This window comes from Schistosoma haematobium, chromosome 1 (assembly GCF_000699445.3).
Source record: "Schistosoma haematobium chromosome 1, whole genome shotgun sequence".
NCBI classification, from domain to species: Eukaryota; Metazoa; Platyhelminthes; class Trematoda; order Strigeidida; family Schistosomatidae; genus Schistosoma; species Schistosoma haematobium.
In genome coordinates, this window is record NC_067196.1 from 17,035,485 (window position 1) to 17,107,573 (window position 72,089).

The following is a 72,089-nucleotide window of genomic DNA, read 5'->3' on the forward strand; positions in this document are numbered from 1 at the left end:
CCATTATCTGATCCGTAATTTATTCTCATCCTTATATTCATTCCTTACTGCATGATTATTGAGTAACCCCATTTGATAATAAGAGTCTCGAATCAATTTATGATGCAATATTTTCTATCCTTCTATAGACATATGTTTTCTGTACAGTCTTAAATTGAAAAAGGTTTTTATATAAACTGAATCATGTTACCTATTTTAGTTACAGAAATAAAAGTTGATACAGTTTAAAAATCGCTAGGAAAGGTTAATGAGTAAGTGTCTTTAGTTGATTCCTTTTTAAAAGGACTTTTTATTAGAACCGACAGATAAGTATAATTTATTAATTGAATAACTGACTTGTTTATCAGTGGTTCATTAAGTTTATATCCAACTGGGATTACTTATCACAGTTTTAAGTGTTCAATTAATATGTTATATGGATTACTTTTGCTTAATTTTCCTTTCATTTAATGGTTGAGTGATGCATAGTAGTGTGATCTTTATAAAAGACTGTTTTTTAAGCCTTTAGGTTCAATAGATTTGTGTTTTTCATCTTGTATGTTGTGATGCTCTAAACTGATACATTTACACCAGATATTTATGGAAACCTTTCAACACTTGGAATCAAATTTTTAATAGGAATTACACTCATTCACTAGATGAAATAAAAATTGGCTAGAAATACTGAATATAGAATGTTACTTAAACATTAAATACGTGAAGGATAATCTTAGTCTCAGTATTCTATGCAAATAAAACAAAAGTTATGTTAGAGTACCAAGTGGTTGACAGAAGAATCGTTTATTAAATAGACATCTTTGTCTAACCGGTCAATGATTAATGGGATTCAATAACTATTATTAGTGTTCATGGTCTTCAGAGATTAAAGTTTGATTTCTTCATTCATTATTTACTGAACTTTATAAATTACTGTATTTAAATAGTTTTGATGCCCAGAATAAGATGCTTATTCTCTTGTGATAGCCTTGAAGACCGGTTATTATTGAAACAGTGAACATCATTGTGTATATATGTGTAAATGTAAGTACAAATCAGCACATAAATAAATGTTCTTCTGTTCATTTATACACTTCAAGTGTAGTTTATTAGTATTCGTTGCTTGAATTTTTCCATTGATGCTTAGGACTGCAATTGATCGGTCCATTGAACAAGCTAGTGATTATCTGAACTCAGTAGTTAAGTCAATAACGCAATAAAATTTTTAAGCGAACGATACTGGGTTCAAGTCACAGAGTGAACATAAACTCTGAGATGCAGGTAAATTCAACTGACGAGTCCCAAATAGAACGAAACCCGCATCCTGGATTCCACTGCTAGTCACCATCATCTCATATATAGTCTATTTGGTCTACTTACTTTTTTTTTTCAATTTCTAATACTCAAAAAGGATGAACTTGAAAGAAAAAAGAATCTAATACATTTTGACTGACAACTTACTGACAGGAAATAAAGATATAAAAAGTGAAAATAATTTTCATCGAAAGTATAACAATAAACTCTTTTATTCTAATCAATTATTGGCGTCAACTAATAGTATGCATGTATGATCTTGTGTAATAAAGTATTCTCATCTCATCTCTTCTTTTAAGTTAATATACATTTTTCCAACATAGTAGTATATTCACTGACCCTATTTATGAATTCTTTCGTTTACATTAAAAAAAAAACAACAACAAGAACAATGTGGATTATTTGAAATGGTTAGTTCAAGATATACAAATGAATGACATGGTGAGATATATGCCTTTATTTTTGTTTGTTGCAATGTATTTGAATGCATTTACATATTTGTTTCGTTGTATTCATATAATTGTATATAATTTAGTGCTAATTAGTTTATGTCTGTGCATAGCATTCAATATGGACAATAAGATTTTTAATATAGATGTATCTATACAAATAGTATCCATATAAATAATTCATGTTTGTACAGACATGTTCAAAAATATAAATTATCTTGACTCTGTTCTGTTCTGTTTTTTTTAAAAAATATTTTTAAATAGGATTGTTATTTTGCAAGGTTGTTCAGTATTATCATTTACTAATGAATTCAGTTAAATAAATGTAGACTAATTCAATTTTTATATTGACTTACTAGTTTATAACTTTTAAAACGAACATTCATTTAGCATGAATACGAATACAATCAAAGAACAAGTTCATTGTTCATTTATTCTTTATGAATATGATAAAACAAACTGTACTGATCTGTTTTAAAGTTCACTGATTACAATCAGATGATCATACATAATAATAATAATAATAATAATAATAATGAACATTGAGATTATTCCATTCATCATTGGTATTTTAATTCTTACATTATTCAATGAATTATATTTGTGTAATGAATGGAAACATGTAAATAATCGTAAGTGATAATTTTAAATTTAAATTCAAGTTTATTATTGTTTTACAGAGTGAAATTTCTTAACAGAAAAGGATTATTTTTGTGGAAATTGTAGTCATTTAATAGTTAAGTTCATGAGTTAATTAAAGCTAGATCACTATGAAAAATCTGGAAGCATTAGATAAATCTAGTGAGGCAGGAATGTGAATGCGTACTGTTGAAGAGTCTCATATTAGGACAAAATGATAGTTCAGTACTTCTAAGTTTTCCATGATGGTTTAACTTTGATTGACTCATGAAGTCAACTATGAAATTTATTAATAATTTTTATGCTTTACATTGATATCATTTAAACAGGTAATGAATACTAACTGAGTTAGAATGATATTGAGATGTATTAGAAAAGAAGTGATTTCATCAGAATTTCTAAAATTTGATTTATAATAGTATAATAATATATATATTCTGAAAATAATAATTACAGAATTCATGCCAATTTACAGGCATGATCAATTTGGTATAAATAGTAACATAAGATGTAGAGAACAAACATGTGATAGAAGATAGTTTTAAGTATACTAGTTCATAAATTGTTTAGGTAGTACATGTATTACAGCAATCCAATGCAATAGCCGGGAACTTTTAATTTTTCTTAAGTAAACAGCCTGTTGATTTATGAATGGTGTATTTAAGGTCATTTCCTGTGCCATAACGAATTAATGGTAATTATTTACACCTTCGTTCATTCCACTTACTCGATGAAATAGACTTTTATTTTTGGATATGTATTGAATTATATACATCGGGTGATATTATTCAATAATGAATTTAGAGTCCTTACATTTAATCGGTTGTAAATGATATTACTGTAGGCTTGCTAAGTACAAAGTAATTCAGTGGATGAGAATAAATGACGTATTGAAGATTTCTGTGGCAATAAAAGTTAATGAAGGTATGAATTGTAGTGTCTGAGATGAATGGGTAAATATTTTATGGAACTGTGTTTTTCATTACTTAATAGGAGGTAAGAACGTACTATAGCATTATTTGCTACATATATATTCCAACTGTATACTCCATCAAGCCCAGAGAAGTGTCACTCATAAACGATGGGATTGATGGGGTGCTTCAGTGAATTTCAAAGAATTCCGGACTAAGGATTACAATGCTTTGGAATTTATAGTGATACATAAGAACTTATATTAAGAGCTCATATGGTACTTATCACTAGGATGTACTTAATTATTATTTTATTTATTTTTGCCGGGTTAATTACAACAGATATTCTGAGGGGACGATGGCAGTTTACTATGAAATGTGATGACGAGGTGGAAACGTTTCATATATTCATTCACTGCGTAGTACGTAATGAATATTACTATCAGTGATAGAGTCAAAAGTTAATGTTTATCGACTGAATCACAAACTTAAACCAGAAAGTAATTATTATGGTTTTGGGTTCAATTTTACAGAATTCATTGTTTTGATTTGTTCGCTAACTTGATCAATACAGATTTCAGTTCTCCTTTAATCTAATCAAGGGATTATACAGATAATCATGTCAAGATTTTGAGTACTGTCTGTTAAGTTTTAAAATGAAATCAAATGATGGAAGGTTTCATTATTAACATTGATCATATGATATTTATCATTGAAAGAACTCATATAGATAACTAGATATTCATAAAATTAGTTCATTCCGGTTCTGGAGGATCAGTTATACAATGAAAACGATAAATAGTATAATATCATAAGATCGTGCCTACAACTCTTTATGACCAAGACAAAAAGAGTTCAAGGCTTAGTTAATTTTATTAAATAGTACAAATCAATCTAGACATTAGAAAAATAATAAATGGTTAGTAACCAAGCTCGTGTAAGGTTCTTTCCTGATTAATTAATTTATTCGGAATCATGTTGAATGGAATAACCAAATGCTGTTTACATTGTGCCAGTCGAGTGAGGGGGCTTCTATTAGTTTTCTCGATTTACGAAATAGCGTTATATATATATTTTAACACATAGATATTGGTACAAGGAGGCACCAAATACATATGCACCACACAAATCTCATTCGATATGTGTGAGGGCTGTGATACTGCCCGGGTGCACAAACCGAAGCAGGTGGTTTTCTTAGAGGGCAACACCCCGAGCCTTCGACCTGAATGTCTGATCCACAAGGCAGTGGAGCATCGCCATGGGAGCCGGTGACCAACAATTGGTTCATACGCCATTTGTTCCCTCAGGATACTGGAGCCCATGTGCACCATTGGTTTGTAATCCGGTTATAGCGCCGGACATTCGCTTTTCGTCCTCTCAATTTTGTAAACAACAGTAGTGCCACGAGAAGGCAGTGAGTAGGACTTCCCTGGTAGAGGCTATATATGCGTGGCCGTGTGAGAGCATTTCTAGAGGGAGAGCGAACTCTCCGCACTCTCGGACATACCAGGGCATTTGGGAGCATATATATATATATTCACTCACATGTATATGATCACATGGAATGTCTTCAATATGAGTATTAGACTATAGTTAATGCAGAATTTTCGAAAAACTCACATTACTACTCATAACACTAGTGTTGACGATGATTCGTTTATAGTGTCATATTTAACAGCCATTGAAATTATTTAATGTTTTTTCATTATCATCGATTATAACAATAAATAACTATTTACATTACTGTATACTAAGATTATTGGTCAATCAAACTAAACGATTCAACAATTACTGATTATATTATTTTTGTTTTTATTATTTCATCTAATTCTCATACTGAACAATCAGTAAATATTATTGGAATGTTTAGAAATAAGTAATTCATTGTCATGAAACTGACAAAATGATTTACAGTGATTATATTATGTAATTTTGTTAATATACGACTATTGTACTGTGACCATTGATTGATTATTCAGATACTAATCTGTGTGTTACTATGGCACTATATTTATGGGCATTTCATTAGTATTGGTTATTTAAATCTTCCTATTGTTGTTTAGGTCTGCAACTGATCAGTCTGTTTTTGCATATATGCATCTAATGCGGATTATCTCGATATTGTCTTAAATCATATGCATTATAAACCGAGATAGATGATGGGCTAGCGGCGGAATCTAGGACGCGTGATCCGTCCTATTTGGCATGAGTCATCTGGATTTACCTGCATTCCAGAGTTGATGTTCGCTCTGGGACTCCAACCAGTACCGTTCACTTCAAACAATTTTGGGTTAGTGATTTAACCAGATAGCCACTGGCTTATACAATGACGTGAAGTTTAATTCACTCCTCCTGGTCGTTCTAATCTTTAGATTGATGTTAAGGAATGCAATTGATAACGTTTAAAGTGAACAGTACTGACTCGAGTCTCAGAGTAAACATCGACTTTGAGATGTTGGTACATTCAGTTAATGAGTTCCAAATGGATTCCATTGTTAACCACCATCCATCTCTGCTCATAATATCTATCTATCTGTTTAATAACGTTTGATAATTGACAAGTAGCTGCATTCATATAAATGAGGCTGTCAAGGGTTTGCAGCTCAAATAAGTCATCCAAGTCTTCTGAGCTAGGCGCTGCCTTGATAAAACTTAATCATCCCTTTCCCTTTATAGCGTAGCAGGAGTATAAGTGTAATTATATATTCAGCAACAACTAGACATAACAAATAGACTCAGTGTAAACAACATTTACATTTTCTGCTGTTACCTAACCATTTCATAGAACAGTTAGTTGTTGGAGTTCAGTGATTAAGATCCAGCATTTCCATTAAGTTAGTTTCAGGAAATATTTCATTTAAAGTCATATCACAGATGTACAATATGCAGTTAGTAACTCACTTATAAACATGAGCTTGTTAATTTAAACTAATAAGTTACAGAAATAAAAAGAGGGAGCATAGACGACAGTCAATCAGTCAGCTTTAACGTAGGACTAGGCACATATATGCATCAGTTCAAGTTGCCACCCTTCATTAGCACAACAAGATGAGCACTAAATTCATAAAAGTAGTTACTTCAATGGGAGTAATATATCAAGGAAAGACTATTTATAAGGACATAATTTAGGAATAAAGGATTAATTGGTAGAAAATAAGACATAAAGGAATTTTAATTTCACGGTTTGAGCAAAGACAAAGAGTGCATACACCCACTTCATTGTGATCGATTCTAAGCCATGCCATCCAGAGTCTCCAACCACTGGTTACGATATTCGCACGCACCACAACCAAGCAATCTGCATCTACCAGTATGGCTCAGACCAGAAGTTAGTGAATTTATGGACTGATACCACGTTTTTGTTTGGCCGCCCGTATCTACCATAGACGACTGGTCATTCTTCATTGTACGGTTCCTTCGATGTAATATATTGTTAGATTATTAGGTTTATAATCGATAAATAGTCTTGTACTTTTTTTGGGAGCAGTCATGTAAGGCTAATGTAGACTTTATTTCGCAACAGAGATATGCTCGTAAGGTTTTATGTTGTTTACTATTACATATACGGGCTTTCACGTGCGTTGTATTATAGAAACTTAATAATATAATATTATTAAATACTGATCAATTGCAGTCCTAAGCATTAATAGGAAGATCTAAACAACCAATATTTTATGAATTAGCACCACTGAGGTTGTTGTCATTATCACTGTTTTTCGAAGTAAAAAGTGATTTCCTTTCCCTCTGATTTGGAAGGGAAAACTAAGATATGTTGATTTAAGCATATACGTACTATCCAGTGATTTTTCATGGAATGGTCCACCCTATCAATCATTTTCAGGACTTATTTGTCTGCTGGGGAACAAGACGATTATGTGCCCATGCCACTGAATATCCTCATAATAGTGACCAAACGCTGCAAACACATCTTCCAGTTTTTATGAAATCTAATAATTTCAAATAATGAAACTGATTACGAAATCCTAATTGCGTGACATTTTAGATAAAACTGTTAAAATAGTTTAGAATGCCTTCCAAGAACTGGAAATGTGACATTCCTATGTAATATTTTAATAAAGTGCGACATATATATTACACATACATAGTCATTTCCTTTAAATCCTAAGTGTGGTGTCGTTCCACATTATTTGTTCTGTGATGTCATATATACAATGTTCAGGTTTCTTTGAATTCAGGATTATTTACCACCACATACTTTGCATGTTATTGAGTTTTTTTTCTGTACTGGTGTGATATCTAGAGATTTGGACTGATATATATTCATACCAAGTCCTATGTTAACAATCAATGACTGATATTTGCTCTTTTAATTAATTCTGTTACTTTATAGTTGAAGTCACGGAATGATCTTAGTTAGAAACGGATTAAAAGTCAGGAAGCACTAAACAGCTTTTTCGTCCTAGCATGGGACTCTCCAAAAGCACAAATCTGCGGCCTGACCACACGGAACTGTGATTCAATGGTTTACATGCTTAACTTCGACCAGTTCGTGGATAACTACTTCACACTCGACATGACTGACCTCCATTAGTCACAGGTAGTCACCAAAGCCGGAGTTACCTCCCGTAATTAGTCACTAGTTAAACAAATTTGATTGTATTTAATTCATAACTAACAGTAATGATAAGACAGAAATTATATTGATCATATATAATATGACTAATAATTAGTTTGAACCAATTGAAGGACAGTACATACAGATTATGCCTGTTCGCGTTTGTACAGAATATAACACCATTTTGAAAGAGCCATTTTAAAATCAATTAGCAAAAAATAAATGAACTATTAAATAAAAACTTATTAAGTGCCATTACATAATAAGTGCATATACCCATATATATAATTTTGAAACCCGTTCATTCAGATTAATAAACGGGTTATATACGGTAAAGGACTTAAACAGTTTATATCATAATTTAATTTTTCTTTGGTTTTGATCATCCTTTAGTTGATATATTGACTGAAATTTGATCAGTCCTGATTGACATATATGCATACTATGCGGTTCGCCTCGATATTGCTATTATAGCCCGTTTATGTAGAATAGATGTTTCATAACTCAGTAGCCCCCAAATGCCCTGGTACGGCCGAGAGTGCGGAGAGTCCACTCTCCCTCTCGAAATACTCTCACACGGCCACACGTATATAGCCTCTACCAGGGAAGTCCTACTCACTGCCTTCTCGTGGCGGTGGTGTTGTTTACGAAATTGAGAGGACGAAAAGCGAGTGTCCGGCGCTTTAACCGGATTCCAAACCAAGTCGATGGCGCACATCGGCTCCAGTATCCTGAGGGAACAAATGGCGTATGAACCAATTGTTGGTCACCGGCTTCCATGGGACTGCATCTCCTTACGATGCTCCACTGCCTTGTGGATCAGACCTTTAGGTCGAAGGCTTGGGGAGTGGCCCCCTAAGAAAACCACCTGCTTCGGTTTGTGCACCCGGGCAGTATCACAGCCCTCACACATATCGAATGAGATTTGTGTGGTGCATATGTATTTGGTGCCTCCTTGTACCAATATCTACGTGTTAAAATAAATAAATAAAATCGTAACTCAGTAGGTAAACGGATAACACGATGGAGTTTGAAGCGAACGGTACTGATTTGTGTCTTAGAATGAATATCAATTCTGGGATACAAGCACATCCAGCTGATGAAATGCACGCCCTGGATTCCAACGCTAGCCAATTTCTCTCTATTCTATTCAAAATTAATAGAATAATTTTGATCAACAAAAGTCGATTATTAATTTTTTCTAAAATTCTCAGTTATAGTTCTTGGTGTCTGTTTCTCAAATTCCGGATTACCAGAAACTGGTGTTCTTTCGTTCTCTGTTATTTTGATTTATTTATTTCGACATATAAATATTGGTACAAACGGGCACCAAAATGTATACGCTCCACATGATAAAAATAGAATTGTGAAGAGATAGGGAAAGAAAGATGAGTACAATAAAGGAAACGAATAAATATGAATAATGATTTAGTTAAAGATAACTATCTTGAGTTTTGTTAAAACTCCCTATTACAAAAACGAAGAAATAATGTGGAAACTTTAAAAAGCAACTAAACACCTAAGGTCGTTTGATATTTTATTAATAATAAGTCAATTATACTATTGATATAAAATTTTATAAGTCATTAAACCAATTTGAGAAGAGATAACTTTACAAGGTCATTCTGAATCTAATTTGCTAAACAGATACCATGATGAAATAAAAACGATCTTACTATTAAAGTGTAAGTATGTATTTGTAAAATCTCATCGTTTTCAAGGAAATGTTGTTTGCTCATTTGCTGGCATAGCGTTTAAAATGAAAAAAACCCCTGCTGAAATTAACTGCTTGGCAGATCGGAATAGCTGGAATTATTCTTCTGCGATAACTCGAGTTGTTTGTTAGTTAACCTCAGTTCCAATAATTATTTAAGCACTTTTCATAACGATACTATATCCACTGTTCATTAGATAAAAGATTACGGGAACATTTGGAGATTTGGTTCTACTCATCAAAAATAGTCTTATGATTCGGTAATTTATAAGTCTCAAACAAAGAAAATGTGGCCTAGTGATAATAGGACTCTATTCTCAACCATTAAGTCACAGGTTTGAAATGAGGTCTATGAATTTCAATTTATGCAGCTTGATAGGATAATTACATCTCATATCATGAACCTGTGTTTTGCAGACTGGTTTGTCACTTTTAATATTCAATAGTTGAGATCATGCGTCAATTATACCTAGACCACCATGGAGGACCTCGAAGCACTGGATGACCGTTTCGTCCTACTTTGGGACTTCTCAGCAGTGCGCATCCACGATTCCGCCTCAGGAGATCCAAACCAACGACCTATCGGTCTTGCACGCGAACCTTTAACTTCTAGACCACTGGGATGGCCAGTATCTAACGGTGTTAATGTCTAAATTCAATTAATCCACAAAATTGAGCGACACATCTACCATTGTCATCAATGAGTTACTATATCACAACAGATCCAGTTGAACTCCATCGGCCACTGCTTCTCACTAAAACTCGAGGAAATACCTGTTGAAGCCAGTCATTAGTCTGTATATGTTGATTAGTATCATTTATTATTTTCTAAATAATATAGTTGTGGAATAATTAATATGTACCTTTATCATATACAGAAAATCAAACTAAGTTATATTTTAGTTAAACCTAATTTATCCAATATCTGTTACAGTGTTCTTTGTTCAATTATGATTAGTACTATCTGTTACGACTTTTTTTAAACTATCTAACTATTTATTCATCAAACGGATTAGTAATGTCACTTAAGCAGAAGAGGTTAATATGAAAGAAAAAATAAATCAGATAAAACATTTCTAGGGTACATTCAGTTTTGCATCTTGAATATCCTAGTTTTGTATGTGTTGTAAGTTATTACCTGTGCATCATTGCCTTGTGTTATATATATATATATATATATATATATATATATATATATATATATATATATATATACAAATCTGTGACTTAATTGTTGAAACTAGAGTCCTATTATCACTAGGCCACAATTTCTTTATCTAGGACTTATAAACTATTGAATCATAATGCAAGATTTACAAAATACTTTTATACTAAATCAATGAACATAATATGATTTAGGAAGTTCATCGTAATTCTTTGTTTTCATAACCAATTTGTAACTAATCTTTCAAACTGATTCTCTTTATTGATATTAAAAACACATTGAATACTCTGGCTAGAGATTTTCTCATGCTCAATCTAATGATCATTATAAGTGGTGTTGTATTGAAGAAAGTTAAAACATGTTCAGTCTCTTTGTTGATATACGTTTACCTCCAATTTCATGGTTAGTTATCATTAAGTTTACATTCACATACTTGTATGCTTATAATTTGATGTAGTAATTATTATTATTCAGTGTTGTGTCAAGGGACTAGACACATGGATTGTATCGCAAAAAAACAACAACAAACAAACAACACATTGAACAAATCCAATATCTTTCGAGTGATACTGATTTATGGCAAAGAATCTCTTCAAATTTGCTAAAAAAAAGAGTTTTAACATGCTCAAACTAAAGTATTTCTATTATAAAACAACTCAAAGGTCATTTAATCGTAAACATTTTTGCTGAATGATTTTATAAATAAATAAACAACAACAAAAGTTTTTGGCTGTAAAGAGATATATGATTACTTGTTTTCTCTCTTTTTTTAATGTCATACAATTTAATTATTGTTAAGCAGAAACACATGCTGAGCAATGAATTTTTCAAAGAAAAAAAATGGAACCTTTGTGAAAGTCTGATGACCTTGAATGATACTTAAAGTAGTTTTGATGTTAGATTACTCATTACATTCATATGTAAACACATGTATACGAAAAAAAATGTTTGCGAATATACATTATTGTTAAAGTAATGTGCTAGACCAATTATTTTAGTTTATCAGTTTAGGTGTTGTGGAGATTGTTATGTTTTTGATTGAAATCATGAGTCAATTGGAGCTAGACCACCATGGAAAACCTGGAAGCACTGGACGGCTGTTTCGTCCTAGTACGGGACTCCTCAGTAGTACGTATCCACGATCCCGCACCTCGCGAGATCCGAACCGAGGACCTATCAGCCTCGCGCCAGGTGCTTAACCAACTAGACCACTGAGCTGGCACCCAGTGGTGTTAATGTCTAACCTCAACCAAACCACGAAATCGCGCGACCATCTTCCATTGTACTGAGGTAGACACCTGTTTCTACCCGACACGGATTAGCTCCACAGGTAACGGCTTCTCACCAGAACTCCGAGAATTTTCTCACGAAGCTAGTTACTAGTGAGCACATGGCTCAGTGGTCTAGTTGGTTAGGCGGCTGGCGCGAGACTGATAGATCCTCGGTCCGAATCTCGTGGGGTGCGGGATCATGGATACGCACTGCTGAGGAGTCCCGTACTAAAACGAAACGGCCGTCCAGTGCTTCCAGGTTTTCTATGGTGGTCTAGCTTCAATTGACTCATGATTCCAATGATTTAGTTTAGCTTAGTGTATTTTTGGTCTTGAATTTATCTAAAAAAAGTGATTGATCAGCTATTTTTCGAATTAATTTTATATAATTTAATGAATCATTGAAACTAGGAAGTGTTAGGTGTAGTTTTGCCACAGAGATTGCTTGGTGGTATAAATCAGTAATCCGTCACGAGATTGAGCTTATGACTCTCGATTTGAATAAAGAACATGAGTGTAGTTACCAATTCTAAATTCAACTGAAGTATGATCATCATGTAGTACTATTTCTGGCTAACTCTTTCACTTTTAACTGGCCTTATTACCGTTGGATGCCAGCTCATTGGTCTAGATGTTAAGCGTTTGCGTATGAGACCGGAGGTCCCGTGTTTGAGTCCTACGTTCAAGACCATAGATACCCGCTGTTGAGAAGTCCCATACTGAGACGAAACGGTCGTCCAATGCTTTCAGGTTTTTAATGGTAGTCTGTTTTACACGGACTCGTGAATTCAACTGGTAAAAAGGATTTCAAATTGTTAAAGACTTCAAGAAACCTTCGAAAAAATCATTTTTAAGCATGTTATTGGTACTTGAAACTTTATGCACAGTACATAAATCATATAACGTAAGAGTAAACAGTAACCGTAAGCTTACTTATACCTAACCATAATTTTCATTGGAAAGGTTATACTAATTGAACGGATCAGTATCAGCGTAATTATAGTTACGATAAGACAGTAATTGTTAGGACATATGCTAAAATAATATCAACAAATTTCTTAGCATTTATAGGATACTTGTAAAAAGGGAAGTAAAATCTATTCCATCAGCTATTTATAAACTTCGTAAACACCTACAACTAAAGGATATTGTTTCTAAGAAAGAATGAAACCGACGTAATTTTGTTTCAGCTAACTGAACTAGGATTGAGAAAGGCTAATAGATATCTTCTAGATTCTTAGATTTCTCGATTTTTACTCTTATGTTATGAGTTTGGATCATTAATAGGTAGTCTAATTTTTATTGTTTTTATATCCGTTGAATTATTAACCAACTATAATCTTTAAAATCATAAATATATTTTTATGATATGCCAGTGAGAAGAAAGGTTTTTTGACATTACGTGACTTAATGTAGGTCACTTCTTTAAAGAATAAATAAACAAATTAAATTAGCCCAAGTTTAAACAGCACAAAAGAACAAAGCAAGAATATTTGATGTGATCAATCAAGAACTGGCTTGACCAAATCGAGTTACTTTTGGTCAAGGGGATTCTGTATAACATATCTCTGTACTAATTTGTGAGTCAGAAGGTGAGTATGGAAAATGTATACAATTGTAATATGACCTAGTGGGGTTGAAATTGAGTGTATTTGTCTAAATTACGTGGAAAATGAATAGGGTCAAATGTGGTTGTTTGGAAAAACGGTCCAGGTTGGTCGAATAATTAGGCCTTCTTTCCTATTGAGGGCAGAGGGATTTAACTTTATCTGAAGCGCTTCGGCTACTCGCTTCTCTTTATGGTTGGGAAAACTTTTCTGAATTATTTTAATATTTTTTGATACCAATTTGGTGATTATTGAAAACAGCATGTACTGGTATTACTGATTATTCAATTCTAAAGTATTATAAAGGGGTCTTTTTGTGTAAACTTTGTGTTCTGAGGTATGACTTGGGGTCTCACGGAAAGACTCTTATTTGAACGCACCTCAATCGATACAACCTGATCTATAGACACAATTCCGTGTATATGCAGACTGGATCTTCTATCCTAAATAAAGCGTTTCTTAGAGTATTGCTCATCTTGTAGAAAGCTTTAATTTCGTAAGTTTTCAAGAACCATTGTAATTCTTTTGTCATACTTTGGTAGCAAGGTAAAACTACTGTACCAATTCAAGGTCCTTCATTAGAATTATTGTTTGAAGAAGGACAGTTTTGCCTTAATATGTTTTTAATAACATACCTAGGCAAATTATTAAATAATATCATCTTCTTCCCTTAGTTTGTCTTCTGAAGTAATGTTCTTGGTTGCTCTTCCAAAAGGATTCAGGGCTAGGGAAATTTTTGTACCAAATGTATGTACAGAGTTAAAATCAATATACTGACTTGAATGTGCTAGTTTTCGGTATGTGATTAGATTGAGACTTCAATTAAAGTTCCTTTTAACTAAACAGTCCAAGAATGGTATCTCACTATGTACATCTTCCTTTTCGAAAGCGGGTTTGATGTTTTCTAAGAACGTGTTCATCTGTTTGGAGAAGTTTTTAAGGGGAGTCTTTTTAATCATGAAAAGTTTATCATCTACATATCTGAATCAGAATCGTGTTCTGATGGTACTGGCAAAAATAAGCAACTCAAAATGGGACATAAATAAAGTAACAACAATCGGAGATACTGGCGATCCCATGGCTACTCCAATTGTTTGTTTATATAAAGTCCCATTGAAAGTGAATAGTGTTAAATTCAAGCATAGCTTGAGAGATTTCATCATTGAACTATTGCTTAATGGACACCTATCAATTGGAATGTTAGTGCACAAAGATACAAAATCACAGCTTATCACTGTTCTGTTCTTGTTGATGCATAATGTCGAGGTCTTTGATTTGAGTTCATATGAATACTTTACGACATTAATTAGGTTATGCTGAAGTGGTTTCAACATACTACCTAGATTTTTAGATTAAGTAAATGTGGGAGTATTCGTTAGGTTCACAATGAGTCTTAAAGGATAGTTAGGCTTGTGAATTTTTGGTGGCCCATAGAAACGTGGTGTGCTGTTAGATTTAGAGTATAAAGTATATTGTAACGAAACGCCAATATAAGGCTTTAGTTCTTCCAGAAGTTTAATTGTTTCTAATTTAAATTTATTTTTAACCACTTGAAGATTTTTCGACTCAATCTTTACATTTGGTCCCGTCGATAGATGTTAAAGGGTTTTTTCTGCATAGTCGCTTTTGCTCATGACCACTGTTGTACTATCTTTTTCAGCATCGGTAATAACAATCGTTCTATCCTTTTGCAATATAAGCAAAGCTTTCCATTCTTCTTTGGAAACATTAGGTGGAGGGGATATTCACTCCGTTTAGATATGAGATGTTTTTTACGCAATATGTGCGACTGTGCATCCAAACGTTTTCCAAGTATCGGTCTTAGAACTGGGACGATTAAAATTTAGTCCATTTTCTAGTAGAGTGATTTCATGACTAGTCTATATAGTCTATAATGATAATATTGAATTACGATATATATATATTTATTTCATGACTCACTAGGTGTTCAGTTGAAGCTCGAATATCTAAATGGTAACTTCTCAAACCGTTAAGGTGGGTGACGCTGATTCCAATCCCATAGGGAGTATCACTTTCATCAAGATTACATGCATGTTTTGGCCGACTATCGCCAACTAGTGTGGAGCCTAGATTTAGGGGATCTTGTCAACTAACTCTAGCCACTCAATGGTTAACTACCTTTTATTTAATGTTGATTTTGTATTCAGATACTGACCAAATAAATCAACGTAAAGTCACGACACGGATCTACTGGGAAGGAAATTTTTTCCTCATTCAGTTTTTTTTACTTTTGATGTTTAAATTGGAATATTTAATATATTGAAACTATAAATGAAACTAAGAAGTTTCAAAATTACTTAGATCTTAGTTAATTATAAACATTATATACTATGGTTATATGTAAATACAAAAGTGTAACCTAAGGATAATCAGTGAAATCACGTATTTATTTCTAACAAGGTTTAAGAACTTGTCTAGACAGTTTAATATTCATTAATTCACTTCTAGTTGAATCCTGACATTTGAACAAACTAATTAAGCTTTCAAGATTTCATGTCATAACACGATCTAATAAATAAACGTTTGATATTCTTTACTTATCGTAGTAAAGATTAATTGTCTTCATGTTGACTATTATACTAAATCTTAATATAATAAAAACATTCAATGCTATTTGGATTCGTCATATCACTGAATTCATTTATTAATTAATTTGATAGAGTGAAAAAAATGCTAACGGGATTAAAACATGTTCTCATAAATCAAAAACAAATATCTGTATTATTTTTGTTTTATTGAAAAAAACAACATAACTCTATGGAGTCTTATAGTAGTAAGATAGATGAGATACAAAACGTTGTATCATTTGTTTGATTGAGATCATGAACTGATTGGTGTAGGACCACCATTGAAAACCTTGAAACACTAGATGGTCGTTTCATCCTATTGTAGGACTCCAGCAGTACGCATCATACGATTCAGCCTCGCGAGCTTCGAACCCAGGACCTATTCGTTTCGCACGTGAACGCTTAACCATTAAATCACTGGGATGGCTGGCATTCAATGGTGTCAATATCTAACCATCATTTTGTATAAGACGATATCAACGTTTTCATGTTTTATCACGTACAGTTATTTATATTATCAGATTAATTTCAATAATTTCTTTACATATGTAAGTGTTTGATTTTTTATTTGTTAGTCAGTTAGTAAATGCATAGAACCAATAAAATTGACTTGTGTGGTTTAATAACTGATCGACTAATTATTTCTCTTGCCTGTTTTTAGATGTTGGATTATTATACGGGGAAGCTTTGTTGTCAACTGTGTGACACAGTGTATATATGTATGATCATCGCAGATTTTATCTGTTAGGTGGTTGATAACAGACGAAAAGTGACCACGGATCTTGGTTTTATGTCAATTAGTAATTGTCAAAAAAGTGTATGTGTACCCTTAAGGCAATTGATGCTCCCTGTGGTACTCGAAACCGCGTCGCTCAACTTTAAAATTTTATTTCTATGCAATTGAAAGGGGTTAGGAAACGATGTTTTACTGGCGGAAGACTAACTTCAGAAAATAGTTAAATATATTCATAGCTTTACGTTCCTTAGTACTCATTAACTTTATTGATTTTATTGGCAAACATAATTACATTTGATATGCATGCATGTATGTATGCAATAGTTAGCATCTTTCTTTGTATTTATAAACCCAGAATTATCTATGCCGTATAACCCTTGTCAACCGAATCCATGCCAAAACAGTGCTAAATGTGTAAATATTCAAGATTGGAGTAGAACAACATCATTAAAGAAATTCAACACTTTGTCAGACTATTACTGTGTATGTCTCAAAGGATGGACTGGACAAAATTGTACGGAAGATATTGATGACTGTGTTATTCATCCTTGTTTAAATGGTGGTATTTGTGAAAATAAACCAAATATGAGATTTTATTGCCATTGTCCAACAGGATATGTTGGTAAGCATACATTTTCATGAAAGTATTTGAAAATACTTGTTATATCTGTATTTTTCATTAGTACTCTGGTTTCATTAAAAAAGTTAGTTAAGCTTGTTAACGTTCGAAATATTAACTAATAATTCAGTGAACATCAAAGAAACTGAAAAATAGTAGTATTGTATAGTGATTCATGATTGTGGAATATCAGACTAGATGAAACTTATGCTACTCAAGTGATAATTGTCGTGAAAATATACTAAGTGAATCATATCTCTAAGGCTGATAATTGAACAAACCTTGTTTTTTAGTTGGAATTTTAAAACATTTTAGTACGAAAGATAACAAATAAGTAAATGATAAGTTCCAAAAAAGTTCAAATCCTACTTCATCACTGATTATTATTCAAAACAATTAGTCCCTTTGATGCATTTCGGTAATGCAATGCGAAGACCTAGTTTATCAGAATTATGTGATATATTTGCGCAATACATTTCGAACAATCTGATCACACATCATCTACTTGTTAAGAACATTTATATATGAAAATTAAAAGGTCAACTAGACAGGTTAAGGGTAAGTCATAACAAAGGAAAAATATTAAAATACACAAAAACAAATGTGATTACCACTCTGGATAATAAATCAGTATTACCAGGGTAGGTTAAGTGTAAGGACAAATTGTTTTCGAACACATAAAGGGGGTTTTAATTTCCATATAGCCAAGGCTTCAATAAACCTTAGTATACGTCCTTGAAGGCTTTTGTATAACACTACAAATGCTGATTTGACGTCAACCGTATGACCCGTCTCAATCAAATGCTTCGCAATGGAGGATGATGTATATCTATCCTGTGATCTTATTTGACCATTGGAATTCATCTGATTCTGCAACCATTTTGGTATATGTTCACCCACTCTTAATTGCAAATCACGATTACTTCTCCCTGTTTCCACACATATATATAGATTGATAGACACAATGGGATGTGACACAATCGCTTTCGTGATATTTGGGCTTTTGGTGAAACATAGACCTTGTCTTTTCGATGATGACAAGTTGGGCTTCATAAAATGTCTGATTGATAGCTAATTTAAGTATCCGTTTCAACATGAGACTATTTGTGTCACCTCTGAATGGTAACGTAATATAAACTCGCTTTTTGGGTGTCAGAAGCGTCAGAGGTCTAGTCGTATTACAACCCTTCCAGCGGTTTGTGAACTTCAAAGAATAACCATTATTCATTAACATATCAGTCAAGAGCTTCGTCTCTACTTCAATAGTATCACTAGTACAAATACGATTGATTCTACTGAATAAGCTCTTTATTAAACCGCGTTTGTAATGAATGATCATTATTCATTTTCTTGAGAAAACTTCTCAGTCTAGTTCTCAATTCCTTGAATATCGTTTTAGTATGTTATTATCATCAAATAGTCAATAAAGAATAGAAAAAACAATAGAATTTTTCATCCATTTCAAGACTAACTACAATAATTTTTATTCAAAACTCATCAATTTCAGAAATACTGCAAATGATATGCATATAATTCAAATGATCAACCTTATCCAAAGAAATACGACCTAGTATGATTCTATTTGTTAACACGCTAAGCTATAAACAACTTTCATTCAGAATATGAAACTAAGGGATGGTGTTCATTGGCCAAGTGAAATCCAACAATTACTGTGAAATTCATAGATATTATTAGTTTTTCATAACAAATAACTTTATTCTCAAATGAATTCAGTTTACTTCAAATAACTCCATATGTTCATTTATTAGGTCAGACTTGTGAATATAGAGATCCATGTCAACTTAACCCTTGTTTAAATGGTGGAACTTGTCAGTCTGATCCATTTGGTCAGTTTACTTGCATTTGTCCTCATTGGTACAATGGAATACGCTGTGAACAAGTAAGAAAATAATAATTAATGGCATACAATATCTGTTCATGAAGCTATTCAATAATAATACCGATATTCATGGCACCTGAACTTTTTATCATTTTCAATTAAGTAGTTAATATTCCATAGTTCATCTTTTAGTACTTATCATACTCAATAGATCTACGTTTTTCTTGAGGACACATAATACTTTGATATGATGTTATAACCCCATACAGGAAGATATCTAGAAACTCTTAAGAAAAAAAATACTGAAATTTTAACAAATATCACTATTCCAAACAATTAAGATGTTTATTTCCAATTTGAATGAAACTGCGACTTTTTGTTGTTGTCTTAATGCTGTAATGTAACTGTAATACAATATAGATCTCGGTTTTACCAACTGGTATATCATATAGTACAAGTGCTATTATTCAAAACAAACATCAAATCTGAATAGTTTTATATTTCAGCTACTTTAACACAATTTTCTTAAGAATAATATTTCCCCTATGACTATATATATATTACTGACGAGCATCTAATAAACAAGTATAACTTCTTATAAAAAATGATAAACTGTCAACTTTAAATATATTTATCGTTTGTACAATCATCTAACTATCTATTTAAGCAAAGATGGATAGTGGCTAGCAGTGGAACCCATGACACGCGTTTCGTCCTATTCGGGACTCGTCAGCTGGATGTACCTGCATTGGAGTTGATGTTCACTCCGGGACTCGAACTCAGTACCATTCGCCTCAAACACCATGGGAAGATACAATTAAAACAACACAAACTGAATCTAACTATTTACTTTAAAAACTTATTTTAATATGAAGACAAGTATTCCTAAATTAAAAGTAATATTACAAAGTGTAGGAATATAAATAAATTGAAGAAACTCAGTTCAACGTAGAGTTTACTTTACAGAATGATTACATAGATGTAAATATGTAAATGATTTAGAAACTAAACAACAAAAAGGGGAAATTTAAAGTTTAATTAAAGGAATTATAATACTGAAGTCATACGATACATTTAACGTTTACTTAACTTTACAAACTTTTATTTACACCCTTGCTATACTATACTAATATATCTTCAATATAACTTTCGACCAGACCCTTTCATGCAAGTAATTTAAACTCATTATGCAATTATGATTTTAAATATCACAGGCTGTAAGCAGTTGATGAGAACCTACGAAATAAAACGAATTCATACTATTCTGCTAGAATCTTTGTTTTTACTCTTTTCAAAATGATGAAGAGAACTATGTGTATGAAAAGAATAAGTGCAAAATTATTCATACTTTAATTGTTATTAACCTTATATTACTACTGTGTAATATACTGGCATTTCATGACAATCAACATAGTATTCTTTCAAAAACGAAAGTATTTCTTATTTATGTAAGTTTTAAAAGTATTAAGTAAATGCTCTGAATGTTAACGCAAAACACTCCTGATTATTGTTGTTGTTAACTTTAAAACTGTAGTTAAAAGAATTATATATATAGACCTAATACTTGGAACAGGATGACTAAATAAACATAGCGGGATTTTGTGGAGATTGTAGTAATTTGACAATTGAATTCATAAGTCAAATGAATCTAGATCAACATGGAAAACCAGAAAGCACTGGACGACTCTTTGATCCTAGTATGGGACTCCTCAGCAGTGCGCATCCACGATCCCTTCCCGCGAGATTTGAACCTTGGAGGAGTCCCATGCTAGGAGGGAACGGCCGTCCAATGCTTCCAGGTTTTCCATGGTGGTCTAGCTTTAATTGACGCATGGACCAAATAAACATTTATTTAAAATGCGTCATCTAGTAAGATTTAAAGTTGATGCAAGCATCAACATATATATATATATATATATATATATATATATATATATATATATATATATATATAGTTATTTAAAACCTTGTTAAATAAGTCATACATATGTATTCCAATGTTTTATTAATTATTCATTAGGGATAAACAAAATAATCATAGTTCTTGTATTTCTTGTTATTGTGAAAAATATTCCTTCATGATAAGTACATGAACTTGTGTTATGTGAATAAAACCTAAATTCGAAATTTCTGTAGATGGGTTTGTCACTGAGATGGTGGAGAAGATTTGTAACTCAGATGGATGATTTTAGTAGAGTTTTGTTCTCTGAGCTGGATGGTTTGATCGTGGAGCTTTAATTGTTTTTCTAAAAGACATCATCAGCACAAACTTCAGGTAGAAGTCTTCATATAATATCGTTCAGAAAAACAATCAAAGCTCCACGACCAAACAATCCAGCTCAGAGGACAAAACTCTATAAAGAATATTTGTCACTGTTTATTATTGAATTTAAAGTGAACTTAAAACTATCTGACAAAAGTTTTAGAAGAGAACAAAGATTTTTTTGGCAAAAAATAAGATCAAATATATTTTATATCTGATGTAATTTAGGCTCAGATAATGTTATGATAAGACTGAGTTTATCAGAGCTATGAGATATATTAGAGTAAAATATTTCACAAAGTTTGATTGTATTTAAGTTTTCAAAGACGGTCAAATATTAAGAGATAAAAAGCAAACTAGACAAATTAGAACATAAGAGAAAACAGTGATAATCTGAAAGAATTCTATGAATACCACTAATCTGGAAATTAAAATTAAATCAATATAATCAGGGTTGATTTTGTAGGAGCACGGACTGCTTTTGAATTCACAATAATGGCTAACGTTTCAAAAGACCAACTTATTCTCTATAGACAGTTATTATAGAAAAAATACAAGATATGAGTTAGATTAATTATATGGCCCATTTCAACTATAAATTTGACAATCAAGAGTGGTGGATATCCGATTATTTGCATTCACTTATCTTTGTAACTGTATTAGTACATGTTAAGCCATCCTCACTCTCAAGTCATGATTATCTGTGTTCACATACAACCGTAAATTGTTAAGCACAGGAGGATCCAACACATTCATTTACATGTTGTATAGTTTTTAGATGAAGCATAGGCTATAATGTCTTAAAGATAATTATTTTGGTTCCATGGTAAGTCCTAATAATAAGTTAATAAAACCTCCGTCTCCACAATAAACTATTTGACTCATCTTTGAATAAAATGATGCTGCAGATGGACTTGGAATTGCCAAAAGGACATTAGTTCTCAACCTACTACTGCCTTTTCATCAGATAATGCATTTTAATTGACATTTATTCTGAATGAATGGTTCACTTAACATGTTCTTTTTGGATTCTATAGTATCATTTGTAAAGAAAAATCAAATCCCACTGAATATCCGCTTATTCAACCCTCGTTTTCACTATACTGCTCAATAACTTTGAGAACTAAGGTGCTGCCTTGCCCTTGTAGGCTTTATACGGACAGAAGATATTTTCAGTTTGGTCCCATATTTTGCTAATAAAAGTACATGATATTGATTATATCTTCAACTAATTTTACAACATATATGATTAACACGTTAGCTGGCAACGGTTCCAAGACAATAATCACGGCACCACCACCAATCTGTAATTACCGAAAAGTATTGAAACTAACTGATATTACTTTATTTACCACAGAAATATCAATGTAGTAGCATTTTATATTTGCGTTATCCTGAGATTTATAAATAAAGGAACCATACATTTTGTGAATAAAATGATTTATTTGTGGACAAAGCTTACTGTGTAAAGCTATTACTGAAAACAAATGACTAACCGTAATTTATGTTGTTTTTTATTTAACATTTTGATACAGGAAATTAACCCATGCTATCCTACATCTCCGTGTTTGGGGGAGAAGTCAGTTTGTCATTTATTGACTTCAAAGAATAGAACAGTTTCAGGACCGTCGTTTTCTATTCACAAGTCAGAGTATATTGTAGATTTTCTATGCGAATGTGACCTTAATTATTTTGGTCGTTATTGTGATAAGAAGCGAAATTCATGCAAGTTTCATAATTGTAAAAATGGTGCAACTTGTTTACAAAATAACGATCATTTTGTTTGTCTGTGTCCTTTGGGTAAGAATATTTCTGTGTCCTTATCTCTGTAATGCACCGTACCTAATGTCTTTCCGTTTTTATAATCTAGATGATGATAGTAAGCTTGCAAAATGTATTCGTCAGATATTCGATATACATAAGTTATTTTAGTATCAAAAATCCAATATAATTGGCTGATTAAGAGAATAAATATCACAAGTATTTATGATTGAAATCACATTGTTTACTTATACTGTGCAAATACAGTTGTAAATTATCCAAGAGATTGTAATGAACCAACAGTAAAATTCTGTACTGAGCCTAAAACGAATGGAATTGTAACTGATCCCGAAAATCAATATAGTGTATTATTATCCGAATGTACTGAGTTTATGCTAGCGGGATGAATTTTTATCAAGGGACGTTATTATTTGAAGAACAGCTGAAGACCAGAAATCAGTATACAAGCACTTACTCATGTTTCATAACTTCTTCGTAGTGCAAATTCTTGATGGCGTATGTGGTCAAATCGAAAACCACTTTTCTTTGTCGATATAATATTATACAGTCCTAAAGCTGAGATTTATTCAACTTAGCAATGAAAATTTGGTGAATTTGTGATGTAACGTGACCATCTTTCACTGTTATCCGTTTGAACGTTATTAATGTAATAAAGTTCTATTTAGATCAGTATGTATTAAGAATTCTAATTATTCAAAAAACAAGAGCCAGTGAAAATGTTTAGTGCTGCACAATTTTTGTTTGTCCTATAATGAATATGATTATATTGAAACGATCTTTGAATTAACTAATTTTAATTAATAGTTCCGCTAATGATCATTTGATTGACTTACGATTGTTTAGCAATTTATCATTTTCAAAATTAAACGTTCAACGTTTTTACAGATTTGAATTGGATTTTAACTAGTCCAACCTGTTTTGAACAGTGACGTGTAATTATTCAGGTGGTTAAAAACCCATAGGCATTATGTTCATTCAGACTTATGTATAGTGGTATGTCTTCAATGAAAGAGAGATGAATGATCTTACATAACTCATAACTACGCTATTCCTCTCCAAGCAATAAATTTGATGAATTATTATAGACAGAACAATTTAGTTATAGAGCCTTCTAAATCTAAAGAATTTAAGTTTGAATCTCAAAGATAAAACTGAGTTAGAATCTAAGAGGTACATCTTTCTGTTGAATATCAATAACTGTGATAAGTGGTTGAACCGCTAGTCAAATTGTTATGACATAATATAAATTACTCTGTTTACGGGAACTATGTGATGTTGAATACTAATTTATAAACTTAAGACAGGTCAAATTTAAGTTCAGTTAGTGTTAAGTAACTTTATTTCTGTAAACAGAAGTATATATTGAACATTGGAAAGTATAACAAAGAGCTAAGACTAGATGTATTTGGGTTTTGTAATTTAAAATTAATCAACATTTCCTTGAACATTGAGTCAGTCAGTCGACTACAAAGTAGGACCAGACACATATATACATCGGTCCAAGTTGCCATACCTCATTAACACAACGAAATGAACATCGGATTCACAGAAGCAGTAAATTCAATGGTGAAATGATATTAAATGAAACATTGGATATGAAGAAATACCACAGGAAGAAAGAACTAGTTCGTAGAAAGGAAGATATGATAAAGTTCAAAGGAAGACAGAGAGTGTATACATCTACGCCATTGTGATCGATTGTGAGCTATGTCACCAAGAGTCTCCAACTATTGGTTACGATAGTCACGTGGACCCCAATCAAGTAGTCTGGATCAACCCACATGCCTAAGATTAGAAGTTAGTGACTTCAAGCACTGATGGCACGTTTCGGTTTAACCGTCCCTAACTTTCTTTCAACCATCCCCAACACTAGTGTCAGCATTGCGTGTCGTGGTAATCGGTGTTCAGTTATACGTAACACGTGGCCCAACCATCTCATTCGATGAAGATTCACAACCTAATCAAGTGATTTACCTTTCATCCCCTAATACCCTCCATCTAACCTCATTATCACATACCTGATAATCCCAACAGATGTGAGCAATATTTCTAAGATATCTGTGGTCGTAAACATTGATATCTTGAATAAATCAAACAAATAGGTCCCGTTGAAATAGTTATTAGTGAATACCTTATTACTTCATTCAATATTCATTGTATATTCAAGAACTATTTATTTTAGGATTTACAGGATCAATCTGTAATACACCTACAAATAGAACTAAATATATTTCTTCTAATATAAATACTTTAATTCATAATCAATCAATAAATATGAATATATTCAATAAGAATCTAACAAATAATCTAGAATTATTCAATGATTATTGTTATCAAATTGGATGTAATAAAGCAAAAATTGGTGATAATATATGTCAAGCAAATTGTATCTATGCAAATTGTATAAATATAGAAGATGAATTAGAAAATGATTGTCAATATTGGATTAATTGTTTACAAACAACTCAATATATTCTAAATGATAATAATAATAATGATGATTATATACAAACAACATGCGTTGAACAATTTAAAAATGGTAAATGTCAATCTGAATGTAATAGAAATGAATGTTATTTAGATGGTTTTGATTGTTATGAAAATATGTAAGTGAATGATTTGATCATTTTTATATGGTAAGAGTATAATTTATAGACGAACCAATCAGGTATTCAGATGATGTATATGGAATTTTGACGTGAAATTCACTCATCCATTTGGATAAATAAAGTTTTGGGATTATAGATGATGTTAGTTTGTGATGAAAATCTTAAATTCAATTTCTAAACTTAATCATCAGCTGTAAATTCTTATTCTAATTTCTTATACAGGTTCATAACTCTCATTTGATCCTGGTTATTAAGTGGATACATTCAAGATCAGTCTAACATCGCTCAAAGGTCGTCCATAAATTATAGTCTTACCATTTTACATTTAATTTACAATATTTGATCTTTAAATTTCCATTGATTTCACTGATTCATTGAAGTAAATGTAGTAACATGCACTTCAAGTGTTACTTTATATAGTTGAAAGTATTTAGTAGCTTAAATTCTTGTGATATTTATTAGGTGACCATAATTTCAAATGTTTTGTTAATTGGTGGTTCGAAACATTGTTCCAAGGTTTTTTTTTCAAATAGTAATCTTGAACAGTGAATTTGATGATGAATCATTAATTTCTACACGGAAATATTGCGTAATATCTACAAGAAATTTTCTGATATTAATCAACATATGCTCATTAGTGACTGGCTTTAACAGGTATTTCCTCGAGTTCTAGTGAGAAGCAGTGACCAACGGAGTTCAATCGTGTCTGTTGTGAGATAGTAACTCACAGAGGATAATGGTGGATGTGTCGTTCGATTTTGTGGATTAGTTGAATTTAGACATTAACACCATTGGATGCCGATCATCCCAGTGGTCTACAGGTTAAGCGTTCGCGTGCGAGACCGATAGGTTGTGGATTTGGATCTCCTAAGGCGGAATCGTGAATGCGTACTGGTGAGAAGTCCCAAAGTAGGACGAAACGGTCATCCAGTGCTTCGAGGTTTACCATGGTGGTCTAGGTATAATTGACTCATGATCTCAACTACTGAAATTACTATGACATTCACAAAAACCCCTTCTGATAAAAATCATTTCTTTACATATCATGGTTTATGAAATACAATATAGACAACTTAATTTAAATCAAAAGAAGGATATTTATTTAATACTTTCGAGTTTTTTGTTTGTCATAAGAAAATTGATATTGTGATATCATGAATGGACATATAACCTTCAAAAAAAGATCGAAATAACATGTCAAACCCCTTGAATTTATGACAGTGAACAAATAGTCCAGAAGAAAAACTATGGATATAGATTTTATTATTTATAAAAGTTATTATTTCTTAACAATCAATGATGATTATGTCTATCCATTAAAAATAGATCTGTGATCTTCCAATAAGTTGAAGTTAGAATTTCTGATGTTTCGTAAAATGACATTGATCCATTCAGAACCATTTTGATTTTGAACTTTGTTCCTTAATACATATTTAATTTTGTTCTAATTTAATTTCAGCTATTTATTTATTTACTCTGAAGAGACTACTTAAATAAAGTTATAACATGTAAGATATTCTAAGTTCTACTTATTAAAATATCACAATTATATCATTATTTCATTATTAGCATTCCAACTAGTGTTTGATTTATCTGAAATTGTTCAATCAACTCCCGGTAATGATACATATAACCATTAAAAAAGTTCGAATCATTTAACTTTAAATTTAATTCCAGTAATAAGCTTATATCGGTTCGTATAATTTAATGACATTTTGTCAAAATGTAATCAAACTAGTTTTTGATTCAATTAAAATCTATACAATAGTAAATTTGTTGTTAGTAAATTGCAAGTATGCTTCACTTTCTATTCAAGAAGATTTGGGAGGAAGAACAAGTCCGGATAAACTGGAAAGTAGGATATTTCATTAAGATACAATATAAAGATCTGAGTAAATGTGAGAACTACAGAGGCATTGCATTATTGTCTGTACCAGGGAAAGTTTTTAACAGAGTGTTGCTGAACGGGATCAAAGACACAGTAGACGCCCAACTTCGGGATCAGCAGGCTGAATTCCGTAAGTGTCGGTTGTGCACAGACCAAAATGCGACACAAATGATCATAGTCGAACAATCAATTGAGTGGAACTCGTCACTGTACATCAACTTTATTGATTATGAAAAAGCATTTGACAGTGTAGATAGGAGAACATTATGGGAACTTCGACACTATAATGTACTTGAGAAGATCGCCAATATCCAACGGAATTCATACGACGGACTACAATGCAAAGTCGTTCACGGAGGACAGCTGACAGATGGATTGCAAGTAAGAACCAGTGACAGATATAGCTGTCTACTATCCTCCTTCCTCTTTCTTCTGGTATTCGACTAGATGATGATGACCTTGACATCTGAGGGGGAAACACAGAATACAATGGACAGCCCAGAATCAGTTAGAAGATTTGGACTTCACAGATGATCTAGCCCTCCTATCCTATACACACGAACAAATGCAAATGAAGACACTTGATATAGCAGCAGCCTCTGCATCAGTAGGCCTCAGTATACACAAAGGAAAAAGCAAGATCCTGAAATACAAGAGGGAGAACACCTACCGAATGACGCTTGACGGAGAAGCTCTGGAACAGGTGGAATCTTTCACGTGCCTGTGCATCGAAATCGATGAATAAGGATGATCTGATACAGATGTAAAGGTGAGGATTGGCAAAGCAAGGGCCGCATTCCTACAATAGAAGAACATATGGAACTCAAAACAACTATCAACCAATATCAAAGTGAGAATCTGCAATACGAACACCAAGACAGTTCTACTGTCCGGAGTCGGAACGTGGAGAACTACTACGACCATCATCAAAAATGTGCAAGTATTCATAAACAGTTGTCTGCGCAAGATACTCAATATCCGTTGGCCGGATACCACCAGCAACAGCCTTCTGTGGGAGAGGACAAACCAGCTTCCAGCTGAAGAGGAAATTAAGAAAAGACGTTGAAACTGGATAGGACATATATTGAGGAAATCATCAAACTGCATCATGAGGCAAGCTCTAACTTGGAATCCTGAAAGGAAGCAAAAAGAGGAAGACCGAAGAACATACTGCGTCGGGAAATGGAAGCAGACATGAAAAGGATGAATGGCAACCGAAAAGGATTGCCCAGGATAGGGTTGAATGGAGAGTGCTGGTGGGTGACCTATGCTCCTCCACGAGGGGCAACAGTCAAAAGTAAGTAAGTAAATTATTTATTATTATAGTGCATTCTACAAATAAATTGTCTAGGTAATATTCTGTAAAGAAATGTCTCATACTCTTTACAACAATACCAATTAATATGTGAATATGCGTAAATCCAATATTTGAAATCACAAGTCAATTGAAGCTAGACCACCATGGAAAACTCCGAAGCCCTGGACGGCCGTTTCGTCCTATTGTGGGACTCCTTAGTAGTGCGCATCAACGACCACGCCTCAGGAGATTAGAACCCATGACCTATCAGTCTCGCGTGCGCTTAACGACTAGACCACTGAGCCGGTTAGCATCGAACGGTGTTAATGTCTAACTTCAACAAATCCACGGAATTGCGCCACCGTACACCATTGTCTTCAGTGAGTTGATATCTGGTTGAACTCCACTGGTCACTGCTTGTCACTAGAACTCCAGAAAACGGCCGTCCAGTGCTTCCAGGTTTTCCATGGTGGTCTAGTTTCAATTGACTCATGATTTCAACTATTAAAATTACTAAAATCTCCAAAAAAACCCTTCTGATAATATGCGTAAATCGTCAATATTTGAAAATAAACAAACAAACAAAATCAATTATGTAATCCTTTGTTCACAATTGTAAAATGTTAGTTACCTTCTAGTTAAAAAGTCTGTCTGCATGTTCTATTCAAAATGAATTAAGTGTAAGTGACTAATTTAATCCTTGGTTCCTTTTTTTAATCTTAAATGTAAATGAACAAATTAGAATTATAATAAATAACACTTTCATTATAGATTGTTAGATAACTTTGTTTTTTACTTTAAAATATCCAAAGTTTATTTGTACCGTATATCAGTTTGTCAGTTATTTAGCTTGACTGTGTTGTTTTTCCGCGATAATAATAATAATAATCTCTGGAACAATAGAAGTTTTTGACTCTATTAAACTAAATATGAACTTCAGTCAGTTTTAGTAGTTGGTATGTAAAATATAATTTTACTTTTTTTTTAACAACCACGTATTCATCTTATGTGAAAATAATTGTTCTGTTTAAAGTTAAACGAAAAGGTTGTAATTGAAGGGTACAATGTAAATCTAAATTTAATTTTAATGAATGAGATTATGGGTCTGTGGAAGCTAGACCACCATGGAAAACCTGGAAACACTGTATGGCCATTTCATGTTATTGTGAGGCTGCTCAGCAGTACGCATCCACGATCCCGCCTCGCGAGATTCGAACCCACTACCCATCAGTCTCGCGTGCAAACGCCTAACTTCTAGGCCACTGCGCGCACTGTTAAAGAGTCCCGCAATAGAACGAAATGGCCGTCCAGTATCATAATACTCACAAAATCCCGTTCTGATAAGTTTGCTCGCATTGCTTTATTGTTCATTAATCATTGAACATTTAAAGAATCCTGTTTGCTTGAAATAGGAACTATAACTAATTGAGGGAAAAGTGTTTTATTTTAGATCTTTTATCATAGTTTTAGAGTATTTTATTCATGGATGATGCAACGTATTGTATACTCTAGTTTAGTAAATTATCTGTAAATTACAAATAAACTTTGTGAGCTACATAGATATTATTTACAACTGAGTTATCTTTAAATAATACAATTTCAGTATAAGTATCGTTCATTTTTATTTTCTACACAAACTAACTCAATGTATTTCTAAATCGGATGACAATGGGAAAATATCGAAATGTATTAAATTATGTTGATGATGTAATATATAGTATTGATTAAAGCCATTAATAATAATAATCATCATCATTTAATAGGTTGACATGTTTGTGTCAGACCTTATCATTCATTTAACTTCAAGAGAAAGCTTGTTGATTTCAAGAAGGAAAATCAACTTACCTGAGTCTAGTCCCCTTACTCTAGTTGACAATGTTTTAGTATAGAGGATATGTGGAGGTTATTGAGTTAAGTTGTATGCATTACAGACTGACCTCAGATGACCGCTATATACAAGGAAGCATTGAACAGCTGTTCCATCTTAGTATGGGACTCTTCAACAGAGCGGATTCACGACTGCATTGTCTATTGAACTTAGAAATTTCAGGTCTAGTGGAATTAATTTAATAAGTCATTTAATATTTCATATCTTTAACTTCAGTTAATTTGCAGTTTTGGATAATCATCTACCAATACCATTGGTGTTTTATCCTAACAATATATTTGCAGTATTTAATTTCTGTACGCAGATAACAAGTTAAAACAATTAATTTAAAGAAGGTCAGTACTGACATTTCCAACTTAACGTAAGATTTCAAAAGTCTGTCTAGAAGTAATAATTGAAACTGTGCGATAATCTTATCGACTACTGTAAATCATCGCTATTTAAACCTGTAATTATTTCTCAGCTATTAACTTTCTTAGAAGGTATTTTGATAAACATAAGATATGTTCAAATCACAGACAAGTAAGTCTAAATATCTTCACTAATATAGTTATTGTATCTATGAGAGGTGTTATAAACTCTAATTATTCTTTGAAGTGATGTAAAGCAGAAATTCTATCCAATCCAGTACATTAAAATTTGGATGATTACGGATCAAAGAAAAGCTTTTAATAAATAGTTTAACAGACAAGTTCATTATTCTTAATCAACTTGATTCAATGGAACCTTCTATTAAATGATTCTTAATTCATAATGTTAAACTTTCTTGTGGTTAAAAAGAAAGATTACAAACTGAATTTTAAAACTTCATCGATATTTCCGTTCTATTATATTTACTTTAGATCGCAGTGTATGCCATTTGAATTCTGTTTACAGTCATATGGAGATGGTGTTTGTCAATCCCAATGTAATACCATTCAATGTGGTTATGATGGAGGAGATTGTGAAAATGAACAAAGAAACTATTATTTATCAGTCAAGTATATTTTACTTCATCTGAAAACAAATCAATCAGAATTTAAGTTGAATCGTAATCAGTATCTGGGAAATCTAGGTATAATTCTTCGGTCTATTGTTAGGATTGCAAAGGATAACACTACTAAAGAACTTTTATTAGAAGATATTCCTAGTAAAAATCAAATTAAAGTAAGTTTTCGATTGATAACTTTCTAAGAAGTAGATCAAAATATCTTAGGCTTCCTATTTCTCCCATTATTAATAAGAAGTCAGAAATCAAAAATGTGGTAGATCGCTACTGAACAGTCTTGTGGTTGATTATAAGTTAGGCCAAATTTAGCTTTAAAATCATTCAAATTTCATAGTTCAATCAATAGAATGCCGAATCTATACTACAGTAGTCATTCATACAAATTCTACTGTAGGTGAAGTTTCTATTCAATGTCATTTATTGGATCCCTTTACAAGCTGAGTTAAAAACCAGCTGTCTAAAGTAATAAAAACATTAACTTAGAAATTATCATACTCCTTTTATTTGTGGTTAATTAATATTTGATCATGAAATGATTAAATAACTAATTGAATTAAGAAGTTAATCATTTCATGTTTCCTACTGGCTGTTTCTTTTCGAATGGACAAATGTTTCGTGTAATGAAGGTATGAATTTTAACGCTACTTTCTTTTGTATCTAATGTCACTTACTCGAATGCAGACAGTAATAAGTGTTATAAGCCATGGAATTTTAAAAAAGCTTTTACTGTTCTATCTTCAGGTGCTACTTGAAGTCATCAGTCAATCAAATATTAACTGCAAAACAACTGAGGGAAATATGTGTACCAACGATAGTGTTCGATTACTTCAACCAAACGAACTTAAAACTTATATTCTTGCCGCATTAAGTACAAATCAGTACAAATCACTTTTTAGTATAATCAACTTAAATTTTGTTGATTCATCAAGTCACTCACATTTTAAAGCACCATGGGAATTAGAATCTTCAACTGATACAGGAATATCAAAAGAAGCTATTGGATTATACGTTTGTATATGTATTTTAGCTGGAAGTAAGTTAAAGTTGGTTTATAATACAAGCTTAAGTTTGTTAAGACTAACTTTAAAATTCTCATACGTTTTCTAAAGAAGATGGGGAAGCTATATTACCTCTCTTTAAACTTGATAAAATCTTAACGTAACCACTACATGATTAAAAAAATTTCTAATAATAATTATTCATGTATTTCGAAGTTTTAACCTAGATCAAACTATTTGTTCGAGTCTTCCTAGTTTTATTCCTCCATCATTTTCTGTTCATCTAGTTCGTAATAAGAACTATTTCTTAATTGATTAGATCATTTGAACTACTTAAGTAAATAGAATACGTGCTGAAGTCCTACTCGGTAAACTTAATTCCTATCTTGTAGTTTATTTAGCATTAATTAGCAGCGGTACTATTTTCAAAATAATGCTAGTTTTATTTACTATATGTTACTTACTTGTAAAGAAACTTCTGACTAGTTCATTACATCTATTTTCTTAATCATTGAGTCATTGTGTTTATTTATACGAATATTTAAAGTAACTAATTTTTGTGTCTATAAAATTTGAATATCTAAGTGGCTTATTGCTATTAATAAGAAGCTTTTTGTTTGTTAATATAAATAAACAATATAGATTTACAACACCATAGAAATCAACTTTACCTTGAGCACATGAACTTGCTCAACTATATTGGTCAAAGAGACATTATCATACAGCGGTATATGTAAACATATATACGATGTTTTATGCCACATAAATAACTAGTTTGCTTGTTTTAAGTTTCCTGACTGTTCACTGCAGCAACTGTGGCTGGTTATCAATTTCAAAGATTGCTGTAACATGTATAATAACATTTCTGGAACTCTGATTGTGTATTTTGTTGAGTTGATCTCACATTTGAACATACCAAATAAATCTAAAAAGGTATAGATGGTCATTGGTGTATCCAATTTTTCAAAACAGGAACAATGTATCATGTTGAATATATGCTTCAGTTGGTGATGACATCTCACGCTTTATTTAACTAGCTTATTTGGAAATCATGACCAAATAACATCGTATACGGTATTATCTAGAAGTCAATTTCAGAATGTTTGTTTAACTAAACTTATGCTGTAATCGACAATCGAAGTTTTTTCATTGAGATCATAAACCGATCAATGTTAGGCGATTACTAAAGGCATGAAGACACTGGATGACCATGTCATCTTTGTATGGGACTCTTCAGTACATGACCGCTTAGCTGGCATTCACTGGTGTTAATGACTAACTCCAACCAATCCACGAGGTTTTGCGACCATTTCGCATTGACTTCGGAGATCAACTGTCTCACATTCAACACGATTGAACTCCACTGGTCACGGCTTCTCACTAGCACACCAATAATTGCCTCTGGAAGCTAGAGACTAGTGAGCTCATGATAACTATCAGTATAGGATTGTGGAGATTGTTGAGTTTTCATTGAGACTACGAACACATCAAAGTTAAATCACTATAGAAATGGTGGTTAAATTTAAACATTAAAACCGTCGCATCTCGGCTCATTAGTCTATAAGTTAGGCGTTCTCGCGCGAGATCGAAGGTCCCGGGTTCGAGTCCCGCAAGTGGGATCGTTGATGCACTGCTCATGAGTCACATACTAGGATAGAACAGCCGTTCAATCCATTAAAGTTTTCAATCATGGTCTTTCATTGATCGGTTCATGATCTCAATAATAACTCAACAATCTCAATAACCCAATACTGATATTGAAGATGCTACTAAACTTGGATTGAATAATAAATGTCTCAAAGCTGAAAAGATCGGAATGTAGATAGCGTTTCCAATATAACAGTACCGAACTGTGCAAAATAAAGTTAAACGAAATTGTCTCTTAACATTCCCTGTTTTTATAAATCGTTTCATCTTTTAAGTATATTTAACACATACGTGTTTCTTCAGTTATTTGAGTTCACGAAAATGTTTATTCAAGTAGAGCTTATTCCACAGCATTTTCATCTTCCTTCTAGTTTATTTCAACATTCGCACCAATTACAAAATCGGAAAGAAGTTCTAAATATGTTTAGCATATAAATTAATAAGTTGAGATACCTGTGAATCTAAATATATTACTTTTCTATCCAATTTATTCAAGATTATATGAGTATATGACATTTTCTCGTCAAATGAACCAAATAGGTGGAAATTAATAATCACAGATCAGTTTTTAACTTCATTTTACAAATAAACCTAGGAACTTTTGTTTGGCTTAATTTATAACTAAAACAGATGTTTTCAACAATTATGTTGTTGTTAATTAGGATTAGCTATATACACTCAGTAAACATGATTGAATGTGATCGGTATAAAACACTGAACCTAAGTTTTATGCATGTTGAGAGTAATTATCCGGAATTCTTAATGGAAAAGAGCTTCCTTGTTGGATTCGAAACTTCTTCACCTAGCTTTATAGTCAAGAACTTTACCATTCCGCTATTTAAGATTCAGCTTAATTCTCGTGAGGGTGAGATATCTACATTGATTGATCAGGTACAGGTAGAAAGGATTAATTAATTACTTCAAAATTAGGGTATCCCTTACTGAAGTCTAGGTTTATAAGTTTGGGCCTAAGTATATTCAACTATCAAATATTCAGTCATAGTGCACATGATATTGAGTTACTTAAACTAATCACTACATTTTAATCTGATCAATGGAATCTGATCCAATCTAAGAACTAGATAAACATGGCATTAGTTACTAATCCGTGATCAATCAATGTATAAATCATTTTTATTTTAGTTTGCATCTTTGATTCATTTATAAATAGGTGTTAGTTGTAAATTATGCAAATAATTCATTGTATTGAATAGCATAATATAATTTTATAAGGCAATAAGTAAAGACATGCTTTAAACAATATGTAATTCGTTGTAATTTTTTTTGTTTGACCTCTGATATACGTTAGATAATATTCGACAGTAGTAACACGATAACAACTATGAAAGATCAGTAACAGATCAGTAAATACATTCAGACGCATTAGATCGTTTGAATGTTTTACATAATATATCTTTATGGTGTTTAGCAAAAAAAATATGGACATAAACAATGAATGAATTAATTAGATAATATGACATTGGTTCTTTTCCAGACAATACTTATTACTTATATGAATAAGAAATAGTTGTGAAGACCTTTATGCTTAAGTTAACACATATAACACATAGTTATTATAGTTTTTTGTTAGATAATCAAAGGTTGATAAATAACGAGCGAATAATGAAAGTATAACGGTACTTTGATCATTTGAGTTATTCATGGAAGAGTGAAAATATTTATTGTTTAGTTCGATTTAATAAAGACATCGATTTGTAAAAAAAGTTAATAGAAACCCTACGGAATTTATTTAATAGAAATAACAATTAATTTAACTAAAGGGAATCTGTTTTTAATTGAGATCATGAACCGATTGATTTTAGACCACCATTGAAAACATGGAAGCAATGGACGGCCGATTTGTCCTATTGTGGGACTCCTCAGCAGTGCGCATCCACGATCTTACTCGCGGGATTAGAACTCAAGGGCTTAAGTCTCAGGCGCGAACGCCTAACCTACTGGACCACTGAGCTGGCATCCAATAGTGTTAATGTCTAACCTAAACCAAACCACGAAATTGCGCGACCACCTTCCATTGTACTGAGGTAGATACCTGCTTCTACCCGACACGGATTAGCTCCACTGGTCACGGCTTCTCACTAGAACCCCGAGAATTTTCTCACGAAGCTAGTCATTAGTGAGCACATGGTAATGTTTACCGTGGTCTAACATTGATGTGTTCATAATCTCAAGAAAAACTCAAAAACCTCCACAACACTATACTGAGAATGGCCGGAGTGTAACAGCAGCGCCCCTGAAGCTGGTCTTTGTTGTCCAACTTGCGTCCAATGTGTTTCACCGATTCCAAGCACCTTCAGATTGTATCTGTTCATTTCTGCAGAAACTTGGATGACTCGCACAGTCTCTCACATTGTACGAACATTCCATCTACTTAAATTAATGGTTGCTCTGGTTGTCAGAAGGGGCACCAAATTCGTGACTTCCGAAGGGACTCTGATTTCATTATATGTCATAACTCTTTTAAATGAAGACTTAACTCGTAAGACAGACTTTAAATGGCTTGAATTATTTTTTCTGGTTAGCATTTTTTTAGCGAGCTAGTTTTCTACGGGATGGGATTGCTAACCTCATACCTAACTCTCTTCCTTTATTCGGGCTTGGGACCGGCAGTAGCCCCAGATAGGCTCCAGGTGGAGTTACATCGACAGTTACTTATTTTTAATTTATGATGATTTAAAATGTTATAATATATGAATGTACTACTGAATTAATATGTTTCAGAATTCACTATATAACTATCTAAATTTTTCTATGGGATAGTCAACGAGTGATTAAACACGATTAATTACAATTATTGTTGAATACCTTTTTTATTCTCTTTTACTATCTAATTACAGAATCTGTGGTTCAGGTATACCACTGACTAATAATGTTGAACAATATCTTTTTGGTACACAAATGATTAAACAGAATATATATTCCAACTACTTAAAGTTTCAATGTTGTTCCTTACAACTATTGATACTCAGTTATTGAAAACTATTCATCATAAGCAAAATTGTAAGATAAAAGTAATATGAATGAAAAGAGCAGGAACAAAGATTCTAGCAGAATAGCATGAATTCATCTCTATTTCGTAGGTTCTCGTCAGCTGCTTACAACTTTTGAATTTGAAATTACAATTACACACCGGGTCTAAGTTACTTACATGGAAGGGTTTGGTTGGAAGTTATATTGAAGACATATGCGTCTAGTATAGTATAATATGAATGAATTTTCAATTAATATAGCTGAATTATGGAATGAGAACAATAATCTTTCTCTGGTTACTTTTTGTTTTTCAGTAATTATTGTATTAATTTTATTCTTGGTATTTCAACATGACAATAACTGGCGAAAACCATTGAAACGTGTAAAAACGAAAGGTATCTGGTGTCCACCTGTATCATCGATTTATTCTAAACCTAATCAAATGGATTTATTAGGACAACAATCTTCAGTTTATTTCACAGGACTTAAATCAGTTGTAGGAGTTACAGAACCACCTTTAACAACAATGACAATAAATGAATCAAAATATTTTGACAATAAATTTAAACAAACTCCATCAGCTTCATCATTTTTTCAAGATTACTTGAATTCTTCAACTGCTAATGAGAAGGATACATTCCATTTGTCAAATGTCCCAAAGTACAATCATGAACAAATGATTACTGGATTCCTCTCAGATAAAGTGAGTGTTATTCCTGAAGTTTATACTTAGTTATAGGTATGTATAACGATCTATTAAATATCGTAAATTAAAATGATATATAGTATGTAAAGTTGGTCTTCTTCTGTCAACCCAGTTCTTGAAACCATCTTGCATCACAAATAGTAATAACCTAATAATAATATTCCTCTGAAATACAATTATTAAGATCACAAACCGACCTAAGTAAGACAACCGTTAAAGTATTCATGAATTTATGATCGTAATCATATTTAATAAACACCTAAAAACCTCATTCTGTCAAAAAGTTACCTTTAATCGTCAAACCGAAAGCAGTAAACACTGCTTAGACGTATCAAATCAATTCTCGAAGTTTAATTTTTGTATGAACCTACTTCTTTTTTACTAAAAGTAAAGACAATATATTTGAATGATGAAGTTTTTCATCATTATTAAATGAATAAGTATGGAGCCTTGAATGCTAAGAATCACTAAGCATCATTTGCTACCTTAGTTTTACGCATACATTACCATCTACTTACAAAACATTAGTAGTTAAGTGATCATTGTTAGCATCAAGTTTGTCCAATGTATACCATCTTTGTGAAGATATTTACAACTAAATATGATTTATCATTTATTATTTATGATGTCCTATAACAAGATATTTCAAGTTCATCCTAAATTTAGTATGGTGCATATTACAGTAGTTTTCACCATTTATACTTTTGATTTCATTTTAAATGTCAACCTGGAATAGATGGATAATTGTCTTTCTTATTATTTGTCTCATTCTTAATGCAAATGTTTTCTGTTAACTATTTATTCCAAAATACTATTTCGTATGCCGTTGTATGTTTTAAATGAACTACACAACAAAATACCATCCAGTTAAACAAAAATGTAATGTTCGAATGTCTCGGGAGGCGGAATCGTGGATGCGCACTGCTGAGGAGTCTCATACTAGGACGAAACGGCCGTCCAGTGCTTCCAGGTTTTCCATGGTGGTCTAGCTTCAATTGACTCATGATTTCAACCAGTGAAATTTGTAAAAATCTCCACAAAACCCCTTCTGATAAAAATTTAATTATTGAAATCAGAGTATTATTATACAATTGTAATAAAGGAGAACACAGGTGAGGACAACTGAACATATTAAGCACAAAATTACTAAGTTACTTGATAAAGTAGAAAAACTATACTCCAATACTTCATTTGCAAAACGTTCATTAATTTTCTTAGACTTTATTGTCCATGCATTTCCATACTAATTACTTTCTGTTCCCATTCTTCCCTCCTCAATCTTTCAGCCTTCTACTGCCAGACATTCTATTCCAGACTAGCGTTATATACTTCTTATGCCGTCATAAGTAGCACACATCACAATCGTCCCCCTATTAATAAGCTGTTTTCACTGTCTTTCCGATCACTGTACCACTGTCTTCTTTGGTGCTGTTCGTGACTCGTACTCATGATGCTCTTGAAACAATCTTTGCGGTTGACTGGCATTTATGCACTTCTGCTTGTGTTCTCGCCGGATCGTGTAAATTGAGCCACATCTCTCCATGTCACTGTATGGTCCTTCCCATTTCGGGATCAGCTTTCCTGACTCTGGTCCCAATGCCATGTTCCCTTTTCATTCTCTACACTTTACCAGGCTCCCCACTGCAAAAGGCTTCCACGTTCTTCTCTACTGTTCTGCCTTCTTCGTGTCTGTTATTTATTTCTTTTCCACGTTTCTAATTGCTTCCCTCCTCTCTTTTGTTAATCTTGTTGACGTCCACTTCTGTTGTTGTGGCCAGGTTTATTGTGGATTGGACGTCGTGGTTGTCTACCGTACATAAACAGGAAAGGTGACTTCTTGGTTGTCCCTTGTATGGGGACACGATGCGCCAGCAAAATCAATGGTAACTCTTTCTCCCGACTTCCTCCTTTAGAGGCTAACCAGTTCTTTAACGTTCGGTTGTTTCTTTCTGTAAGCCCGTCCATCTGAGGGTGCTACGGTGTAGTTCCCATCCTCTTGATGTCAAACTGCTTTAGATAGGCTTTAAATTTGTTACTTTTAAAACAGGGACCTTCGTCGGTGAATATCATCTTCGGTGTTCCGTTACACGCCACAATTTGCCGGATTACTACTTCGGTCACTGTTTTTGCCCGCTGGTCTACCCAACGTGTAGCATGTTCCGTCACCACTACCAGGTACTGATTACCTTTCGCCGTCTGCGGAAAAACTCCCACCACATCCACCGACCGTAGATCACCGACTGCGGTTGCTGGGACTGACTGTAATGGAAGTTGTGCGTATCGATCATCTATTATTAGTTGGCACGCACCACACAATAATGTGATACTAAATTGTGTAAATTTTAGTGCGTCAGTAATCGAATGACTAGTAAACCACAATAATATCGATAAAATAGTTTGTAACGTTTAAAAATGTGTGAATAAATGTAGAAGTAATCGTAATAGCAACTATGATTCTACAGTTCAATCTTTATTTTATAATTAAAACAACGGTATCCTAGCAGATATTTAATAATATGATGGGAATTGAATATATGCTTGATTTTCGTGTAATGATGCATAAGCTTCGGTTGTTTTCATTAGCTTTTAGTCCTCAATTGAATACAGATCAAGAATATCAAACCTAAAATATCAGTGTTGGCCAATAGGTTAATATTCATCAATAAAGATGAAGCAGTTAAAACCAAAGTGATTAAGGGGATAAACTAATATCTTACTGATAAATTCAGGGTGAAAACTATAAAATTTACAGGGATGAAAGATTTGTTAACAATAAGTGGATTTTCACAGTTTGAAATCATGAGTAAGTTGAAGCTAGACCACCATTGAAAACCTGGAAGCACTGGACGGCCGTTTCGTCCTGAGGAGTCCCATACTAGGACGAAACGGCCGTCCAGTGCTTCTAGGTTTTCAATGGTGGTCTAGCTTCAACTTACTCATGATTTCAACCTGTGAAATTTACTAAAATCTCCACAAAACCCATTCTGATAATAAGTGGGTTGATGAATTGTTAGTACAAAAGAAAAGTGTGAATTTAGTGCATTTTACATTTTAGAAAAATTATTTTTGTTTTGACAGGAACGTGAATATAGTCATTTAACATACATGCTTTTCTTTTAGTTAGATGTTCTAAATGATTTCAAGTTTAAAAGTAACTCTGAATTCGAGTTCACCTTACTGGTAGATTACCATAACGAAATATCCACTCGTTACGTTCATATTAAAAATATATGTTATTGTCACTTTGATATCGAAGGAAAATTTATAATAACATATGAGAAAAAGTATGTTTTAAAAGTTAGCTACTGAATACTTTGTTAGTAGTATGAGACTATAGGACACTTAATATCGATTTCGAAAATAAGAAATTACTTGTTAGCAGATTGAAACTATTGTTCAAGCCACTACTACTGAATACCAAACTGTCTGTAATACGAAATCTAAATTGTTTGTTCGAGAAAATTGAATGGTTATAGAGTATGTTTAGTTAGGTTATATGATAACTGTCAACAAATTAGATTTTAATAGTTGACTTCATAAGTCGATTGAAGATAGACCACCATGTATAACCTGGAAGCATTGGACGGCCGTTTCGTCCTATTTTAGGACTCCTCAGCAGTGCGCATCTGATTTACCCAGTATTCTCAGGTTTATATGATTGTTTAGCTCCAAAACATATTTAGATAGTTTAAAATTGACATTATGAATGAATTCCTCAATGTTTATACTTTACGTAGGTTCCTGGAACAGATGACTATTCGCCAAATTGCAAAAAGAAACGTTTTACTCAGGTAAGTTGATTGTTTAAATTCTATGAAAAATTCGTTTTTCTTATCTTGCAGGAAAATTCCAGAAATTTTAAATATTGGATTATATATTCTGCTGGTTGTCTTAGTTCTACAATTTTGTTATCATAATGATAAATACTATTCTATACAAAAGAGACTTATCTAAAATTACAACACAGTTCTGAATGTTTATATGACAGATAAGAGATTACTAAAAAAATGTATATGAGTAATACAAAATCACTTACTGCGAAATGTATTCAAGTAAGTGTTAACGATATATTATTCATTAAGTTGTGTAGTTCAGTGACGAAACACTTATTATGATCTTCATCAATGTTGAGAATATTTGTTTAACTCCTTTTCTCCTCAAGACTGTTAGGTACTTAACGTAAATGACTGATCATTCGAACACATTAGTCTGTTGATCAAATGTATGATCACTAGTACGTTATTCAGCAATCTTATGCAATTTATTACGACTAAAGAATGTTAATTTTAAAACTTGACAACAACGGTTAAAATAATATTTTCTTCATTCACATCTAAATAAATTAATTCGCAATCAGCGAAACAATTTGCTGTTTTCCCAAACATAAAAATGGGATATTAAGTAGATTTTTTCTATCCCTACTGTGGTCTATGGCCAATCATTTATCATAACAGTCTCGAAGTACCGATCTACCTGAAAAATTTGGAAAAATCGCGTAATACCTTGTTTACATTCAGAAGTTGAGTTTCGAAAAGCATTGTTTTTTTTTAAGAACACCTATAAAAGAATTTATCGTTTATCCTGGGAACGACTAATTGAAAGCGTGAATTTTGATAACACCGAACTTCAGTTAGTTCGTCCGTTATCTTGAATAAGTTTTCGAATAGATATTCGCGATGAAAAAAATGATCATGTGAAAACGGTTGCCTACCTGTAAAAGCATCTATAAACTAAGTGTTTTTCAAATGTCTGGTATTCAAAATTAGTTTTTGGTTAAATGAGGTTGACTACGAGAGGAAATTTTATAGGTAGACTCATGATTATGGTCATGATTCAGTAAGATTCGAAACATCTTCCAAATTACGTGGATAAATTATATATATATATATATATATATATATATATATATATATATATACAGGGCTTCTGTATTCTGATTGTAATAAAAGTGATTTAGTTTAGAAAGACAACGACAGCTTCAATAATCAATCACTCAGAACAGAGAATGCAGCCATACGAAAATATATATTTGAATACATTTAGTGAAATTCAGTCCGTTCGCCAGATATTTATATCTATACAGTTTTCATATGGTATTAATCCGTAAGCTTCAATAAATATTTTGTATTGGATCTTATTAATGGAAAGTAAATGAAGTATCATTTTTACTTTTTTATTTTTTCATTGTTTACAAATGCTAAAACAGAATGAAATGATATCAGATATGTTACCTAATAGTTCAAATTTGTTTACTGCTCCCAAGTATTTGGGAAATTTATTCAATGAAGATACAGGGAACTTTCAGCCTTTCGGAGTAGAGGAAAAGCACAAACAAGGCAAGCGTAAATTTGATTTGGAAGACAAATATGATTCACTTTTGCCTCAGGAAAATTTAAAAATCACTATTAATGAAAGTTTAAATTTAGATAGTAGTTATAGCAAGAAAGAGAAGATAAAGGTCATGGGATCTGATAACAAAGAAGTTTTTAAAATAATTTCATCATTGGATGGTCTACACCCATGTAATGTCACTCAGAGAAGTCAAATTGAACAAGTTTTAGATGATAATATTGATCAAAATAAAAGTGTAGAAATGTCGTCAAAAAATCATGGTACTGAAAATTATTTGGATGATGATCCATCAAAGAACGTTGTTGGTGATCAAAGTCTCCTACATTTAGCAGCTCATATGAATGTAGGACATGACATAATTAATAAAATCTATCATAATGAACATAATCAAAGACCTCTTGGTACTTTATATGTTGATTCATTTGGTAGAACAGCTTTGACTGGAGCGGCTGCTGCTAATTCTTTAGAATCAGTCAAGTCGTTATACCAGCTTGAAAAAGAGGCTCTACTAAATAAAAAATCAGTAAAATCTGTCAAATCACATCAAATTACTGCACCAAAACCAACATGTCGTTCAAGAAGACGTTATCAAGTTTATGAATCTCGACAGTGTTCACCTATAATTGTTGCTATTCAAGCAGGGAATGATGAGGTAGTAAAGTGTTTATTAGACGAAGGTTGTCCTTACAGCACTGTTGACCAGTATGGTCGTAACGTTGTACATTGGGCGGCAGTAACTAATTCTGTTAAAATATTAGCTCATTTAGCACAGTGTAAAGGTTTTGCTAGATTAATGAATATGAAGGACGACTGGGATAGAACACCTATCATGTTAGCTATACGTGAAGGTTGTCAGGAAGCTGTTGAGTTCCTACTAGACAAACAAGCCAAAGTTGAAATCATTGACTGTATGGAAAATGATTGTTTATCATTATGTATAGAGAAAGGTTATAAAAGAATACATGAAATACTTGTAAATTACATCAGATCAAGAAACTCAGACACAAAGTCGCTAACACGTGATAAGACAGTGAATGTTTTTAAAGAGAATCCAGACGTAAGTAAACAAGAACTGTCACCGATGTTACAATCTACACCATCTATGGTACCGGTTACGACAGTGATGACAACTACGCCAGTACGACATTCAGCAGAGAACATTTGTCGTATGAATGAATTTGACTGGGTAAGTTTAAGTGATGACCAAGTTTCAGAAGACTATAGTGATTGTGATCAATTCACAGAAGATATGACTAAAGATTTTAATTGATGTGAAAGTGGTCACTACTGACGTACAATATTTACCCTAATTCACACATTTCTAATCATATGTTACATACATCATACGTATATTGTAAATTTATTATATTTGTTCAGCTATGTATGTATAAAACTGTATATAGGGGTTAATGTATTGAATGACGTGAAAGTATTATATTATTATGAATTACTTATGTACTTGTTTCTTACCAACCAACTATCTAAGTTAAAATAACTTTCCTTGTACAATACATTTATTTTTTATGAATAAATCACATTCAATATCTTCTATTACTCCTGCCACAGTGAATTCTTATGATTATCAGATATACAAGGATCATAACGAAAGCTTCAAAAAGGATACAGTAAAGCTTGGAAATATACAATATAAACTAGACATTAGATATCAATAGGCTTATACTTGGAAGTAGGATGTCTGTAACCTTGTAAAATTAGATCGAAATGTTCATCGTATTCGGTGGAATAGGTCGCTTCGCTGTCCAAACTCAAAATGATGAAAATACTTTTCATCCACAATAACGTAATTTTTTACAGCTCAGCAAGAATAAAAACACGTTCAACTTTCCTATGGGTACAGCTAAGGATGTCGGTTTAATTTGTTGGAAATGATCAATGAAGTAGAGGTTCATTGCTAAATGATTCCGTCGATAGACTAGTATTACAGAAAGTAGATAGTAAAACACTTTTTATACATTTTGTAATGAGCATAATCCTAAACATTCTTATCATACATAATTGACCTAATGTTACGATTACTGTATTGAGTGAATTTTTTAGTATAGAACGCAATATGCAATATATTAAATTGAAACTATGAAACTTGCGTCTGAAATTTAAAATAAACCTACCTCATACATAAAAATTATATGGCACATGTAAATTTTAAGTGAATACCTTGTAAACAATTATTTATCCAATTTATTCCGTGTTCATTTGGCAACATGGTCAACAGAGTTCCGTCAACACTAAACATTAAAAATATAGGGGATTTGTTACTACCCAGTGCCCAAACGATGTTATTTTAACTCTTCAACTTCCCCGCTTTCTGATCAGTTTACTTACAATGATCGAATATTTGATGTTACATGTTAGGATCTGTTTTGTAACCTCTAACTCTTCTCGCTCTTTATGGGTATTATACTATGCTACTTACTAAAATTTAGTAGCTTATGTATTGTCAATCATTTTGCAATGAACAGCTTAAAACATTTAAATTACAATACACTGATATTCCCAAATGTTTTTATGTTACTTTGTCATTGATTCCGTTATATTATCGTAATTTTTCTTCCGCATTTATCTTCGCAGTTCGTCTTCATCATACGTGTTTTTCATTGTGAAGTTATTTATTTGAAACAACTTCCATATTTAATGTAGCGTGCTCTCAGTTCAATATTGTTGACTGCCATTAGTGCTTTGACACAGATCTGCACTGTTATTTAGCTTATCGACACATTGTTTTGTGAATTGTAATAATAAGAACTTGTGAACCCCGTTGGTATCTCAAGATTTAAGATTCGTGATTTTCATTGTTTATATTATTACTTTCTGTAATGGTATCCTATGGGATTTTAAGCGACACTCAATTAATTGCAAAGTTGAGATATAATTGATTCCTTCATTATGGATACATCTTTCTCTGTCCCAGCATGTGAAGAGTTGAATTTCCTTAGTACATTCAGAGATCGTAAACAGTATAAAAAGTATTAAAGTAAATTAACTTTAAGTCATGATTTCTAGTTTGAATATACACGATCAGGGGCGAGACTACAATTTATGGACGTGCCAATCAGAAGCGTTTGAGGGATTTCAAGGTCATTGCGCTAATTTAAGTACCTGATGTTCACGTACTATCGGTGTACGGCGGATTTTAGAGAGGACGTGATAATTGAGCGGCTACAACAACTGGGATTACTAAGAAGATCCTGTATTTGTGACTGCGGTAATTAGATGACTACTGTACCTTGTTCAAACTACCGTGATGAGAATGTCTTCTGATGTTATTTATGTTTGGGTAAGAAGTCTGCTAGAACAGGGATTTTCTTTGCTCGATCTCGATTGAGACTAAGGTGAACCATGATAATTGTTGCGAATCGAATAATAAAAGCATCAGTAACATTGGCTGCAACATTTGCAGACGTTACTGAAAATTCTATTGTTCAGTGGTATGAGTATTGTAGAGGTATATACGCAATTAAAATGACAAGCTTGCACAAGTCGTCAGGAGGAGTTGGGAGGATCGCTGAGATGGACAAAACAGTAGTTAGAAGGCGAAAATTTAACAGAAGACGAAGTATTTAAGAAGACTGGGTAAGTAGCGCTTCCATAAATATACCTCACAGGTCCTTGGAAGTTAAAACAGGTCAACCCAAAAGAGACATTTCTAACAGGTCATAAACCGACAGACAACGATAATAATACCAATTATACAGGAATATGTACAGCCAGTCATTACAATATATATAGTTGGTTGGAGAGCGTACAGATGCCTGTATAGACTTAGATATATGCATCATGTCTCTCCGAGATTTCAGTAAGCTAATAATTTCATGACTTCTAAAAGAATAACATATATTATAATTAGTTATATTCTTATTATATGTTGCCAGCTAACTAGTTATCTATGAGATTCGCTTAATAATCTTTATTTTTGTTGTAAATAAGTTAATAATTGCTTATTTCCGGTCTTTATTAAACCTGTTTTTGATTTTAATAAATATGGTTTGTAGAACTACAGTTTACTTTATAATAACTTAATTAATAACAAAAACAACCTTTAACTGTAACATATCTCAATAGAAGTGTTTTATTTAGTTCTCTGCATAAGTATACAAGTTATTATTATTATTGTTATGATTATTATTAATGGCTTTATTCAGTATTATATTTTTGGCACAATATAGAATTCTCAATACAAAGTATTTCAACAAGTTTCCTTTTCTTATTTCTTGAACGACCGTTGCGATAAATATTGAGTGATCACTAGTTCGATGTTAGCAGTTGAGGAATCGACATCTGATTTATGTATATTCTTTTCGATACATATTCCCAGCGACCACAATGTCGTTGATTGGGCTCTTTTGTAACTTGTACAGTGAAATATCGTAAATTTATTACGCAATGGATCGTGCTACTGAGTTACTGATTAATTATCTAGTGCTTTAATTTAAGTTTAACAGTATTCATAAACTGTCTAATTTGATAATTTGAAATAATGATTAATTCATAAAGGTTCTATAGACAGACTGTTTATAACAGAAAGTTTGTGTTAATGAAAAGAAAAGAACATAATTAATCAAAACATGAAGATAAACACAATAAATTCTACTGACAGGTTAAACTTTCAAAATTTAGCTATTATCTATAATTGTTATGGTGGGATATTGAAGAGATTATTAAAAGTTAGATATGTGTGTGCTGTGCGCACTGTCTTAATTCACAAGCACTATACGCAAAGATGGATAGTGACTAGCAGTGGAATCTAGGGCATACGTTTCGTCCTATTTGGGACTCGTCAGCTGGATGTACCTGCATCTCAGAGTTGATGTTCACTCTAGAACTCGAACCCAGTGTCGTTCGCTTCAAACATCATCACATTATCCACTTAGCTACTGGGTTTTGATAGCCACTTGTTTGTGCAACGCGATGAACTTTAAATTCATTTTGTATTGTTTGTTTATACATCTACCAATAATCATTATCCATCTTTATTTATCCATGACTTGTTTACGTCGAATAAGTTCCGGTTATTATTTTACTGATCATAATCATGAAGTATTAAATGAAAGACGATTTTAAGTAATTCATGTGTTGCATGGGATAATCTTCTGGATATTAAAGATTTTTCACAGGACTGTCGATCAACAAGACCATACAGATGGCAAGTCTCATTGATTGAAAATTCGACACAGAGTATTCACTTTATTTTCAAGAATTTGAAGTGTTTTAGTATTAAGTAGTTTGTAGTGGCTTAGCTTCGTTAATCAATCACCTTGATAGCCCTTATTATATCAATCTCATGGTGTTTAAATCAAGAGGCAATAAGAAGCGGAGGCTACAGTTTATTAGCGGATAGCACAGACAACAAAGTTAGAAACACATCGAGCGAATACAAAGCAGAGAAAAGAATATGTGTTTGCGAGCGAGTACAGAGGTAAATTTATAGTCAGATCGAATAAGGTGCAGCTAGACAACGCAAAGGCTAATAATAGGAATTGAGTACATATATACATGGAAAAGAGAATGATTCAACAAGCGATATTTAAGTTACCAACATTTTAGCTAGAGAGAGATATGTGCGTAGGCTGTCGTTTGATCAAGCGTACACCTTTATACAGACAAGATAATGATTATAATAGTACAAAGAAATATGCGAATTGTTACTATTCGAGTAACATTGTCTGTTAAGTGAGTTAATAAAAGGACTTAACAAAATTTAACCATAATCGATGTTGATTGTAGGAGAGTTGCTATAATTTAAGTGACCGGAGAAATACACTTTGATTCTTATGATTAATAAAGCAATATAATTTTCATTGTCTTTATCAAAAGGGTTCGTAACAAAGATAATTTTCACATATAAAAGACTATTAATTCATTTAAATGATCTTTTCCCATTAGTAGATTTCGTCTGTACTTCCTGGATGTTTGAAAAAAAGCAGTTAAACATAGTGTATTTTTAATTTGATATCAACCAGACTCATGTAATTATTGACACTAAATTAAGTTGTGGTCATTGCTGAGGAGTCCCATACTGGGACGAAATACTTGTCCAGTGCTTTCAGGTTTTCCATGACGATCTAGCTTCAAATGACTCATGAATTCAACTATTAAATTCATGAATAATTAAAAAGGTTGTTTATGTTTTCAGTTTCACATCACCGTTGAGTTAAAAATAGTCAGTACAAATTGCAGTTTTGTAATTGTATACCGTGATATTAATCTACGGGAAATTTACTCCTGTTGAAGGCTTGCTGAAGTCAAATTAAAAGGAATAAAACCATATCAGTCATACTGCTCTCATTCAGTGATGTGAAATCTTCCTTGATGGTGTAGTGATGATCAATGCCAAAACATTTTAAGTTAAGCATATATATATTCTTAGTGATAAGCTTTATTGGTTAAATGATTTTGATGAAGATACTAACTTGATGAATCAGTAAACTTTATTTTAGTCATTAATACCGATACAATCATCCACAACTCTTTTAAAAACAACGGAGTTCTTCATGTACTTCAATACACTACTGAGATGAGAAGCAGCTGAATGAAAAGTTTTATTCAAGAACCAAAATGAGTAGGATCTGGTAATTCGGGAAATTAATTGGCATTTGATTAAACAAAGAAATTCAGAAACACAATACTAAGTAAATATGGTTATTCTGTGAAGAAAGAAAATGCATTTTTTTTAATATATTGTCATAACTGTTAATAAAAGTAGTTAATTTATTGATTTCGTAAATAACGTACATACACGAAATTATAAAAAAATTAATTTCAACTACTACTGGGAGAGTGAGTGAAGGACAGAGTTGGCAGAAGATCCCCGGGTGAGATTATAATTTATGGACAATCTAATCAGATTTAGAATAATAAGTCTTGGATTTTGGCGTGAAGTTCATTTATCCATTCGCCTAAATAGAGTTTTGGTAGTTTAACTGATGTCAGTTAGTGATGAAAACTCTAAATCTAATTCCTAACCCTAACCATCAAATCATGATTCTAACTCCTCTTACTAGTTTATGACCGTCATACCAGTACTTTGTCAAGTCATTAGAGGATAAAATCTATTGTTAATATTAGAAGTCATTTATTCATCATTCTATTTAAACAGAATATCATATTGTTTTTTAACCAGGTCGATAATAGGTAAGTCATTGGTCTCAGTTGTCTGTAGCTTAGACTATAAAATCTCTGGGTCATATATGTTTTTATAGTTTCTTAGCACTATGATTAGCATATTTTTATCTCATACAATACTGCTGTACTGTATTTTTTTAAGTAACACTTCATATATATATATATATATATATATATATATATATAAAACACCATTGGATACCAGCTCAGTGGTCTAGAGGTTAAGTATTCACACGCGAGACCGAAGACTCTGGGTTCAAATCCCGCGAGCGGTATCATGGATATGCATGTCTGAATAATCCCATACTCGAACGAAACGGCCTTCCATTACTTCCAAGTTTTCATTGGTGCTCTAACATCGATCAATTCATAATCTCAACCAAAAAAGTAACCAAATGTATTTATTTAAAATCGAAGTTGATTTTTCATTCTATATAAATTCTTTTTAGTTCCTGATCAATAATGAATTATTTCTGTCATTATTTTGTTTGGTTGTTTTGTTTTATAGAATAACAGTTTACCATGGTATGAAAACAATTTCAAAGTCTAAGTTATATACATATTAATCTATGCACTACTGAACGAATATTTTTCCTTAGTGAATGTATATATATATATAGAACAGGAAATATATATTCTCAGACTAAAAACTAAAAGCTTTCACTAAGTCTACATTTAAAAAAGAAATATATTACTAGTATAATTGGTACAATCATAAATTTGATAGTACGAATCCCGACTATCTTTGATAATTTATTAGTAGTAAATGTATAGAATACTAAAAAAATACAATAAATAAATAGATAAATAGTTATCCTGTTAACAATTTAATATTTACATTACGTTAATATTAGTCTAATGATGAATTTCAAAAAGTCACTTCTATTAGACATGAATCGCATTTTTCATAATCAGATTTTACTTTATGAAAATAATTATATAAGTTTCACCGGTTGAAATCATGAGTCAATTGAAGCTAGACCACCATGGAAAACCTAGAAGCACTGTATGATCGTTTCGTCCTAGTATGGGACTCCTCAGAAGTACGCATCCACGGTCCCGCACCCCGTGAGATTCGAACCCAGGACCTATCAGTTTCGTACCAGGCGTTTATCCAACTAGACCACTGAGCCGGCATCCAACGGTGCTAATGTCCCATACTAGGACGAAACGGCCATCCAGTGCGTCTAGGTTTTCCATTGTGGTCTAGTTTCAGTTGACTCATGATTTCAACCGGTGAAATTTCTAAAATCTCCACAAAACCCATTCTGATAATTATATAAGTAGTCTGTTTTCTAATGTATTCACAATTTACAAATTAACCTTTACAAGTAAATTGGTTTCTAATGATAACTGAATATCAAATTACATTATTATTATTATCGTTATTATTTTTTTCTTTTTTTTTTAAAAATTATTTTATCTTCAATTTCGTTTTTTTTGTTTTTTTCTTCACTTTTCAGTTTGTCATTCCCTTTTTCTATTTTGTTTGTTCATTTGTTTAGATTGAAGTTGTTTTTTTTTAAATATTTTACTACAGAATGGGTGATTAGTAGGTGGTGGATTTCTCATTGTTTAACAATGTACTTATTGTATACACGTAAAACTTATGAAATAATTCAATAGGACTGTTTAGTTTTCTTTTTTTCCCCCTCTCTCTCTTTTAAACTTCAAGTTGTTAATAATCAGATATTAGACTAATAGTCTATGCGGTGTTATTCTTTGTTACTTTTACGATATGATTACATTGAAAATGTCACCTTTAAAATAAGTTAGTTTCAAGCACTTTATATATGCAACATAATATGTATATATATGTTGCCGAAGAGTAATACATAACTTATAAAAGTTTCCATTTTGTTTTCTAACTATACCCCATCGGATACTAAGTTATCAATACATAAAAGTATTACAAAGAGTAATAATAATAATAATAGTAATAATCAATTACAATCAAGAATAAACCTTTGAAATTTCATAGAATAATATTCTTTCAATAAATGGTATGTGATATTTGAATGAAACCTAAACAAAACTGCTATGTTTGAAGAGATTACAAGTTCACCTAATCTGTGAACGGAATGAAGACTCTATAACACAATGACAGATTAGCTACCTATTCTTACACATCCTAGGCCCATTAATTAGAGAAAGATATCCAAGTTCGGAAGAGAGAAATATATTTTACAAGCAGTCAGAGGCACGAACAACAACGATTAGCATAAATCAAGTGTATATATATACAGCATAAAAATGTCCTTGGCAAGAGCTATAAAATACCATACTAAAAGATATAACGAACCAATAGCACTTAAGATCCTCCCAAGTGGGAAATACGACATGAAGGTGGAAATGAGTGCTCATGGCGCGAACACAAGAAATTCAACTTTTTAAAATAGAATTACAAAAATAAGGCATTTGCCAAGTGAGTTCTGGGGATCTGACATCTCCAACAAAAACAATAGTGATACTAGTTCGAAAATAAAATAAAAATTCTTTTCTACCTGAAACGTTAAGACTAAATGTATTTCGTTCTATTATATTTCCAGTGAAAGAAAAACAGAAAGATGTGATCCGAATAAAATGTGAAATTATCAATTTATTCAAGATCTGTTTAAATAGATTAAGTATATAAGTATTTGGAATATGAATAAGAGGTTTAATTGGGCTTTAAGGTTTACTTTACCCCCATCATTGTACTTAAAATACCATATACCAACATAATTCATTACATGTAGCTCAAATGTTACAGGGTTTTACATTCAATAGTATCATATAATGAAATAGTGGTCTACAATTTGAAAAAATAATATTATTCAGTTGTATGCTTTGCATATAATAAATATAAACACTAACAAATTTTTCTTCTATAATGGAGTAAATACTAAGCAAAGCTGAACCTTCGGAATCATTCTACCAGACATTATTGTTTTTACATATTTTTGCGTGCTTACTGAATACTTGAATTACCGTATCTTTAGATTCCGTTGCTTGTAAGGTTTTTATTATTCATAAACTGTTGTCTTGTGTTGTACCCTACTTAAGTCACTTTTAATTATCTTCTACCTATGGGGTCGTTATGTTTATATTGTAATTTCTTAATTACGTTAATGTGTGGTCAAGATTTTATTTCATGTAGTTGTATAAACTGAGTCATACAATTTGAACTGTACAATTAAAAGTTACCCATTTAATATATTGTGTTTTATTCTGGTTATTGGATGAACGAGTGTAGGAGAACTGTATTCAGGATCAATGGATGTTAAGTATTGGTTGTTATCTCACTATTATCGTTTTATTGGTTAACCAAACTTTATTGATAGTATATAGGCAACCTGGGTAGAATAATTAATACAAGTGCTCTCCTGTTATTATGAGGTAATCAGATGGCCCCTGATATAACTTAAGCATCCTATTTTTTACCATTGTTTTAATTTATTTTGGTTACAGGTTTGACATATTTATAGCCATTTATTAAAATTCTATTCATTATTTGACATGAATATAAGCTTAGTGATAATGCTAATTAGAATTTGGTCGTAGAGCTTTCCCAATTTTCTCTTCCTCTTTTATTAATTCTTATCAATAATGTCTTGTAATTACATTTGAATACTTTGGACAATAGAATCAAGTTAACTCACGATTGTTTTCATTATTCAAACTAAGCTCTTCCATATGATAGTACAACTTAATTATGATAATGTAGGTATAAAATTTAATCTTGTAAACTATGTAATATTTTATATGATACTTTCGGGCTGGAGTCGATTTCTGTTGGTGATAAACTGTATGATTTATCTTTCTACTATTTATTCTTTCAAAAAATAATTCCATTTCTTTTGATATGTTTAGCTTAACAGAATTTTATATTTACTAAATTCCATTAACAACACTACACTTTAATACTATGAACTATAGGTGAACCGAACAAATTCAATGTTCATCATGAATTTATCAGAAGGGGTTTTGTAGAGATTGTAATAAATTAAATGGTGGAGCTCAACTGGGTCAGTTGTAAGATAGTAACTCACTAATGACAATGGTGGATATGACGCTCAATTTCGTGGATTAAATGAATTTAGACACTAATACCGTTGGTTGCTGGTCATTCCAGTGGTCTAGAGGTTGAGAGTTCACATGCGAGACTAATAAGTCCTGGATTCGAATCCCGTGAGGCCGGATTGCGAATGCATACTGATGAGGAGTCCCACGATAGGACGAAACGACCATCCATTGCTTCAATTGACTCATGATCTCAATTATTCAAAATTATCATAAACCAACCTATGTAAACTGATACAATACACAACGAGTTTAATCTTAGCAACTATATATTTTATTATTATTATTTCATTTTTAAATGATTTCATTAAGATCAGTTATCCATAATCATTATTTGGATAGGGGAATACAAGTCAATTGATAGAATCTTAACAACAATTTACTTATTATTTCTATCAATATATATCTATATCTTTAACTAATAAGATGATTGGTTGAATAATATCCATCCTTATTGACGGATCAATAAACCAATACATATGTTAATTTCATTGTTATCAATGAGAAAAAGAACTGTAGAATACTAAGAATAACAACAACGACAACAACAACAACAAGCAAACAAACAATAAAAGCTTCAATGAAATTATAATCTTATTTATGATAATCAAATTTATTCAATAAGATCATTTCAATGAACTAGATAAAATCCATTAAATAAGAATAATATTGTTTATGATCTATCTGGTTTAATGTTTTGAAGTGAAATTGAATTGTTTCAAACATCTATTTGATTAGATATTAATTATAAGATTGATGAGATAGAATAATTTATGTTAATAAACAAACAAAATGATTGAATCAAATGATTTGGCATAAACGTTTTCTTTTTTGTTTTTCTTGTTGTTGTTGTTGCTGCTATTGTTGTGATTGTTTTTGTTTTAAAATGTTGTTTACATTAAGATTTGAAGTTTTCCATTATTTCTTTGTTTTTGAGTTGTAATAAACAAACTTTTTTTAATATTCAAGTTTGAAGCAAAATATTTACTAGTTAAGTAGGTGTATACAATTGATTCTATTGAAATGAAGGTATTAACAGATGGAAATCTTTTCCAAGATTTATAAATACTACTTATATAATCAATTTTCTAATGGATATTTTGAAAAAAAATATATATATATAATTTATCCAAGTGGTGTTGTATGTTTTTTTCAAAGTATTATGAACAGTCATAACATAAACAAATTTGTCTTAGATTTTTGATCGAGATCATGAACCAATTGATGTCAGGCCACCATTGAAAATTTGGAAGCACTGAACAGTTCTTTCATGCTATTGTGGGACTCCTCAGCAGTGCGCATCCACAATCCCGCACGTGGGATTCAAACCCAGTGTCTTCGATCTCGCGCACGAACGCTTAATCTCTAGAACACTGAGCCGACATCTAATGGTGTTAGTGTCAAACCTTAATCAACCCACGAAATTGAGCGACAATCTTCCATTGTACTGTGGCAGATACTTGTCTCTATCCAACGCGGATATTTATATGATAAATGATAAAGTTTTAAATGCCAAATATGGAGAAATTGTATGAAAGTGGAAAGAAATTTTAAATTTCGAAAAAATCAAAGCAAAATGCTGAAATATAATTTGCTGATAAAACACACAAATATTGATGTAGAATAATTTTCTGTATCACAATTCAAACCCTTTTTTATCTTCCATACTTCAATAGAATTTCAAACTTATTGTCCTCTAGTTTTATAGGTGTTTATTTATCACTGGGTAGTAATCAGTGTCCTATATGTCAGGTTCTTCTTACTGCAGATCGAATTCTATCGACTAAGTTTCCTGGATAGTTCGGTGGTAACGTTTTTGACTGTGAAGTTGGGTGGAATGGGATCAAATCCGTCAAGCAGCATCAATCCCCTCAAGAGCGCAAATACGCCTTACTGATAAGAGCCAAATTACACGAAACCTAGGTTCAGGGTTTCCTGTAGACTATCTGAAACCGCTATCTCACGAAGTTTAATCATTTTCTCAATCATTTCATCTACTGAACAAGTTAATATAGCTGAAATCCCTAACTTATTGACTAACATGGGCATCATAATGATATTGAAATTGATAAATAATAGAACAATACATGAGACAAATAGATTTTTATTATCAAAACAACATCAAAAAATTGTAACAATTACGTTCAATAATCGCAAAGACATTGGCTTCACAAGAGTTCAAAATCTAATTTCTACACATAAAGATGATTTCGTTAGACTTTAGGAGTAAACGAGGTGTATATCATTATATTTATTCAGAGCAACTACCTTTTTAATTAAATTTCAAAACTGTGATGGAAGGATAAAGGTGATCTGAAAAATCTGATATATGCGCTCGATAATTATCAGAAAATATTACATTTGAATATAGCAAGGACTGTGCGCACAGAAGTATTAAGTGAAGTCGATTATTTTGGCGATGCTTATCAGATGCTTACGACTAAGAAATGATAGTGACAATTAATTATCACCGATGTACATTCTACTTATATTAATCAAGATTAGTAGAATAAAGAACCATAAAATGGTTAATTGGATGAATATTTATGAATTTAAATTGATGTCATGAATGGATCAGTGTTAGACCAGCATTGTAAACCTGAAAGCAATGGACAACCGTTACGTCCTAGTATTGGACTCCTCTGTAGTACGCGCACACGACCTTGCATGCAAGACTCCGTCGAAGGGTCTTTGCTCTAGTGCGCGAACGCTTAATTTTTAGACCGTAGATCCGGCATCCAACAGCGTTAATGATTAACATCAACCAATCCACGATATTGAGCGACTGTCCCTCAATGTTTCCATGTTTACAATGGTGATCTAAAATTCATTTATAACATCAATTTACGCTCATCAATCTCCACAACCCTATACTGAATATTTATGATTTGAAAACGGTGAAAATCCTAGGACAAAAATTTTTAAACATGTAGACACGTCTCTAGAGAATGAATATCGATGTCACTACGTAAAAACCATGGAATGTTTCAATAGAATAATAGAGTACAATAAATGTAGCTTGAGAAAACTCAAAAACGAAATGTGATTCGCTATTGAGAAAATGAAATAAAATCTTATGTTATTGGATATTGAAAAAAAAACAGAGGTTTCTAGGGTAGTAAGAGATTTGCTACAGTTTCTTTATGAATACAGATGTCTGATTTTTACTTTTTAATCGCAGTGGCCACGGCGTAACTTAGTTTATTCTAAGGTTATTTTTGAGTATTGATCATTTTGAAGAATATTAAAATGTCGACATCGTGTCCAATGATAGGTAATAGCTCTGTTGAAAACACATTAGCCTTTAGATTTTAATTTCCGTGGAACGTGCTCCAAGATGCTAACAAGAACCCTATTTTCTGTTCTCAAATGTTATAAATATTGTAACATGGACAGGTTAGGTGGGAAATACAATTAGAAGTAACATGAGGTGGGAATTCGTCTACTTTTGTGTCATAATGAGCAACTAGTTTAGCAGCTTGATCTAGAAATATTCATGCTGGCTATCTTATCACCTTTGAAGCTAAGTCTTAATAAGCCTGGCTATTTCTCGACCGTAGTAGATTTTATTACTCTCTTGTTTTCCAATACTTATTAATAAACTTATGTGGATAACCATCATCTCTTAGACACTTCAACTAGGTTTCATTTTTATTCCATCCCCTCTTTCAACACAGTTTCAGTGTGCAATGAACTAGTGCTCTAACCTAAGCCTTATAGTAGTTTATGTGACAGAAACTAGTGAAGTTCAAACAAAGTTCACTCTAGATATCGTTTAGATGATGAGATATTTTGATTTGCTCATTCGAATTGCACTGAATATTAACATCAAGAAAATTAAATTTATCATCGTATTCAAGTTCTATTGCAAATCGTATATTAGGTTTCACTTTATTGAAAAGATTCAATATATTAGAAGTATGTCTATAACTATCATCAAGAATAAATTTATCGTTAACATACCTAAAGCACAGTCCTCTCTCATTAATTGCTGACTTCATTTCGATTTACGTTTTGCGTTTGGTACTAATGTATTTACCAGGATTGGGCTCAATGCACTGCCCAGTAGCGACTCCGCCAACTTGTCGGTCTAAGGTTAGTTAAACTAAAAATGTACATTTTTGGTGGACGAAAGCATAAGATGTTTGAGCTCATCTTTTAGTTAGGGAAGGAATTCACTGAGTTCGCATATGATTTGCGTGGTTTTTTTCGTAGGATTATGGTAAATATGATGAGAAATCAAATGAAATCATGAATTCATCACGGATGTTGACTTACTCTAGTATTTTAGCGAATTTAAAGGTATTATCCAAACCGTGCGCATGGTATTTTAAGCGAATAGGTTCTAAATGATTCTCTAACTCTCAGGCCACTTTGTGGACCGGATAACTGATCATTGATAGTATCGGTTTGACACGAACATCAGATTTATGTAGTTTTGATAGACCATACGGGTAAAGTAATCTGGACCCTCTACGTTTCATCTCATTCCATGTATGACTGTCGATTAATTACTTTTTTAGGAGATCGCTCAACGTATTGGTGATAAGTCTTTCGGTTATCTCAGTTATCTTTTCCCCACCGATCAACCAGGAACCTTGATGAATCATTGAGTGTTATCTTGACCTTACTAACATACTAGTCCTTTCCAATAATAATAACTCCGGAACCTTTATAATGCCAGTAGATGATAGTGTTTCTACTCTACATTAAGTGACATAAATTTTTTTATCGTCTTTATCGAATTTTCGACTGTGGGATTCAAGACACCTTCTATTGATTGGCAATATCAATGAGTCGAGATTTTAACCAGCCTTGGTTTTCTTCATTTAATGGTTTTAGTTCAGATAACTATCGATTCAAATCCTCTAACTGGGTTTATATATTAATTATATCAGTATATCGTAGTGAAGTATGCAGTGTAAACTCCGCTCGATTCAAGCTTAAACTAGATAAAATGCAAATAAACACTAAACCTTAAAGATACATTAAGTGGGTTCGAATCTCGCGAGACGAGGTCGTGGATGCGCACTGCTGAGGAGTCCCAAAACAGGACGAAACGGTCGTCCAGTTCTTCAAGGTTCTCCACAGTGTTCTAGCTTCGATTGACTTATGATCTCAACCATTGAAATTAAGAAATGTTAATCACATAAAAGATGATGAAATAAAGATTTAAAACAGAAATATATGGCATAAAGTGAAAACTAAGGAGTTTTCACATCATCCTTATAATAAAATAAAGTCAAGTTTATTAAGATAGATCCAAAGAGAGAACAAATGATCTTAGAGCATATACTGGTCAATTTAATAACTTGTTATAATCATATTCTTTGTTTTCACAAAATTTTGACAATGAATTTAAAGTCACATTGATGAATATTTCATCATTTTTTAACTTTTGAGCTCGACGACTCTTTTCTCTATGGGTATAGCTAAACATATGTGAGTTTGTAAGTACAATACAACGTGACACAACCATCATCGTAATTTTTAGGTGTGTGTGTATATATATGGAGTCAATTGGATATTTTTCCCATAGCTTTAACATAATCATGTAAAAACTTATTAATTCCATATGTTTATTCATATTTAAGAAAAAAACTCATGTAGTTATAATTAATAAAAGGAAGCTATTAATTTCTAACAACCTGGTGGTCCAGACGTAGTGGGTGAACAGTAAATAGTATTTTCATATATGGATTGCCAGTTTTTCACCTTTAATATAATATAAAGTATTTTGAAAAAAATTTCGGGATTTAATTTTCCATATACCTTCTTTCTGTATAATTCATGTGTTGTTTATACCTACGATATATTTTCAAGAGTTTTATTAATACATCCCTTGAGGTCTATACATTTGTTTATGGGTTCATGTTTGTGAATGTATCAGAATACATAATTACGAAATACACGTAACTGTTAATATAAAAAAACTATGAGTATGGGGGTTTGTGAAGATTGTAGTAATTTAATGGTTGAATTCATGGGTCAATTGAAGCTAGACCACCATGGAAAACCTGGGACCACTGGACGGCCGTTTAATCCGAGTATGTGAGTTCTTATTAGTGCACACCCACAATCCCAAATGCAAGACGCGAACCGAAGACCTCCGGTCTCGTGCGCGAACAGTTAACCTCTTAACCACTGAGATGGAGTCCAACAGTGTTAATATCAGATTAAAATCCAGCCACGCATGTAGAATCATGGATACACACTGCAGAGTAATCCTATACTAGGACGAAACGGCCGACTAATGCTTCCAGGTTTTCAAAAGTGGTCTAGCCTAAATTGACTCATGAATTTGGACAATGTATTGTCCAAGTTTATTTTGTCTATTTTGTACTTTCAAGTATCATTTCTTTAATAGTTTGCATACTTTTCTCCATTATTGTACGAGATTTAATATAAATCATCACTTGATATATTTGAAGTAAAAAAATGAGCCTCTGATAACTTCTCAGGAACAGAATTCCTTTGATTTTTTTATTTAGCATGGGTCTCCAAAATATCTCAAGAATTTATCGAAAGTCATAAAAAGTATTCTTTTTCATTATACAAATTAATTTGGTTACTCAGTAACCAAGTAAAATGAAGTTCATATAAAAAAATAATTATTCCTCAAATAATACCTGGTATATAGATGAACCTAAACTGAAGTTAGCTTTACAGTTAAAGATAATTACAGATATATATATATATATAAAACTCCGCCTGGAGTCCCTCCGGGGGTTACTGCCGGTTCCAAGCCCGGATAAAGGAGGAGGGTTGGGCATGGGGTTAGCGTCCCCATCCCGTAGAAAACTAACTCGCTAAAAAAACGCTAACCAGAAAAAATTATTCAAACCTTTTAAACTCTGCCCTGGGAGTCAGAAGGTCTTCATTTAGAAGTAAGTAATATATATATATATATATATATGACGTAAGAAACTGAGATGAAAGTTGGCTTTTGTCAATAGTTCAAAATGAGGCAACTGTTATCCTCCTGTATAGCATTTAACTGTAGTAACAAACGAATCATAGTCTATAACGATTATCAATTCACAAAGTAATCAATCAAAATCCGATCAACTTTACGTGTATCCGACTATTTTCTATGAAGTAAACATTAATCAGAAGTATAAAAGTTATCTCTCCTACTATTAAACATAAACTATACTGTTACTGATCATAGTGACAAGGAATATCATTGAATTATTTTAATAATCTTATAGTGGAAGTAACAAATTCAGTTAAATTGTAGCGAAACACTTTATTTTTGGAAATAACGGTTGTCATATGGAATATTTTTAGTTGAGCAAAAATAGCTAACAAACTGTATGTGTTATATAAATCTATTTGTTAAGATCTTTGTACCCAAATATGTGCTCGAACAATTGAACCAATATTTAGACAAATATAGAATTATTAATTTCTGTATAATTACTATATCTAACAGTTATATAAACATAATGGACACTGAAATAAGATACAAAGAAGAGACTAAGTTAATTATAAGAATGACATACAAATTATAAATAGAAGAATGACGTTATAAATGTATATATATACATACAATAAATAGCCTACGTAGGTGGATAAGATTTTCTGTTTTAATGTTGTTTATAAAATGTCATCTATTTGGTTTTGTCTTATCTTGAGCGGTCTCAAATTGGTTACTATTATTTCACCCATTAACTATACGTCATGGTCTAGAATAATATTATTTTAATTTCATAAGCTAAGAAGATAGCAGATTGCATAATTGTATAGAATTAACATTCTACAGTGATAATGCAAGCTATTTAAAAGTCTGGAAAATAAAAGAGGTAGTATACAACTCGATAACACATATAAAAGAGCGGGTGGATTAAAAACGAAAAACGTTAGTGAATGAATTATGCTTAGGCGATTGAATCCTCGGTATAATATATATATATATATATATATATATATATATATTACTTCAGTCATATTTAGGATTATGGAAAAAATTTTTGGCCAGCGCTCTAACTAATTGCCCACTGAACAGCTTATCGCTGATTCTCAACGTGGATTTCATAAAAGCCGATCTTGTTTGACATACCACTTTGACATTTTTAGTTTAGTCTTGCCTCAACGTAACCAAGGATATCTAGTCTTAGTGCTATACTTTGAAATTCCTAAAGCCTTCGACATAGTTATGGATAAATTAGCAACTTACACTGGTCAAAAACCCTATTATTATTTGGTTTAATGCTTTCCTCGGTCACTGACACCAAATAGTCAAACCAAACCCTCTTTAATGGATGCTTTGACGGTCAAAAGTGGTGTAATACAAGATAGTGTATTGGGTCTTTTAACATTTTTTCAGTTTATATAAATGATATTTGGGATCGCTTCTGTATAGGTAAGGGTATATTCAGGTGACCTTAAGGTGTTGTGACCATTTTCTCCTCGTTAGCTGAACATTATACAAAACTGAGTCAGTGTGTAGTTAACAAGGTAATCCAGTTGTGCTCAAAGTGGCAGTTGGAGCTTAACATGGGTAAACGTGGAAGAGCATTCTTTGGTAATACTTCACTTGACCTAAATCTTACCATAAATGGTAAGGACTTAGGACTCAGACCTTCCTTTGATTTTTCCTTCTCGGAACAAATCTTAAAATAGACCTCCAAGCCTTCTATGTTGTATAATTCGCAACCTCTATAGCAACGAGTCATGCATTTTAATGTACAAAGTATATGTTCAATCACTCCTAGAGTATTTCACGTTTTTTTCTCATTAGTATCTGCGCAAAGCATAAATTAATGCTGAAGCCTTTCAGAGACAATTTACACTCCTCATTCTTGGGGGTGATTATACCTTTAATTACAAGTCCAGATATGATAAACCTGGACTCAACCGTTTGTGGGAGAGGCGACTTAAATTAAATCTATTCCTCCTTTGTTAAACATATTACAACACCTACACAAAGTTAAATCATTTTTATTTATTATTAGAGATAAATGAATGGTGTTTATACAACTAAAAACCAGAGCTATGGACAATTTATGTTATATATGATCAATATGATTAATACACATTTTAAATATATTACCCATTTAAAGTCAAGCTGTTGAATTGACCTACTCAAATTTCATTCGAAATTCACTGTTATATTTATTAGTTTATCTAAAATATTTATTGAGAATTTATTCTTGTACAATGGTGATTGAAGGTTGTCGTCAGGGAAATCTAAACCTAGTTTTCGTGCAATTCAGTACTCGTCAACAATGTATACTTATAATCTTAAGGGAACTGATTCTCTCTCTAGCCAATTCAATCCTGTGTCATTTTATTTCACAGTTAGGGTTTTTACCACTAAACTATTAGAGCTGCGATTGACTCCCTGTTGGACCAAGATTTACCTACAATTGATCGATTTGTATGACATTATTAGTGACTTGACACTACTAATCAATGATCAATCAATTAGTAAAGAATTTGTTTGTTATGGGATTAACGTTTATTGATACAATCCAGTTGATCATCTATGGTCAGCCTTATCTTAAAGTGAGGCGGTGTGAAGTAACATAGAACATTCGATATTCAAAGAAGCACTTGCAATACAAGTGAACAATAAAGTAAGATATGTCATATACTATGCCTATTAGTTGCATAGAATACTTTCTTCTATTTAAATTCTATATAAAATTTACACTTATGATTTGTCAAGTTTTTTTTAGCATGAGCTAAGTAAATCAAGCATTCAGTAGTTCATTCCCTAAATGAATGGTGGCTAACAGTGGAATCCAGGAAGTACGTTTCGTCTTATTTAGGAATTTTCGACTGGATCTACCTGCATGTATCTGCTTATAATGCTTGTGAATCAAGGTAATATCAATGCCATCCTAGCAGGATACAGATATGCCAATAAGAGTCTGATATATTGAATTCCTAAACATCAGTGGGAAGATTGGAACAAACAATACAAAAATGGATTAGATCTTCGTATAACTCATTGAATATTGTATTATACTGAACGATAATTCATTTCTTCATTATGTATATGATAAGTGAACAATTACTTACTTACTTACGCCTGTTACTCCCCGTGAAGGAACATAAGCCGCTCACCAGCACTTACCATCCAACCCAGTCTTGGGTAATCCTTTCCAGCTCCTTCCAGTTGTTATTCGTCCTTTCCATATCAGCTTTTATTTCCCAACGTTATGTGTTCTTTGGCCTTCCTTCAGGATTCTGAGTTAGGGCTTGTCTCGTGGTGCAGTTTGACGATTTGCGTAGTGCATGTCCTATCCATTTCCAAAGTGAACAATTGTCTGTTGGATATTCGTCATTATAATCATTTCCATCCTCCTATTCTTATTTAACCTTTCTATCGTTAAACAGCATTTCTTTGATACATGACATCTCTGAATATTTTATGGTGTAATTTCTTTCCATTCTTCTGTGGACTCATATATTTATTAAACCATTATAAATAGAATTATACGTCTTTAGTAAATAATATCATCAAAAGAAAGTTCACTTTATTGAATTACCCATATTTTTTATTCAAGCACAAAATAGAATACTTTGGTTGATTGTTTCTTTGATCTTTCTCCTAAAATCAGACTAATCAAACAGTGCAGAAATGATATAATCATTTTCTAAGCAAAAAAAACCGGCTGACGAGTTTAATAAAGTTTATTCAAGCGTCACATTAATTTGTAATAAACGGCAAATTGATTTACTTCATCTCTCAAGGCTGTTTACAGTTGAAATTATGGATGAATTTAATAATTTATGATTAAAGATCCTTTCTAAGCAAAGATGGATAGTGACTAGCAGTGAAATCCAAGACGCGCTCTTCATCCTATTTATGACTAGTAAACTGTTGATGTTCACTCCAGGATTTGAACCTAGTACCGTTCGTTTCAAACGCTATCATGTTATCCACCTAGCTACTGAGTCCAGATAGGCACTTGGTTGTAAAATGGGGAAAGTTTAAATTCACTTGTTATTGTTTGCCTGTATCTTCCCATTGTTATTTAGGACTGCAATTTATCAGTCTCTTGTTGACATATGTCCTGGAGTGAACATCAACTCTGAGATGCGGGTAAATTCGACTGACGAGTCCCAAATAAGATGAAACGCATGTCCTAGATTCCACTGTTAGCCACCATCCATTTTTGCTTATAAAGCTTGTAACTTAAAGACAATATCGAGACAATCCACATTGGATGCACATATACCAACAAGAGATTGATCAAAATAACAATGGGAAGATACACGCAAACAATATCAATTGAATTTATGCTTCGTTTCACTTTTCAACTAAGTGATAAAAACACTTTTCTTAACGATTCTATAAAAATATTACTTTATTAATAAATATATGTCAATATCTTATAACATTCATATAAATACATAAAGTTTTATATTTCAATGGTACCTATTCAATCGTATCAATTTATCCTAAATTTAACTTTTACAGTATAATCATGCTGAGCTTTCCCCCTTTTCTATCAATAGTGATTGTGATAAATAAATTTTAAACAAAAAAGCAGAACACTTTACTACGCTTGAAACTGATAAATTGATAGGTTACTAATAAGATTTTCTAGTTTGTAACCTGCTGTGTAAACGTATCATTTATTTAATGTTTAAAATAAGTAGTGTATTAAATTTGGCCGTTTGGGCGTAGAATAATATGTCAGTTTTTTTTAATTATTCTGTAAGTGGAAGCATTGTTTTGTATTCAAAAAAGATATTGTATATATATATATCATTCAAGTTTTATTCAGTGTACTATGATTTAAATAACTTGGTAGATTATGGTTAAGCATAACAATTGAGTAATTTGTAAAACAGAGACTACATGATGCTTTATGTACTTGTTATTACATAAAAAAGTTATATGATGGTAGAAAACAAAACATTGTTTACAGAACATGTTGATATTACTAAGTAATGCCAGTATTATAGCTTTTACAGTTTTGTTTAAATTGGATATAAAGATGAATTGATGAGAATGGTGCAAAAAAGGTGGTAAGAATAATGCAGTTTCAAAAATAGAGACAATGTTGTGTTATTCAATTCAGAACAATTGTGTACTTAAGTTTCAACTTGATTCAGTGGTTTAGTTCACTTGGTCTTGTTTACTTGATTCTTCCCATCGTTATTTAGAACTGCAGTTGATCGATCTCTTGTTGGTATATGTGCATCCAATGTGGATTGTCTCGATATTGTCTTTAAGTTACAAGCTTTATAGGAAAAGATGGACGGTGGCTAACAGTGGAATCCAGGACATGCGTTTCGTCTTATTTGGGACTCGTCAGTCGAATTTACCCGCATCTCAGAGTTGGTGTTCACTCCAGAAGAAACGCGAGTCCTGGATTCCACTCCTAGTCCCCATCCATGTTTACTTATAAAAACAGTGTTTTAGTGTTTTCCCAATGATGATTAGTCAGTATAAAACACTTGCGTTTTGCATAACTTGTGGTTCATAAACTGATGAAATTATTCATTTGACTAAACTAAAACTGGGTAAGGTAATTAATGATGACTCAGGGACTTTTAAATGCACCTAATGAAAATATTCATGCTACAACGATAACAGTTTAGCTTATTTCCTGGGATCAATATAATTAACAATAACTCAATTGACATTCAAAATAGAAACTATTTGTTCTAACGAGTCACGTCTTTTATTTTAAAAGTTCACATTGTACCGTGGGGTGGTTACCCTAAATTCTACCGATTGACCAACTCCAGTTATCCCAGTACGACCCCAATACTGTTCCCAAATATCCAATATATCATAACACGAACCGTTAGATGAAAATTGTTTATAGGGTCAGGAGAAGAATCATAATGCTTTACAGACAAATGCATATTTATACAGTTAGGACTGCCGCCAATATTGACTAATTGGAAAATGACACCATTTCACGTTCAAGGATAGCATAAAGCTTAACAGAATAATTTTTAGGATATTTTCATGAATATCCCAACACACATAGATACAATGACCGACAGTTTAAAATAGTTTTTCAACAAACAAATGTATTCTTTCATAGTAGTACACTAACAGTGGATTCACATTCCTCTCTACGAACAGTATAACGAAGAAATCCTTTAATATGTAATATTATACCATTAAGATGAAAAATATTCTTTAAGTAATGTCCCAGTGAACTGGCAGCAATTTCAGCATTCATGTTATGTGTTTACACTATAAAAGACAAATTAATGCGGAGAAAAAAATTGTTCAACATTAAATTTATCATATAAGCAAGTCAAATAAAATTGTATAGATGGACCCATATACAGGTATGATTAATTGGCGTCAAAAACTATTAAAGTCTGCCCTACAGTAACCGATATATTTTAAATGATTTTTCTTTCACATAAATAGTTTTTAAGAGTCAATTACAAAGTAAAGCAAAAGTGAAAAAAATATTACGCAATCGAATAATTGGAATAAAAAGTCGAATAGAATTCGAAAATCGGTCTACAATATGAACACTTACTTCTTACTTACGCCTGTTAAACCTCATGAAGAAGCATAGATCACCCACAAGGATTCTCCAGTCAACTCTGTCCTGAGCAATGCTTTCCTGTTCTTTCTAGATGCTATTTATCCTTTTCACGTCTGCTTACGATTAGCGACGCAATATATTCCATTGGTTTTCCTCTTTAGGATTGCAGGTAACGCTTGCCTCGTGATGCATTTTGATGATTTCCGTAATGTATGTCTTATCCACCTCCAGTGTCTTTTCCCAATTTCTTTTTCAACTGGATTATTCTCTCCCACAGTAGGCTTTTGCTAATGGTATCCGACTAAAGAACATTAAATATCTAGCGTAAACAGTTGTTTATAAATTCCTGTTGTTTTGCTAGTTCTCCAAGTTTCAGCTCCTTTCAGTAGAAATGTTTTGACGTTTGTACTAAAGATTCTGACTTTGATGTTGGTTGATAGTTGTTTTGAGTTCCATATGTTCTTCGATTGTAGAAAGTTTGTCCTCGTTTCATCAACCCTTGTCTTCACATTTGAATCAGATCCTCCCTTAGCATCGATGATGCTGCTTATATATGTGAGACTTTCCACCTTTTTCAGAGCTCCATCAGGTGTGACTGGTTTGGTGTTTTCTGCGTTGTATTTGAGGATTTCAGTTTTTTCTTTGTGTATTCGGAGGCCTACAAATTTATTATTTGGATGTATTTATTGAAAATTAATTGGCATTGAAAGTTCCAATACAAATAAACTGTCGTAAAAAACATGTATTCTTCTGTTTGTTAGTGCTTATCATTTGAAGTTATATTCAGGTGATTATGTATGTGGATTAGATGACCGTTCTTTTAAAAGAGCTACACAGACTTAAATATGTCTCATACATATCGTAATTAAAAAAAGGAAGCTTTTAGTAAACTTCTTCATTACTGATCATTAACCAACTAGGTACATATATTCGATAACCGATTGTTTTAGAGCTTTAATATACAATATGAACTTAATCTAATAAATTCTTACAAAGCGTCTTTATTCGTGATATTTTATTGGGGTTTTCAGTGATTTATTAAACTAGATCGGCTATTCAATAATCTCCACAACCTCCATACTGATGTTCATGATATGATGTAACGAAAATTCTTCAACAATTCTTGTTTTTTTCTCTACATAATTACTCTTACTTAGCAAACATATGGTTATACTGGAATCACAAGCAATTTGAAATTATTTTGTAGCCAAAGTGTCACGTTTTTGTATGATTCGAATAAATAACTGTTGATTCAATCATTCCTCAAAAGTATAACATATTTAGATGCCGTAAGGACATTTTAAACATGTGCAAACTTGTGTGTGGGCTAGAATACGGTGATCTAACCACATAAATCAGATATGAATTGTACTGTAGGCAAAGTAGAAGAAATAAGAATATGAAAGTGGTGATTTCATAAAAAAGTGTTTTTTTACAACTATATGTGTGAGCTGCCAAAAGACAATCATTTACTGACTTCTTTATCTACTACTTTTATTTAAGGTTAATTTAGTTATTCAATTACCACTAAAACGTTGTATAACAAGCAATAGTGTTCGTAATTTTGTATAATCTAGAATGTCATTCATAGAATTATTTTGATGGCTAATAAGTAAGCAAATCTAAATGTCCTTCAGTAGTTTACAGCAAATCACAAAAGAGTATTCAATGAGTAAACGATTTAAACAAATCCAGAACGAACATTGATGCAAAATAATCTGAATTCATTATATTTAGTGGTTTCTCATCAGCCGCTTACAACCAAATGTGTATTAGAATTTTACATTGAGGTGAGATATAGTGTGGAACAATTGACATAAATGAATGTAAAGAGTTGGAATGACAAAGGCTATCAATAATAACTATATATGTGTGCAAGAACAGGTTATTTGGTGTTAGAATCAAGAAAACATTAGTGACGGTTGATGTAATAGTTGAATGAAGTCCAAAGACAGATAAGATAAATTATGTGATAATTATAGTGTAACGAAGGGTTTGCAAAAGATTCCTAGAATTAAAAAAACTGGAAAGATAGGTTGAGTAACAATTAAACATGATTTGATGAGTTAATATAATATAAGAGAATTGAGTGAGTAGAGATGTATGAGTGAAGGGGTGGTATAATGATTCTGGAATGGAAGAGAAATATAACAAACTAAACACTAACAAAATTAAACTAATGACCAAAAAATTGAATTACCAGGGTAGTAATAAGTTTATTACAGTCTCTTTTTGAATACATAGATCAGGTTTGAGATTTTTATCGCGATCGCTTCAGCAAAATGGGGGAAACAATACTTCTTTGTCTGCTAATAATTTTAAAAGCATGAGGAATGTCAGTGGTATGCCTGGTGTTAAGTAAATGCCGAGCTATTGCACTGTTAAGAGCCCTTGTCCCTCTCAGTCCCAATTTTTTTAAAACATGCTCGGAAATACAAGTATGTACTCTTCTCTCGGTTCTTCCAATGTATGTGGTTTGACAAGTAAATGTAAATTGGTCAATACAGTTGAAGCTACTAAGAAAAGAGGACCTGTCGATTTTAGTTCGTTTGAGCGAGTAATTTTTTACCCGTCGTCAGTTTTTCTGCTGGGTTGGCCACTTTCAATGCGGAATTTATTCTGTGTTTAATTATTCTAGTCTCCTTTGAAGTGTAAATATAAGAAATAGGTTTTATTTTGCACTCTATAGTACTTTACCCGGCGGTTGGTTTTGGCATATTTCTGGATGAAATTTGCCGGATATGCATTTTCATCTTCCAGGCATTCCTTTGAGCAAATTTTGTTTGCGCGGTCAAAAGGGGTTCGTACAATTTCCTTTTTGTAAACAATTGGACAGAAGCTGTAGTAACTGGGATAAACTCCACTCCAGGTTATTTCGAGGTGAATGTGTAGTGTGCCGTCTGATGTTCTGATTCCAATAGCTAGGAAATGAAATTTACCTTCTACTTCATGTTCCATAGTAAAATCTATATCCTTGTGTGCTTTATTAAACAGATTGAGTGAGTTCCAGAGTGTTTATGATTGTTGCAGACGAGAAATGTGTCATATATATACATACAATAGAGTGTAGTTCCATCGATTACATGCTTGAGCTTTTTCTGTCCCAGGTTTCCCATAAATATATCGGCCAAAATTGGACCTAAAGGGGTACCCATGTCTACTCCATCAATTTGTCGGTACAACACAATTTCGAATTAAAATGGTATGTTTCTAGTATACAGTAACATGAGTTGTTTGAATTTATAGATTGATAATGACAGACGTTCAGGATATTCATAGATGATATCTGCCGTTTCTTCCAAGAGGATCTTTGTGGAGAGTGATGAGACATTAAACGAGATCGACGTTGATAAGTGAAAAGAAGTCAAACAGGTTTAATGAAAAGAAGCGCTTATGTTTAACTTTATATGAAAAACACCAGATTTATTGCACTCTATTAGTGAACCTGTAAAAATTAAGTAGTCTATGAGATATCTTTATTAAATACACAGTTATTATCTTCATCTGATCTCAAATATCTTGTCTAGGAATTATAATATTTGCAATTATTATTCTAAATAAATGAATTTTTCAATGGTTAAGATCATGAGTC

At 32.3% G+C, this 72,089-nt stretch overlaps 1 protein-coding gene across 2 annotated transcripts; it reads left to right on the forward strand.

Annotated features, from left to right (window-relative positions):
* Window positions 1–2,018: 2,018 nt before the first annotated feature.
* Window positions 2,019–46,411, forward strand: MS3_00003802 (uncharacterized protein; the record flags this gene model as incomplete). Of its 2 annotated transcripts, XM_051211663.1 has the most annotated exons (10): window positions 2,019–2,371; window positions 17,302–17,568; window positions 19,335–19,465; window positions 23,204–23,468; window positions 25,743–26,056; window positions 31,975–32,278; window positions 32,862–33,153; window positions 38,071–38,459; window positions 42,200–42,253; window positions 43,669–46,411. In XM_051211663.1, the coding sequence occupies 7 exons, from the start codon at window positions 23,415–23,417 to the stop codon at window positions 45,082–45,084; spliced, it is 2,823 nt and encodes a 940-aa protein (XP_051073277.1). In that variant the 3' UTR covers window positions 45,085–46,411. The 2 variants fall into 2 exon arrangements, with proteins under 2 accessions (XP_051073277.1, XP_035588402.1); XM_035733225.2 differs by lacking the exon at window positions 2,019–2,371 and having other exon boundaries at window positions 17,310–17,568; window positions 25,633–26,056.
* Window positions 46,412–72,089: the final 25,678 nt, after the last annotated feature.